General features: G+C 38.7%; 1 protein-coding gene across 1 annotated transcript; it reads left to right on the top strand.

The window, feature by feature from the left end:
* Positions 1 to 48,866: 48,866 nt before the first annotated feature.
* On the top strand, positions 48,867 to 66,053 carry CCDC54 (coiled-coil domain containing 54; the record flags this gene model as incomplete). Its single annotated transcript, XM_082655329.1, is given in 8 exon segments — positions 48,867 to 49,118; positions 50,347 to 50,457; positions 53,078 to 53,260; positions 64,376 to 64,479; positions 64,778 to 64,886; positions 65,084 to 65,551; positions 65,553 to 65,660; positions 65,664 to 66,053. Coding segments are annotated over 8 exon segments (1,725 nt in total).
* Positions 66,054 to 72,089: the final 6,036 nt, after the last annotated feature.

Raw genomic sequence — 72,089 nt, 5'->3', positions numbered from 1 at the left:
ATTTTCCTTCTACTTGAAAAAAAAATTAGCAGTTATATTAAAGGCAGTAATTTCTCTTCGTTTTCCTTCACCTAAGAATGTGTTTGCCTTTATTCCTGAAGGATATTTTCACTGGCTATAGAATTTTGGGGTGATAGTTCTTTTCTTTCACCACTTGAAAAATGTTGTTCCACTATCTTCTGATCTCGATTTCTGGGTTTTCTCATCTGAAGATGAGAAATCTTCAGTCATTCAAAATGTCGGCACTTTTCAATGGCTGTTTTCAAGAATTCTCTTTTTATATTTGACTTCCAGAAGTTTGATTACAATGTGTTTGAAAGATTTTTTTTTAAAGTTTATCCTGTTTAGAATTTGCTGAGCTTCTTGGATGTTGACTTATTTTCTTTCACCAAATTTGTGAGTTTTTCAGCCATTCTTTGTTCGGTAACAAAGTTTCCTTTTTATCACTAAGATATTTCTCTGAATTTTAACCAAAGGTTTCTTACTTTTGAGAAAAGATAGGTTACTAATAATCATTTTTACTTATTATTGTATATTTTTAAAATATTGCCTGAAACTAGATTATATTAAGTCTAATATAACAAAATATTTCAATAACTGTGTACACTTTTACATTAGAAGCATACTAATGTTCATGTACACAGACTGGTATAATTGTCTAAAAAAAGATTTGATTTGTAGATTACTCAGTCTCGATACCTATTTTAATCAGGGACAATCATAGCACACTTTACAGCACAAATCTAAAAGCCCTGGAGGTTTGTCAGTGTCCTCTCTGTTCATAATATGTTCTTACTCTCAGAGTAAGACTATATCCTCACAAACTTACTGTGTTTTCTGCCTCAAGAGAATTTAACTTTCTTCCATTCTGTTAATTCTCGAGGAGATTTAGTCTTTAGAAGAAACATCACAGAAAAACTGTTCTTGAGACTTGATGAAAAGAACCTTAGTGGCTCCTGTTAATAAATAATACAAGAGAAAAACTATAGGGTGTGGACCCTTATATCTACATCTTTTAACTAAAGAGATACAATTCATCCCTAAAACACTAAAAACCTGTCCCAGCCAGACTTCAAGCTGAGGGTCCTTAGGAATCCTCAAGAAACACATGATTTTGTGGGTGGAGATAGCTTCTAACAAAGACCTTCAGATCAAGGAGACAACTGTGAATAATAGACTGCTTCCATTTAAGATCCATGAATAAGATCCAGATGACCAGAACCACTGATTCCCATCCTCTAATTTGCATTATTCTTTTTCTCTATTTCCCTAAATATTTTCTTTCCTCTTTTCTGGTTTAAGATTCCTAGTAGTTAACAGACACTTCCTATTTCTTAACCATGATACCTATAAAGTTCCTAAACTTAATAATTTTTTTGCATACTTACATACTTCTTGGCATGATTCCAATACCTGCTTATAATTTGACTGTGACTTGGTTAAAGCATACAATCAAACATAATGTTTGGTTTGTACTCATTTTACTTTGGGAGCTACCCAGCTTCATTTGGTACCATTTCTTTGTCACAAATCAGACAAAACGCATTCCTTGTTATAATCCTTGCTAATTGGACTCAACCACCAAGCAACTTATTTAGATGGCAAAAACTACAACAGACCAAACAGAAATCTAAAGTCTCTTGTATGTCAAACCTAGAAAGGAGTGTTCCTTTTTCTGTAGAAAAAAGAAATACACAGAAGAGCTAGCCTTTGCAATCAAGCTTTCACAGAAATAGAGCATAGAAAAATCTAAGGAACAGATGGCGTATACTGAGAGGTCGCCTTACTTTTACAGACCTTGTAAGAAAGGTGCATTAGTTAAGCTAAATGTTCATCCCTGTCCAATTTACAGATTGCAGTCAATAGTCTTTTGTGATTTAAATCCAATACTAGTAGTTAGGAGCCACACAATGATCTGCTTTCAGTGGAAATACTCATATGTGGATGTCAAATAGAATTGCCCTGGCACCAGGTAATGGAATTTGTGCCGTGCCTGTTCTATATGATATCCATATATGAGTATTTGAAGCACAAAAGTCTATTGACTGTAATCGGAAATCTGTAAGTTGAACAGGGATCAATAATGTCAGTAAACGGATGATGGCCTTCAGAATGGTTCTTAATATCACCCTGGGTCCATCTTGATCCACCCATTTCCCTTCTAAGAAAAACAGATATTTAGATAATTTAATTCAAAAAGGAAAAAATTCTGAGCTTCAATTTACATTTAAAAAATAACCACCAAAGGAATATTTTCGACTGTTTTTTCCTTATTTCACACTTTACATGGGGCTTGAAAAGTAGAATTCTACAGGCAATGATACAGAGAATAGCAGAAGAATGACAACGTTACTGACGCAATAGAATTCCTCACCCAAGAGGTTCATAAATTTGGACAGGTGGTTCAAAATAGAGGTCTTTCAAGGTGGTACATGTGTACAACATTCTTTTCAGATGGGACTTAGGGAAAGAATGTTGTACTTACATTGCTACAGACCTCTGGATATTTACTAGTACCATACTAAAATTATCTGGGAAGCAAACATAAAAATCATAAAATTATGTAATTTGCTAATATCCTCATATTTGGTTGTGTGGCCTTTTCAGATTGAGAATGGTATTAGTTCTTTTTAATTTGTTTACTCTTGGCTCCTGCCTTAAAAGTGATTACGCATATCACAATCATATCACAATCTCTCTCTTAGTAATTGTCCATGTTGCAACTCTCAAATATATGTTCTCTGGAATCTCAAATTCTGCTGTGCAGATGCTGTTCCATGAAATGATCCAAACATGATCCTCCAACAAAATGAACAAGAAAATCTGTCACTAATAGAGGTTGAATGACAACCCTCAGAAACTCTTCACATGACCAAAACATATCAAACAATGATATACATCCTGATTTGTCACATCCCTAGGTGATGATGGTCTATCCTGCAGCTTAGGCTAGAGAAAGACCAACAGGATTCCTGAGAAATGAAAGCAACATAATTCCTACATTTTATGTTAAACAATACTGGGACCAGGCAAACTTTCCTGTCCCTATTTTAAACAATACTGGGTCAGAGCAAAAATAGGTACTTGCTTGCTTTAGGAATTACTTGCTCCCAAGAAGATAAGCCCGTGAACCAACTTAACAGCTTACTTATCAAAACTAGAAATGTATTTATCAAGACTCTCTTTATTTAAGTCCCTCATCTTGCTGTGCCCATCAATCCAAAGTTATTATATCATAAACTCTGCCAAATCCTGAGAAGTTACCCACCTTGCAGGACTCAGCTTGAAATCTCCCAAATTAGTTGGCTCTAAAACCCTATAAATACTCTTCCATAATTTCCCTATTTTGAGAAGCAACTATTATTTTTTCAAGTTGGTGTTCTTCCTCACTGCTGTAAGTCAAATAAACTTAGTCTTCGTTGATCAATGGGCTTCTCTGGTTGTCTACTGAGGAGCAGAGAGTTGACACTACTAAACTTTTCATCAAATTTCTTTTTTCTTATCGTGAGTGGCAAAATGGGCCTTTAGTCCTCAGAATATCTTACCTGGCTAGTTTTCTATAAATTAAATAATTATCCCTCGAGCTTCCTCAGAAGTTTATAGCAGACTTTCATCCCAACCTTGGGTGAGCCTCACCCATATGGCTCATCCCCTAGCTATGAACACTACAGTGGAATGCAGATAAATCTTGGGGATGGCAGAAGAATGAGAAGATTATTCATTGTCCTAGTCCTCTGCCAAACCTACAAAGTGCTACTTTGTTGAATTACGTTCACACGCAAACATATAGGGAGTATTCCCTGACTATACAACAAAGAGAAATCCACCAACCACTTTCGTGCTTGCAATATGCAGCAAACTGTGCTCTCTAGGAGTCAGATACTCTCTGCTCCTCAACCAACTTCATAGTCTCAGAATTCCAGTCCAAACACCTGATGATGTCTTTCTCTTCTAGGATTCATCGCCACCCTTATTAAAGCAAGTGTCTTTGGTCCTAAATTTTTGAGTTTTGGCTTCTTGTCTTTCAATTAACTCTCCATGACATTGTATGGGAGAGCATGAAGTGTTTGGCCTCCTCACTCATGTATTTACAAACTTTCCTGAAGCTCAAATTGCCCACACTTTTTCAACCAAGTCAAAATTTATCTCCAGAAAGTTTATGATAAGGGAGATTTGCATATGATAATGCCCTTCTTCCCTCCTTGTAGGACTGCTTTACAGCCTTAGGGCCCAAGTCTGTGGAGCTGCTGAGCTAATTAACAGTATAACTTTATAATCAACTGCAACAAAGCACTTCTGTGCTCTTAAAAAGACTATGAACTGACCTCATTTTAATTTGTTTATTTCATCTAGAAGGGACCATTCAATGCCCAGCTCCTTTCTTCTAGGGATGAAAATGGGAAAGAAGAGGTGGGAGGTCTCTGCTCTTTCTGAGGGTTCCTGTTAAGCCCAGGTGGCTATACAAGTCAAGGTCTATTATTATTGGTGATCTGGTACCACCAAGCAGAGTCACATATTTAACTTTTAAGGAGAGGAAAGTGGCTTCCTTTTATTGAGAGAAGCAACTCTGAGAATAATTTTCTGGGCCTTTCTATCAAGGTAGCAGTTTTCACTGAGAAGTTACTGAGAAGCAGCTCAGGGCACACTATTAAATGTATGCTTTTTCCTTATAATATTTAGCACAATTTTAATCATATTGGAGGGGTTATTTAATGCATCTTTCTCCACTAGAATATATTTCCCCCAATGTCAGAAACTTTGTTTGTATATAGAAGATGCCTCCCTGACATGTAATTGATGCTCTTTTGCCACACAGCAGGCTCTTGTTAGGACACAGAAAGCCCTAAGTAAAGACTTTAAATGAGTGAATAAAAGAGACTGCACAAGTAGGAAGGAAACCAGTCATCTGTAGGCAGTGCCTCCTAAATTATGCTCGTTTTCACCAATATACTGTACAGTGAGAAGAATAAATAGAATGGGGCAAATTTTCATAATGTTACATAGTTTATACTACATTTTATTCTATTCTCTTGGTGTAAAAAAGCCATGCACTGCCTTTTATGAAATGGTGGTATTAATAGATTATTTCTGTGTCTGTAATTTTAAAATTGACATTACTTGGAAAATTAAAATTGGCAACCCTATCTCAGTCAGCCAACTTCATTTTATTTTAATAATTTTTCTTCTTCATGAACTCTGAAAGTTTGGGAACTACTCTTCTAAGGAATGTCAAGTATAATTTTCAAAAAATTAAAATCATGACTCATACAAATATATAGTGTACAGATGTCAAAGATTTTTTTGAACTCATTAATGAGAGAATTAGCAAGATGGTAAACCTGTTTCAAAGGAGGATATGAGAGTTTGAAAGAGAGTTACCAAAAGAAAGCAAGCTGAAATAAGATTGCTAATTTAGATACAGAGCAATGAAACAGTAATCTTTGAGGGTTATCTTTTCTATAGGACAGAAATCATTTTAGTCTCTACCAGAAAAAAAGTAATGTATGCCTTATTGATCTTCGCCAGCTAATATGTAACTTAATAGAGACTGGGCGTTAATCAATGGTAAGTAGTAAGTCCAAATTACCTCCCTTTAGAGTGGCTCAGACCAGCTTGTTGGACAGTCTCCAGCTGGAGTTTGGAAGGCCACCCAATAATCTTTCTGCCTTGATTTCCAAGTTTTGGATAATTTTATTAAGAGGAAACTGCCTCTGATAATTTGGATGGAGATTACATGTATATATCTGTGCATAAAGTAAACGTGGATCTACAGTTTTATAGAGATGAAACTGAAAAGAGACAAACCGAAAAATTAACGGTTGTTATGGCTCAGAAATAGCATTGTGGGTGTATCAGTTTGTGAGGGCTGCCGTAACAAAGTACTCACAAACTGAGTGGCTTGAACAATAGAAACATATTATCTCACAGTTCTGGAGTTTAGGAGGCCGTAATCAGGGTGTCACGTTCCCTCTAAAGGGACTGGGGAAGGATCAGTTCCAGGTCTCTTCTCTAGCTTCTGCTTGCTTGTGGCAGTGTAACTCCAGTTTTCACATGGTGTTATCTCCGTATTCAAGTCTGTGTCCACGTTTTCACTTTTTTGAGGATACCAGTCATATTGGATTGGACTAGGCCCACCCTAGTTCCACATAACCTCATCTTAATGTAACTGATTACATCTGCAATGACCCTATTTCCAAGTAAGGTCACATTCTGAGGTATTGGGGGTTAGAATTCAAACACATGGGGGATACAACTCAATCCATAACAATGCATTTTTTTTCTGAGACATTACTTTCTAAATTTTTAGAAAAACTCGTATGCCAACATCCATTTCCAAAAACATTCAACAACAGTTCTAGATGTCTATATTAGCCTCCTAGGGCTGCTATCACAAATTACCACAAATTAGGTGGCTTAAAACAACAGAAATTTATTCTCTTATAGTTTGGGAGGCTGGAAGTCCAAAATCAAGGTGTTGGCAGGCCCACAGTCCCTCTGAAGTCTGAGGAAGCCTTTTCTTGCCTCTTCCTAGCTTCTGTGGTTGCTGGCAATCCTTGGCATTCCGTGGTGTGTAGCTTTACCACTCCAATCTCTGCGTCCATCTTCACATGGCTGTCTTTAATTATCTTTTTCACTTTTAAAAAAATTTATTTCTTAGTGGTTGCTCTAGGGCTTATCATATACATCGTAATCAGAATCGACTTCAGATTTATACTAATTTAATTGCAGTGTGATACAGAAATGTTATTCTTATACACATCTATTCTCTCTTCCCCAATTTTGGTGCTATTATTATAAATAGTATATATATGTGTTTTGAATCCAACAATATACATTGTTATAATTATTACATTACATTAATTAATGTTTAATTACTCATTTTATGTCTATTAAAGGAGCTGAGAAAAGAAAAAAGCAAGTACATATTTATAGAATTTGCTATATTAACCTTCTTATTTACCATTTCTGGTTCTTTTCATTTGTTCCTGTGGATCTAAGTTACCATCTGTTGTCTCTTCTTTACTCCAATACAGCTTTGCTCCCACCCACCTTCTCTGTGCTGTTACTGGCAAATATATGGCATTTCTATGTGTTACAGGTCCAACAGTACAATTATGTACATATTTTATTTTATAATTGCTTTTGGATCAGTTAAGTAAAGATAGGAAAAGAACTATGCATTTTGTCTTTTAAATTTACATAATTACCTTTACCAGCCCTCTGCTTTTTCATGTGGATTCAAATTACTATCTTGGGCCACAGGCAGTTTCTGTTGCCTGTTTTTTCTTCCTTTGTGTGGGTCACACTTTCCTGTTTCTTTGCATGTCTCCTAATTTTGTCTTGAAACTGGACATTTTAAGTAATATATTATAGCAACACTGGATACGGATCCCCTCCCATCTCTGGAGCTTGTGTTTTTGTTATTGTTGTTTGATTGTTTATTTGTTTAATGACTTGGATAGACAGTTTTAGTAAAGTCTACTATCCTGTATAAAACCTCTGATGTTTCTCCTCAGAAGGAACAGCTTTGGGCATGCACAGAGTTACCCTGGGATGACAGTGGTTTCAGCAGAGCTCTTCTCTTTCTCTGATCTTCCTGTTTAGCTGTATTCCCCCTTTGGCATCACACCAAGCTCTTAGACTCCATTAATTGCTGACTGATTGTTCTACTATTTTTGACCATGTTCTGGGGCATAAATTGTTCTACAGTCTGATCTAATTGAATTGGAGCCCCTTTTCAGGAGTATTTTTGGAGGACAGTTTTTGACGTTTGTTCTGGCCCCAGGAGGGCTCTTCTTAACTGTCTTTTGCTGGTTCTCTCTGCTGAATCAGATGGCTTCTGGTTTAGGTCTCTTACAGACATGCCAACATCCTTTTAATTGCTTATCACCAAAATCTCCATTGTTCTTGAGCACATAGCTTTTGAGGCTTGAAATTCCCCATACTGTTTCAAATAAAATCAATTCCTCTGGGGAAAGCTTTGTAGATGTCTGTTCTTACAGACTGCCTATCCCCTGGGGAAAAAAATCTGAGTCAATACTCTGGGCACTGGACAGGAGTGGTAGCCTCTGGTCTTCTCAATTTGCCCCTCCTGGCATGGAATTTCCACCCCAGTAGTGAGTTGGAGTGAAAGTGATCAGGGCCCCTGGACACTCAGCCTGCCGTGCTTGGGTAGAGTCTCCTCCCTCTGAGTGGAGTCTGGGTGAAGGAATGGCACTCCTGCCCTCTCAGCCACTCACCAGGAATTTAGCCTTTGCAGCTCAGAGTGGGAGGGTATGAGAAATACTGGCAGCCTGTCCCTCCATGTGAGGTATGGTATTCCTTGACTAAGAGTTTAGGAAAGCGGAAGTCCCATTTTCTTGCCCATACTCACTTGAAGCAGAGTTTCAATCAAGCTGTGCTGGGGGTGAGAATGAGGGAAAGGGTCATGGATCAAGTGCCGCAGAGTCTTACTGTTAATGAGTTTTAGTAGATTTTCTTTAATAACTGTTTCTTCATTTGCTGTATATCCTTAGCACAAGTTCCAAAGATTTTAAATTGTTTTAAAAATAATTATCACCACTCATGCTTCTTTTGTTGGGCAACAGGTCCACAGAACTCCTTGTTGCTGCTATTCTTGATATTTGCTCTTCATAATTAGGTGTTCATTTGTTTTCAATTGTAAACCTGAACCCACACATGGTAGTTGTCAAAATGGGGAAAAGTAAATGTTTTATTAATGTTGAGTTTTTGTGACATTTTGCATTAGAAATATTTAAAGAGTGGACAAGATGACATTTCAGTCTTACTTTTTTTCTCACTCCATATGGGACAGTGCCAAAATTTAATAAAATATGGTTAGGAAAAAAGTTTCAGAAGATTCTATATGTTTATAGTATCATAAAAATGTTTGGAAAAATCTACGTTTAAAGTCAAAACAGACATCTGCTGGAAGGCAGTTGAAAGTGAATATTAATGAGATCTAGGTGCAAAACCAAATTTGCCTTTGTGAGTCAATCCAACTACAAGAGCTGATCCAATTATAATCTCTCTCTCAATACTCTTTTAAGGCCAGTTACAACCAAGTCAGTTCATTAAGAATCCACATAAGAGTAAAAGGTCATGGCTGAAAATGTGTATATTGCCCATGCCATTCATCAATGCATTTAATGCATTAAAATTGGTTTCAATTTCAGAATACTAAAAAAACTCATGTTGGAGATTTGTACTGGAATGTGAGAGTAGAAATGTACTTTGGGATGCTTTCCTATTTAAATTTTCATTTATTTGTATCCCCTGTTATGTGCCAAGTGATTGTCATTTTACAAAATGTGGCACCTACAAATATGCTTTAATTACTCATTTAGTTCAATCATTTAGTCAACAAATACTTATTGAGTAAATACTAAGCCAGGCTGTTCTAATTCTGGGTATATAGCAATTTATGAGACAGACAAGGTCCCTGTTCTCTTGCAGTTTATATTCTAATTATTGTCTTAAAATAAACCGATAAATGCAGGTATGTGTTACGTATTATACTAGAGTGCTGTTTGGATGCCCTTATCAGGACCAAGGTGCTTATTTGCGAGTTGCTGGAAGTGTTAGCTGCTGATATCTCGTAACCACATCTCTCCCCTCGAATTGCCCTCTATCAAATGGACCCACCTCATTCAAGGTTACAATCACTGCCCTAGGGCAGACTACATCAAATGCCTGGTTAATGCAAAGTATAAAAACCTGTTCCCCCTGCATCAATGTGTGGATAACTCTATAGATGTGTCTCAGGTCCAGAGATTCCCCGAAGGATCATCTGAAACTTCTGTTATAATTTCATCACAGTGGAATTTCTACCTCTATCGAGTTCTGCTTCCTGTACTTCCTTAAAGGTGTTGTTCCTGAGGGAACGCCCCACACAAATCTTCATCTCAGATATGCTTCCATGAAACTCACTCTAAGATGGTGGGTACCAGAAATGGTCCTAAGGAAGTAGACTCTTTGATCTGAATTACCTGCTAAAAGGTGGAAAAAAGCTAAGGTCAGTCTAATAACGTTGTAAGGGTAATGAAGCTTCAGAGATGGTTGAACTCCAACACCAGCAGCTCTGCTACACCAAATAGAAGGCTTTAATTAAAAAGAAGTAGGACCCTAGGACTAGGGATAGGGACATCTGGGGCAATACACTTTAGAACCTGGACACCAAAATCTAGATGAAACCTATGGGCCAGTAAATGTTTTTACCTCTTCATGTTAAAGGCTAACCTGCCCTCTTGTTTGCAGATGAGATCTATTTTCAAAAGATAGCACATTATCTCTCAGGATCTATCCCTACCTACCTCTTAGCCACAAAACCCTAGTTAGGGTCAATCTCAGCATAACTCCCACCTGAGGAACTGTTGGGCCTGCTAAGAGAGGGAAAGGAACTATACACATTGAAAGAGTACAGGGCAACACAACATGAGCTCGTAGGATCCAGGAGAGCACACATGGGACAGAAAAGTGAGGCTGCTGGATTAAGGGACGTAAAATATAAAGATGGATAAGAGGGGGTTTATCAACAGGAGAGTACTCTCTTATAATACTGAATTTAACACCTTAGCAAAGACCAGAGCAGGTGTTACTAACATCTGCTAAGATAGCTCTTGGCAACTGTAAGGAACTTACGGCACACACTACGTAAAGTATAACATACTAGATCTGCTGGAGCAGACAGTGGAGGAAGAAGAAAAGCTCAGAAAACAAAGCATGCAAAAGTGAATATACTGTACTTTTCAAGGCCTAACAATCCATGAGCCAACTGTGTCCCACGGGAGGACCTAAAGCACATTCCATTTACCAAAGAACGAGAAATGTGCTGGTGAGAAGGGCACCAGCATCACTGAAAAGCTCAGTTGTGGCTGCTCTCTTTCGGCTGTGACTAACACCAGGAGATGTTATTACAGAACCAAGCCCTTAGTGCCAAAGAAGATGATAGGATCATGAAATAGCGGGGGCCAGATGGTAGCACCTTACTGACAAAAGCAAGGTGGGAAATTGCCATAACGATCAGCAATGTTGGAAGGGCAGTCAGGAGGACCAGACTTGTAGGGTTCTATGAAAATGGCTTATAAAATATTTTATTTACAGGTATAAGTGGGAAACCAACAAAAACTTTGCTAAATATATATAATCAAAAGTAATCAGGAGTGGATAAACAGAAGGATGGAGTCAATCATCCCAATGAAAATTCATAACCCTTTACCTAGTTTCTAAACCTGAGCCAATTCTCAGGCCTAAAAACCATTGATTGAAAGATGAGCTGGATCCCTATGAAGAAGAATCCTGCAACAGCACCACAAATGTTTATGACAGTGATCTTTCCACATGAGTGAAGATTTTAAGGGGCAAGTGGTCTGAGACCTAAATGAACATCCATTTGAAAGTAAAGGACAGATTACTGCCTCTTGATTCTCCCAGCAATGAAAAGGAAGCATAAAACTTGCTAGGCCTCTGAGTTATAGAGACAGCATACTCCATACCCTAAGCTGAATTCTGTCAGATCCATCAAGTCATATGGTCAGGCAGCCCAGCTACAATCACTTGTAAGATGAAAGTCGAATCAGTTATGATCAGTTACAAGGAGGGCCAGAGGGCACTAAAAATATACCAACAGGTGACCCAGAACTACACAATTTACCACGATAGTAAGGGCAACTCTTTCTCAGCTCATACCTATGTCACATTGTAGGTAGTGGGGGTATTTTATGATCAACACTATAGGAGAAAAACAGCTGAGCTTGGTTGATGGATGGATGCAAGCTGAAAATGGACTGTAACCGCACCACAGTGCCACTCAGGAGTGATCTGTGTATTAGTTTGCTAGGGCTGCCATAACAAAGTACCACAAACTGGGTAGCTTAAAACAACAGAAATATATTCTCTCACAGTTCTAGAAGCTAGAAGTCCAAAATCAAGGTGTGCTCAGGGCCAACCACCCTCCTAAGAATATAGGAAAGAATCCTTCCTTGCCTCCTCTAGCTTCTGGTGGTTGCTGGCAATTCCAGGCATTCCTTAACTTGTGGCATCATAACTCCAGTCTCTGCCTGTGTCTTCACATGGCTTTCCTCCCTGTGTGTCTGCCTCCAAATCTCCCTCTCCTTGAAAGAACACTTGTCACTGGAATTGGGGTCTACCCTAGTCCAGTATGAGCTCATCTGAATGATTATATCTGCAAAGACCCTATTTCAAAATAAGGTCACATTCACAGGTACCAGGGGTTAGGACTTCAATATACCATTTGGTAGACACAACTCAATTCCACTCACAGAACACTGAAAGATAGAAACAAGAATAAATCTTCCCATTGGGCATAGCTTCAGACAGTGCACTTCATCACTGTATTACTCAGGGTTCTCCAGAGAAACAGAACCAATAAGATATACATATAAGAAGAGATTTATTATTATAGGAATTGGCTCACATGGTTATGGAGCTGAGAAGTCCCACAATCTGCCATTTACAAGCTGAAGAACCAGAAAAACTGGTGGCATAATTCAGTCCAAGTCCTAAGGCCTGAGAATTTGCAAGGTGTGGGGGGGCAGGTGGTGTGATAGTGAAAGTCCCAGTCTAAGTCCAAAGGTCCATGAATCAGGAGTACCAAACATCCAAGGGTCAGTGGAGATGAATGTCTTAGCTAAAATCGAGAGAGCAAATTGGCACTTCCTCCACCTCTTTGTTTTATTCAGGCCCTCAGTGGACTGGATGATGCCTTCCCACACTGGCGAGGGTGACCTTCTTTACTCAGTATACAGATTCAAATGCTAATCTCTTCCAGAAACACCCTCACAGACAAACTCAGAAACTGTGTTTTACCAGATATCTGGGCACCCCTTAGCCCAGTCAAGCTGACACATAAAATTAACCATGGCAATCATCTACTTAGGGTGCAGAGAGAGAAGCGGCTGAAACTAGGAATGTACATAGACTTATGTGGAGAGAGAAGTGGCTGAAACTAGGAATATACGTAGACTCATGTGCAGCAGTGAATTATCTGGCTGGCTGGACAGGTATATGGAAAAAGCAAAATTGGAAAATCAGGAACAAAAATGTGGGGGGGGGGGGGAGGCATGGGAATGGACTGTGGTAGTGGCACAATAAAGGGCTACAAAGATTCAGCACTTTGTCTCAATTTGGCAACAATTTTAAATGGCCACCATGCTCCACATTACTGATAGAGAAACGGATTTGGAAAGAAGAGGACTGCTTTGGGATGTTTCTGGAGTAGAACATGTAGGATGTGCTAGCACTCAGCACCTGGATGAGTACCAGGCACAGGGTAAGTGCTCGATAAATGTTATAGTTGAGTAAATGACTCTAGGTTCTGGCTCTTCCAATTGAACTAAGGAACTTTTGTGAGGTGAAAAAGGGATTACGACAGTTTTCTGCATTCTGAAGCCCTCTTTCTGAAGGTTTTCTCTGGTACCTCAAGAGCTATCTGAACTGTAAGCAGGTACAAACTAAAATATTAAACATACAACCCTCAATCAATGGGGAGTGTGAGACCCGGTGGATAAATGCCTTAGTTTTCCTGGCCCCTGGTGGAACAGTTCTGAAGCATGTTCCATACATTTTCTCAGAGAATCCCCAACGGACTGAGCTCCATTTGACTACAGTGGTAACAGGCTCATTAACATACTCCTTACTGGCTCTCCTCATTACCCTATCTCACTTTCGCCCACTTCCTCACTGTGCTTCGTGGAATCAAATTCAAAATAAGTGGTTGCCTCAGGCTTTGGTTTTAGAGGATACACAAACTAAGACAAATAATAATGATGGTAGTAGAATTTAAATTTACAGATCACCTTTGCCTAAAATTCTCTCCATCTTCTCTCCATCAATCAAAGTTCTTCATTCTTTAAAACCCAGTTCAAATTTCATCTCCATCAAAAAACTTTCTCTGATCACATCACCCAAAGGGATCATCCCTTCTCTGCTATTTTCCTCTAGAAATGTTATTTGTTGAGCAATTTGGAGTTAATTTTCCACATTCTAATGTCATCATGGGCTCAGGACTTATCCTGCCCCCAGAATTCTTGCATTTTGCACCCCTAGGCCTCAAAACAAACACATCCTTTCTCTGGATTTATTTCCCTTAGGACTGGCACGTGTGGCTTTTTATTTCTTTGGAGTAATGAATCTGGAGATTTGGGTTTGAATGAATGTGGGGAAGGAGGCCATTTAGGCCTGTAATTTGTACAAGAAAGCTACATAGCTCAGCATACTTGAACTTTTCCAAAAGGAGCCAAAAACTACAAATGATGATGACATACTACATGGTGGCTTTTATCCTATGTATATATCTTCAAGGTTTTGAGGGCAGAAATATTTGTTTAGTATTCCTCTTCTCCCTGTGAAGCCCTAAGGGACGTATACAGCGAGAGACAGAGCCAAACAAAAAAAGCACCCATTTCTCGTTAGATGGACCTGTTCCTAAAATCCCAGCATAGAGAGTTCTGGGCTTGCCTCCCTGTGCCCTAACCTCCAAACCCAAATTTCATGATATAACTAACCACTGTCTTAAAGCCACATGGAACAGAGACTGAATGAAAAAGTGCAATCTATAAAGTGTACACAAAAGAAAAAGAAAGAGAGCTCAGGTGAACAGATCTTGTCGTGTAGGAGTCACCCTGTGGAAAAAGGAAGATGATGCCAGTTGTGTGAGCAGGGCTCACCCCAATAGTCCACTTACTATTTCTGAAGCAGGGGCAGAATAGGGAGAGTACATGTGTGGGACACATGCATGGGACCTTGTAATGCACAGTGACCACAGTTTACCAATAAACATGACCCAATCAGAGTCCTCAAATCTATCTATCCAGATTAATAACTTCTCCACTTGGGAGAAATTAAGTAAGAGAGGTGAAAAAAACCAGAGAAATTGAGTATCTTCCCTCTCCCAGAGGACTACACATCTCACCTTATATCCACTGCCCCTATAAATGTAATCCAATCTATTACATCTTTTTCTTTTATTTTTGGTTCAGGAAATAAATCTCCATACATTTGTCTTCTCTTCCCAAGCACATTACAAAAGTCTAAAGAGAAAGAACTGTCAATGCAAATCAAAACTACAATGAGGTATATCTCCTCACACTGGTTAGAATAGCCATCATTAAAACGTCTACAAATAACAAATGCTGGAGAGGGGTGGAGAAAGAGAACTCTCCTACACTGTTGGTGGGAATGTAAACTAGTGTAGCTGCTGTGGAGAACAGTATGGAAGTTCCTTAAAAAACTAAAAATAGAGTTACCATATGATCCAGCAATCCCACTCCTGAACATATATCCAGAAAAAATGAAAACTCTAATTCGAAAAGATACATGCCCCCCAGTGTTCATAGCAGCACTATTTACAACACATGAAAGCAACCTAAGTGTCCATCAACAGATGAATGGATAAAGAATAGGATATTACAATGGAATATTACTCAGCCATAAAAAACAATGAACTATTGACATTTGCAGCAACATGGATGGACCTAGAGATTATCATACTAAGTAAGTAATGCAGAGAAAGATAAATATTATATATCACTTACATGTGGAATCTAAAAAGTAATACAAATTAGTTTATTTACAAAACAGAAACAGACTCACAGACATAAAAACAAACGTATGCTTACCATAAAGGAAAGGCTGAGGAATAAATTAGGAGTATGGGATTAACATATACACACTACTATATATAAAATAGATAAACAACAAGGATTTACTATGTAGCACAGGAAACTATGTTCAATATCTTGTAATAACCTATAATGGAAAAGAACTATCTTCAGCTTCCCCTATGTTCTCCACAGTACTGGGGATGTGAAAGGAATAAATAAAATTCTTTAGATAATAATAATTTTAGCAATTATATTTATTGATGGTTTCAATATGCTAGCTATTGTTTTAAGTGCTTTACACACATTAACCAATTTAATCCTCACAACAATTCTATAAGGTATGTACTAGTAACATTCTCATTTTATAGATGAAGGAATTAAGACTCAGGAAGTTCAAGTAACTTCCCTAAACTTGTACATCTAGAAAATGAAAGAGTCAGGGTTTGAATATTTATCCTATACTGTAGGAAAAAGGTGAAATATTTACAGAGGAAGAGAAGATGATACGGAGGGGCAATCTGCAACATGGGAAGTATATCAATCAGGGTCCAACCAGAGGAGTAAAACCAGTAGCAGATATATACATATATATTAAGAGTTTTTTTTTTAAACAAGAAATTGACTCATGCAATTATGGAGGCTGGCTAAGCAAGTCTGAAGTCAGTAGAACAGACAGGCAGAAAAGGAAGATCCCAAGCAGTTAGCGCTCATGGGCACAGTGTGAAGCTTGTTGTCTATAGGTAGAAACCAGAAAGGAAGATCCAGGAGAAAGGGAGGACAATTACAGACTTAGTAGTTGTTCCGGATCTCTCCCTCAGGGAAGACCTAGGCCCTCTTCTGAAGGCCTTCCAACTGATTAAGTCAGGTATACCTAGGATAATCTTCATTTTGATTAATTGAAAGTCAACTGATTAAAGACTTTAATCACATCTGCACAATCCCTTCACAGCAGAACCTAGATTAGTGTTTGAATGAATAACTGGGACAACGTGTGTAAGCTACAAAGTTGTACTCCTTCAACTCTCCTACGAGAATACTTCCTGTAGCCCATGCTAACCAGAAACATACTAGAAAGGCAATTCTGGATACTATTGTTCATCTTAGACAAGTTGACATATCCCAAAGCCACTAAGGGAGGCAAGTGGATTCTACAAGTCACAGGGCAGGGATAGGGGAAGGGACAGCCAAGACAAGCCCAAGGGCAAGAACATAGAAGAGACAAAACACTCATGGCTTCTTTTAGAAAGGTAATTAAGAAGAGAGTACAGTCATAAAACCCCTATGGGGACTCCAGTACTAGATGGCAGTGCAAATATTCAATGTTTATGGGAGAAGGAAGAAACCTACTGAGGTAGGAAGGTACCTACAAGACTGGGCACATAGGAAAGCTACAAGGATAAAGGACAGGGAGAAGGTGAGTGAGTCCCATGGGGAAAATGAGATAGACCAAGAGCGCAGTATTTCTGAAAATTTTAATATGATTAACTGAATGACCTAGCAAATACAACTCATTCTCATTGTTCTTGGTAGTTACGTGTTAGAAAATCACAAAAGCACACTGCATTAGCAAATATTGAACCATTGCTCCTAGGAGAAATACAGTGTTAAGTTCCTGTAAGACTCTGGTCATAACATTTTCACCAACTGATCAATACTTAACGACGTCTTATGTGTGTTTCTGTTTAAAGCCACCTTATTTAACATTATTGATTCATTAGCATTGAATTCTTGGCCAACAGTGTTATAACTCACACCTAAACAAAGTTTATGCAACAGACGTATTTTCCCTATAAGGCACATACCAGCCTTCTGTATTTAGGAATACTACCATACTTGTGGGCCACATTAAATAGTGAAATCACCAACAAAAAGCACAAATATGCAAAAAACATGGCACTAAATAGACCAACTAAAGGTCTATTTAATTAATTTACAGTATGAGAGTTGAAAAAGAAGGCAGTGTGTCACTCTGTTTGACCTCAGCTGGGAATGCGCATGTCAGAGGACTCAAATTTTTTACCATTCTGTGCATGTGTACAAATGATTGTGAAAACACCACAAGTATTAATTTGGGAGTCACAAATAAATTCTAGTGAGCAGGTAAATTCACAAATATGAAATCTGTGAATAATGAGGATTGACTACACATATGAAGATTCACTCTTGGATTAATGTTAATGGTTAGAAAGTCCCAGTACCTGACAATGACTCCATCCTAGACATATTTCTGATTAAGTCTACAATATGCCAAACAGGAGATAAAAAATGAGCAAGCAATCCATTATCCATGCTCTTCTGGATTCAGGGCATCCCCACATTGAAACTCCTTGGCTTAAAGTCAGCTGATCTAGTTTGTCTGCGATTTTCAATCAACCACAGACACTGCTCTGCTACTGAGTTTGGGGCTATGGTTCGCTGCTTCTTATGTTTACCTACCTCTATGTTTCCACTGTGCCTGGACATGTAAGAGCTGCTTAGTTGTCTTACTCTCATCAACCCTTACTATGTGAGCAATAAAAGATAATTATCTGTGACTCTACAGCTACACAGAGAAAGTAAGTGGTGAAAAACACTCTCAGGATGGCAGATCTCACTGAAATGTATCAATTCCAATCTCAAGTGGGCCCTTAGTGCTAACTAGCAATTCTAATTTCTCTAATACATTCCTTTTGCCCTCTCCTATGCAACTATTTCATACATTTACCTCTTAGTTTTCTTGGAGTGACATAACAAATACCATAGACTGGGTTGTTTAAACAACAGAAACTTATTTTTCACAGTTCTGGAGGCTGGGAAATCCAAGATCAGGGTGACAGCATGGTCAGGTTCTGGTGAGGGCTCTCTTCATGGCTTGCAGATGGCCACCTTCTCCCTGTGTCCTCACTTGGTGGAGAGAGTTAGAGAACAAGTTCTCTGGTGCACCTTCTTGTAAGGGCACTAATCCCATCATGAGGGCCCCACCCTCACATCCTCATCTAAATCAAATTACCTCCCAAAATACTATACGTCAAATACTATCACACTGGGTGTTAGGGCTTCATTTGTTTTGTTTTTTAGGTTCTACATATCAGTGAGATCACATAGTATTTGTCTTTCTCTGACTTATTTCATTTAGCATAATACCCTCAAGGTCCATCCATGTTGTTGCAAATGTCAAGATTTCCTTTTTCTTATAGCTGAGTAGTGTGTGTGTGTGTGTGTGTGTGTGTGTGTGTGTGTGTGTATAAAATAGAATACTACTATTATATATACTGTATAATATATATTTATATATCTGTATATTATATATATGCGTATATATATATATATCTCTCACATCTTTATCCATTCATCCACCAATGGACACTTAGGTTGTTATCCTGTTTTACTTTATTTATTTATTTTATTAATTAATTTATTTTTATTTTTGGCTGTGTTGGGTCTTCATTACTGCATGTGGGCTTTCTCTAGTTGCAGCAAGCGGGGGCTACTCTTAGTTGCAGTGCACGGCCTTCTCATTGAGATGGCTTCTCTTGTTGCGGAGCACGGGCTCTAGGCAGACAGGCTTCAGTAGTTGTGGCACATGGGCTCAGTAGTTGTGGCACGTGGGCTCAGTAGTTGTGGCTCGCGGGCTCTAGAGTGCAGGCTGAGTAGTTGTGGCACATGAGCTTAGTTGCTCCGCAGCATGTGGGATCTTCCCAGACCAGGGCTCAAACCTGTGTCCCCTGCATTGGCAGGCAGATTCTTAACCACTGAGCCACCAGGGAAGCTCTACTTTATTTTTTACCATAGAACTTATCACAAACTGACATCCATGTTTACTTAATTATTAATAATATAGTCTGTCTGCTTCCCCGTGACAAAGACTCTCTTCTTGACCTAACTTTAATCAGACTCCTCTGGGCTTTCTGCTCAACTAGGTCCAAATTTGGACTTCCCTCTCAGTCCTTGGAGAATACAGTTTAAGCAATCAAATACAAGTTCATTTGGCTCACTAACTGTTGCAGAAGAGCGACCACATTCTTTTATTATTTTTTTTGGACCACATTCTTTTGTATTACTACTATTCATTAATACCTTTAGGAAACAATGGTCTTTAAATGGTGTTAAGCTTTTTCATTGGCTTCTTATATTCCTAACATTTTAAGGTCAAAGTCCTTTACTCTGGGCTTATCCTATAATATTTGTAATGAGTGAAAAAGCACATAAGCAGGTCAAGGGGGAATGGATTTAGAAAAATCACTCACGGTTCCAGGTAGCTTGTCTCTCAGGAAAAGAAAAATCACCAAACAAAACCATATGCTATAGAAATCATTCCTGAATTCCTACACAAATAACTTCTGACTCTTTTTTCTTAGAGACAAAAATAACAAGGATAACAATATTTTAAATGAAATATCATTTTAGCTTTGTGCATTCTATGTTGTCTTTTGTTTAAATATTAATTTGTCCAAACAACTTTTATCATTTCCTCTTAAAATTATTTAATTCTAGGTTCACCAATTAGGGAATACAATACTGTATTTTCATAATTGGGATCATAATTTTGTATAGTGTGATTCAAGTTTACCGATACATTTAGAGATTTTTGTACATATTCTTAGGGATAATGTGATAGGAAGGCTGAGCTACATGTCTTGATTCTATAATTTTAAAAAATTTGTTTGGCACGGCATAGTAATATTCACAGTAATGATACCTTATTTCCGCAGAGCCTTTCATCTGAAAACCCAAAACATTCAACATTTAGAGTACATTATTAGGCTGTACTATATTTTAGAAATTTTAAATTTTTCCATTATTTGTCTTACTTCTTAGATTTGTTGGTGCCTTTGGAAAGTCTTGTTAACTCTTGATAGACAGCTCAAAGAATTTTTACAAACAATGTAATTTAATTTCTACAGTAGCATAAAAAGAGTATAAAGGTTATTCGTAGCCCAGACGAATAAATTGATTAAAAGTATTTTTAATACTTTGAACATCTACTATGCATTAAGCCCTGTGCCAGTCACACTACATTTGATATCTTATTTAAACCTTACAAGAATACTCCAAGATAGATATAATTATTTTTAATATACACGGAAGAAACCATATGTAGCATGGTTTAAACTACCTAAGAGTTCTCAGTTAAAAATCTGCATTGGAATCCAGATTTCTCCGGCTACATTTTTTAACACTCTGGTTGCTTCACAATTAGAATGATGTAGAGAAGAGAGTGGAAGATGTTTTTATTATCCAAATTTTTCTTTGCCTCTTTCATCTATTAACAATCTCAACTGTTCAATAAAAAGTTAGATTCAGAAGCAGGAATCAAAAATACTGACAGATATTCTTCATATGAGTTTACATCTTTGAATGGCACAGTGTGGATGGTCAGATGACTTAAAGTTAGTGGGTTTGTTTACGTGACTTGAGATCCTGATGTTACAGGATAAGGCAATGTTTCCCAAAGCATGCCACATATACCACCACTGACCCACAAGATAATATTGTTAACATTCGAATATTTTACTAGTTGTATATTTTTAACATCAGGAAAGAAATTAACTAGCAGAACAAACCCTTACTCTTATGGATGTTATTACAACAAAGCAAAATAGGTAGTCTACTGTGCATAGAGTTTGTTTACTCAAGCAGATCCATGAATGGGTCAAACCTTCAATAATTAAAACTTCTGCTTTGGATGGAAGGGTAGTATGAATGAACAGATAGCTGGTACAGATTCTTGTATATCAAATTTCCATTCCCATCATCATGTATTTCTTACTAATGTATCAATCTATCACATCAGGAAGTCAATCATAATTTACTATATGAGTATATACCATTGTGAATTATAATCTGGGTTGAGTTCTTCGTGTTTTAATTGAAACTATCATAGGTTTAAAGAGATTTTTAGGACTAATAAAAGAAATTTATAACAAATATGAACACTAATGGTGAAAACAATAAAGTCACAATAACGACTGAATCACCTGTTAGTGTTAAAAGACATACCAGCTTCAACAAAAAACAAAATGTTGCACAAATATGACAAATACTGTTTGAAATTTGGAATTTGATTGCCAGCTGAGAGCTAACCTATTTTATTACATGTTGTGTTTGGAAACACTAGTGTCATTTTGACACATACAAAGAACACTATGAGAAACTTACCAAAATTACTGAAGCAAAACAGAAGGACATTCAAGCCCCCTAGAAACTAACATGCTGTATAATAAGGATAAGAGTACAAAAGCTTTATGGTGTTGTGAGGTAACTGGTGAAACACATAGAATCCTCATAGCAAAAATGTCAAAGCAATGATTGGGGACAAAACAAGAAAAGTGATTGATAAGGTGCCTCTGTCAAATAACAGGGTTCATTTTAGAATTACAGTTATAAACAGAAAGTAAAGCATCAATTATTATTCAGAGAATGACAAAGTCAATACAATTTTCTGCAGACTGATGAATCCACTAACAATGTATAGTCAGAAAATCTTTGACTAAATCTGGAAAAATGTGAATAAAAGTAGTCTATAAAAACTTCTTCACTGTCAAATTGTACAACTGAAGAAATGATTTAATATTTATTGATGAATTCAGATAATCAATTACAATGACAATAAGCGATACTGGGCTAAACACAGGTGTCAAAGACAATTCGTTCAACAAGAAGACTTGATTAACACAGCTGAGCTATTGCACATATACCTACAGTTGTATTCACAGAGAAATCCTAGTCAATAGAGATACACATAAAGATTTAAGAAAAGTATTTATTAAAACTGTCAATCATACGCAGGCCTCTGAGTTCTCAAAATTTTCTCAGGCTCTGCAAAAATATAGCATAAGTTAAAAATCAGAAATTACTGTCATATGTCATTTGTTAGATTCCCTGCTGCTGACAGGAGCCCTTACATATTCATTCAAGTTGATATATCTACAAAATATTGCATAACCAGTCGTAATATGGTTGTATCACAGATTTAACCTTTCTTCCAGAATGATATGAAGTTCTACTGCAACATGAATAGCTAAAATAACTTTGAAAAAGAACAAAATCGGAGGTCTTACACCTACCTAATTTCAAAACTTACTATAAAGTTACAGTAATCAAGACAGTGTGGTATTAGCATAAATGGAGGCATACAGATAAATGCAACAGAACTGAGAATCCAAAAAGAACCCTTACTTTTATATTCAATCGTTTTTTTTGACAAAGTGACAGGACAATTCAATGGGAAAAAGATATTCTCTTCAACAAATGGTGCTGGGACAATTGAATATATTTACAAATATGAACCTTTTACTAATACCATTAATTGAGTCAATTAGCTAGCTCACATATAAATAACTCAATAATGGATCACAGACATAAAGAGCTAAAACCATAAATCTTCTAGGAAAAAATTTTCTGTGACACATTAGGCAAAAAGTTCTTAAATATGTTACAACAATCACAAATTACAACTGAAAAAAAAACCTGATTAATTGATATTCAGTAAAAAATATTCAGTAAAACCTTTTGTGCTTAAAACACACCATTAAGAAAATGGGTTGTCCCACAGACCAAGAGAAAATATCTGCAAATAATATATCTGATAAAGGATTGTACCGAGAATATATTAAAAATTCTTACAATTCAATAAGAAGAATATATACAACCAAATATAAAAATAAGCTTGAAGAGACATTTCATCAAAGAAAACATATAAATGGGTATAATCAAATAAAAAAAGCTCAAGATCCTTAGTTATTAGTGAAGTACAAATTAAAAACATAGTAAGATACCACTACACATTCACTAGAAGAGATATAATCAAAAATACAGGCAATACCAAGTACCGGTGAGGATGTAGGAAAATTCAAACCCTCATACACTGCTGGTGGGAATGTAAAATAGTACAGCCACTTTGGAAATAAGTTGGGTTATGTAATTAAAAATTTAAATATAATCTTATCATATGAACAAGCAATTCCAGTCCTAAGTATATACCCACAAGAAATGAAAATATGCCTCCAACAATAGATGAATGGGTAAAGAAGATGTGGTATATATATACAATGGAATACTACTCAGCCATAGAAAATAATGAAATTTTTCCATTTGCAACAACATTAATGGACTTGGAGGATATTATGCTAAGTGAATAAGTCAGACAGAAAAAGACAAACACTGTATGATATCACTTATATGTGGAATCTAAACAAAAAAAGAAACAGACTCACAGATATAGAGAACAAATGAGTGGTTACCAGTGGGGAGAGGGAAGAGGGGAGGGGCAAGATAGTGGCAGGAGATTAAGAGGTACAAACTACTATGTCTAAAATAAATAAGCTACATGGCTATATTGTACAGCAGAGGGAATATAGCCAATATTTTATAAAACTATAAATGGAGTATAACCGTTAAAAATTGTGAATCACTATGTTGTACACCTGAAACATAATACTGTACATCAACTATACCTCAATAAAAAATCTAAAAACTAATCAACCTGAAAAAAAAAGAAATGAAAACATGTCCACACAAAGATTTGCTCATGAATGTTCATAGTACTGTTATCCATGATATACGTCATTTGGTGATGGATAAACAAAATGTGGTATCCATACAATGGGATACTACTCAGCAATAAAAAGGAACAAATATTTATATATTCTACAAGCTGGACAAACCTCAAAAACATTATGCAAACTGAAAGAAGACAGGCACAAAAGAATACATATTGTATGATTCCACTTACATAAAATATCCAAAAAACACAAATTTATAGAGCTGAAGAGCAGATCAGAGGTTGTCTGGGACTAGAAGTGGGAGTGATGATTGACTCAAATGATTGACTTTAAATGGATTCAAAGGAATATTGAGGGGTGATGGAAATGTTCTAAAACTGGATCATAGTAATGGTTACACAACTTTATAAATTTCCAAAATAAATAAATAATCAAACAAACAAACAAATAAATAGGGATGAGAATTAAGCTGATGTCAGTTGCACCAATGCAGTGGCACAAATCCTTGCCAGTTTCTAGAATTTAGCCAGTTCTTTGACTCATGACCCATCAACTAAAGGAATGACTAGGTCCCCATGAGAAAGTACTCTGAACACAGAGATAGTAATTGAGTCACTTGTTCCCTAAAGTAATCTGATTATTTATTTGGGTAAGTGTCCATGGTAGAAAGGGGAAACCTCAGCTCTTATAATGGCTCTTGAATAGAAAGTCTGAATCAACATTGATACCTGAGGAACTGAAATGCTATAATGTCTACATCAGTGGTTTTCCACCTTTAGTGTACACTGAATCACCAAGAGAGCTTGTTAAAGCATAGATTCCTGAGCTCCTTGCCAACAGAGAGATTCTGTTTAGTGAGGTTCTGAGCTTCTAACAAGCTCCCAGGTTATGAAGAGAATGCAGGTCCACAGACCACACTTTCGGTGGCACTTGTTTACACGATACCATGATGAAAAACTTACATTTAATCCACCCATGGTCTGGGTCTGAGACAACTACTCTCTTAGGAAAGTTGCTTACAGGGCATGCACATGAATCACAAAATTATATAAACATGAAAATATAACTCAGTAATGACGTTTACATCAATGTGCATGGAAATTACATCACTACCTGCACTTCATCAAGAATAACTGTTTCACTCCTTAAATTTGACTCAATCTTTTAGTTCAATCATTGGAACTCATTCTGTCTTGTAATTAAGAAATATCCATTGTTTCCAATGAAATATATGAGTAAACACAATGTATTAATATTTTATTAAAATACTATGCTCCATTGGTAAAAGCATGTGTTATTACATGGAAGACAGCTTGTTAAAATGGAACTGAGCCCCGCAAAAGAAAACATACTACTATATATAAATTCAATTAATCACTGGCCTATTACAATGATGACTAAAAACAAAAATACTCAAGCAATGTTCTTCAAGTACTGAATTAAACTCTAATCTAAACAAACAACACAGAGCCAGATTTCACCTAAAAGGTACAAGAGAATATCTCCACACCTGGCCATTGCTATAAATGTTGTCAAACAATGATGTGCTGCCTTTGTTCCTTGCCCTCACTTTTATTGTATGAAACTTCATGTTGATATCATCAAATAAAATGAAACATTTCCTTCCAAGCATTGCTACCCGATAGAGTCAGGAACATGACACAAGAAGTTGGATCACATCATGGGTAACTGCTAGATTGTTGCCTTTAAAACAACATGTGTGTGTGTGTGTGTGTGTGTGTGTGTGTGTGTGTGTGTGTGTGTGTGTGTGTGTGTGTGTGTGTGTACCTTGAGCTGAAATATGTCAGCCCCATTGCCAGAAGCTGATTATTATTACAGAAGTGTAACAGCTTTCAGAAGAATTTCTTAAAGCATTTTACTTTTATCACAGAAAAGACTTCAGAACATTCACGTGAATTCAAGAAAAAGCTATGCCTCTCAATGCCATGTAATTTCTCAATACACCATTCTTGCTCTTACATTTATACACTCAAATGACTAGGGGCACATATCTATTCCTCTGCCCTTTTTGTCCCTCTCTCTAATAAACAGGATATTACCTGCCTCCTCACTAAAGTATGGTGGGGCTACAGGAGCCACCACTGTTATGCAATTGCTTTAAATTTCTGTTCAGAAACCTTGTCAAATTTTCTGTTTAAAATTTTGTTCATAAATGTGCAGAAAGAATAAAGCTTTGAGGAATACATCAGTGCTGTGGATTTCTGTGAAAGCACATTTTGGTACAATTCTAATTTGGCCGAGAGGGTAATGAGACACTCCTGGGTGGCTTCAGGACAGTGGTCTAGACCAGAAGTACTGCAGCCAAGAGAGAGCAGGCTACTCAGACCCTTCATCCCTCAGTACCTGACCTGACTTCCAAGAGGCCCTCATGGGAGGTGAAGACCCTAAGGAGAGGCCATAGAAAGCTATTTTCTCTGATTTGAAAGCCTGCTGACACTCCATAAATTAATCTAGCAAGGATGAAACTTCCCAGTAATGTTGCTGTTCAACCACCATCCATGTCAGATATAAATGCATTACTTGTCTCTTAAAAAGTGCCTCCTTTACATATGGACGTCAAGGGCAGAAAGAGGAGGTGGGATGAATTGGGGTATTGGGACTGACATATATACACTACTATGTATAAAATAGATAACTGATGAGAACCTACTGTACAGCACAGGGAACTCTACTCAGTGCTCTATGGTGACCGAAATAGGAAGGAAATCCAAAAAGGAAGGGATGTATGTATACATCTAACTGATTCACTTTGCTGTACAGCAGAAACTAACACAACTTTGTAAAGTAACTATACTCCAATTAAAAAAAAAAGTATCTCCTTTTGGCAGTCTTCTTTCCTTATTTTTGTCATTAAAAAAAAAAGGAAGAATAGTTAGATAGCTAATTGTATTATCAGGAAAACACAACTCAAATATGTTTGCATGAAAAGAATATTTCTTGAAGATACTGGATTATGCCCCAGAATCAAAGGAAGAATGGCAGGAACATGGCCCCCTTGGGAACAGGGCCAGGACCAGGCCAGGGACTCGAATGTTGTCAGCCTTGTCCCTGCTTTCTTTGTCTGCCCTATTATATTCATCACTGCATGATGCTGTTTTTCTCTCAGATTTTTCACACAGCAGGTGACATGACCACATTTTCACAGCTTCTGAACAAAGAGTAGAGATAGCTTTTCTCTCCCAACTTCTGTTTAGAACATCCTACAGGACCCTGGCTAACTTGGTCTAGACCCCTTGAAGTCTCCTTAGCCAGGTCCCTGCAACATCAAGGGCTGGCCCAGTTAGGCTGGTTGTCCACCCCTGTGACCAGGTACTGAGATTGTAATGGTGTGATTGGCTGCCCCAGCAAACCTGCAGAGGTTCTTGCCCCAAAGGAGCAGGGTGCCAGGGCAGAGTGACACAACAGCACTCATTCCTGCTTCAAAACAGTTCCCCCAGCTCTCAGTTACAGGAAAGTTATTTTCTCCATCTATAAATGAGAAAGTAGAATAAGACAGATTAAGATGCACACACACAGAGGAACAGTGGACCTGGAATGGAGTCAAATCACATACATGATATTCAAACATCATTTCTGAGGATCTTAATAAATATACCTCTCATAGCAATCTACTATTGATATAGTTAGGTTTTCAGAAATCTGGTTTTAGGAAAAGCTGAGAATTTTAGACTTTCAAATTGATTAATCAAATAACTTGCTTTTGGAAAGGTCAGGGAAGACAGGAGAAAATTTCCAATATATTCTCCAACAGTCTGGAGACATGTTATTCAGAATAACTCTAGTGACCCAAAAACAAAAGTTAGATGGTGTTTTGAGTATTTTTTGTCTCTATTCTCAGACTCCCCTTTCTTCACCTTTCATCTCTGGAGAACAGGGAAAATTCTTTTGAGTTCAGCTCTCTGACAAATGATCAGTGGTTATTTAAAAGTACCTAATGGCCTAAAATCTAAAACTTTGGAATTATGTATGCTATTCAGTCAATTTTTTTTTGTTAACTAGGTGGCTTAATTAATGAATGGTACAGGTTCAAATTGAGACATCATTATAAGCCAGGAGAAGTATTTTATTTGCGTGTAGTTCTTGCAATATAAATGAAACTAACTTTTTTATGAGTGAAAGAATCCTAATAGGAACTGAAGGCAAAGCTTATTCAAAAACACTTCAGCCTTTATAAAATTAAATCAAATTAAGTAGATTATTAAACTTTATACAAAACTGTAAAAGCAAATATTAAATAACAGTGTCTCAATTGATTGGATATAACCCAGGTTGAAACAAAATTTTAAGGAGAGGTTTTGACCTGATGTAATTATAGACAATCACATAATCTAAGCATTAAAAATGCTTAATTCTATAAATTTACATACACTTGAAGTTTTTAATAAGAATAATGTTACTTGTCCAGCCCAGGGTTCACAGATATTTTTGTAACATAAATTAGAATAACTTGATGATATTTGGGTTTTACAAACAGTATAAAGACTAAACCATGGTACATAATTTAGTATTAAGTCACATAATCCAAAGGCATGTGTACCTGATTTTTCACAGGAAGAAATAAAACAACCTCTAAAGCAAGCTTAAAACTGTTATTTTGGAAGCATTAGGACATAATGGACATGTGTCATGGTCAGATAATATAAATGAGTTTTGAGATACTAAATTCTGTTCTTTTATTATAGAAAGGCCAGAACTAGATGCAATATGATATAGGGGAAATAACACTGGCCTAGGAGTCAGGATGTCTGGACTTCAGCACTTTCCATGACCAGACAGCCAGGTAACCTTGAACAAGCCACAAAACCTCTTTGGGGCTTAGTTGTTTTTGTAAAATAAGAGGATTTGATAAATGGTCTCAAAGTCCATACCAGCTCTGTAATTCCATGACTCTACCCATATATGTTAATGTGATAAGCACAGTGCTAAATAATTCAAAATATGTTACTACCTTTCCATTGTTTCCTCTTTCCTTTCCTTTTTCTCTCAATCCTTTTCATGACTCCAAGCACATTCTCAATACATATTTATTCCTGTATCTTCAATACCCAGCGTACAGACTGGCCAAAATTGTGGTCTATAAAAGGGCTGTCTATCTTCAAGAAACTCAATCTAATACAGCAAACATATAAATAAATTGCATTACTGTGATTCAAGTCCAAAAATACATTAGTAATTTATATTCTTCACAAAGACAGTACAACAAAGAGACCAATGAACTGTTCTTGAAGCTAACCCAGAGAAACTTAATTACGCAGGGAACATCTCAATATCTTATATGGATTTTTTTTTAATGATAAGGAACTAGTCAGGCAATAGAGGGAACAGAATGTTCGTTGAAGCCATGACATAGTAGTGTGTTCTGCTTAGGTGCAGATACAATTCTAATTGTCATGAATTTCCTGCGCTTGAACATCAGATTTCTTAGGATATACCATCCTTTCTGAGTGCTTTTTTTTTTTTTTTTTGCAGTACACGGGCCTCTCACTGTTGTGGCCTCTCCCGTTGCGGAGCACAGGCTCCGGACGCGCAGGCTCAGCGGCCATGGCTCACGGGCCCAGCCGCTCCGCGGCATGTGGGATCTTCCCGGACCCGGGCACGAACCCACGTCCCCTGCATCAGCAGGCGGACTCTCAACCACTGCACCACCAGAGAAGCCCCTGAGTGCTTTTTTTAAAAAAACTTTTATAGTTTAGAGCTGCAGCTGAAATATCTCTTTTACATTTGGTACTTCTTGATTATTATAGATATTATACATACAATATTAAAGATTATATTCTTATATATTATTTGGAGGCTCTCTATTCAGTTCCATTGATCAGTATGCCTATCCTTTAACAAATATTAAATATAATAACCACTATAGCATTGTAACATATCATGATATCCTCCCACCTTATTTTTCTTAAGAATGTCTTGTCTTTGAATTTTTGCTCTTTCATACAAAATTTTAGTATCAGCTTGTAAAGCTTCACTAAAGCAAAACTATTGAAATTTTTATTGGCATTTCATTAATTCTAAAGATTAATTTGGGGAAAACACAAATCTTTATGATATTAAATCTTCCAATCCACGAAATATTATATAGGTCTACTTTAATATCATTCAACAAAGTTTTCAATTGTTTTAAATTGTTTCCATATAGGTTCGCCTACCTTCTGTTAGGCTACTTACTCTGTACCTATTTTTGTTGCTGTTATAAATGGTATTTTAATGCTTTTTATTTCTTTTTCATGTATGACCATGTTATCTAGGATTTCCAGTACAATGTTAAATGGAAATGTTGATAACAGACAACCTCCTGATTTTCAATGAAATGCTAATATATTTTACCAGTAAGAATGTTTGCTGTTCAATTCTGATAGACTCTTTATCAAAATTAAAAAATATCCCTCTAATCCTATTTTTCTGAGTGTTTATCACGAATGTGTTTTGACATGTCAATGCTTTATTTGCATTAACTGAAATAAGATTATGTTTTTCTTCTTTAATTTATTAATGCAGTGAATTACATTAATGATATTTCTAATAGTAAACTCTCTTGCATGCTTGGAAAAAACCCAATTTGGTCATGGTATGTTACTTTTTTTATACTTCACTGGATTTGATTTGCAAATAGTTTCTTTAGGATTTTTGCATCTATGTTTATGCCTGATACAGAACTGCAAATGTGATCCCTCATACAATCTTTTCCAGTTATTTATTGCTGCAAAACAAGGTTCTCCCAAATATAGAGGCTTAAAACAATAGCACCACTTATATTATGTCTCCTGATTTTATGGGTTGAAAATTTGGGCAGGGTTTCACTGAGAAATTTTTCAACTCCTTGTGGCCACTTATTGAGATCACTCAGTGATATTCAGCTAGTGACTGGACTGCGCTGAAGTTCATGACAAATTCAATCAAATGTCTGGTGCCTTAACAGGGAAGGTTGGAATGCTAAGCTCAGCTGGGTTCCTATATATAATCTCAGGGCCTCTCCACACGGTCTATGTAACAGGGTGGTCACACTTCTTACATAATGGCTCAGGGCTCCAAGAGACCAAGGCAGTACCCGTCAGTCCTCTTAAAAGCTAGGGCCACAACTGGCATAGCACCATTTCTGCCATCTGCCATCACTTATTGTTAAGACAGTCTCAAGCAGTGAATATCATAGAGGGAAAATAAACCCCACCTCTTGATGGGGTTTATCAAACCCCATCTTGAGTATCAAAGAGTGTGCATACACTTTTTTTTTTTAACTACCACAATACCTGTTTATAATTTTGTTACAAGGCCAAACTATTCTAATAACATGAGTTTGGAATATCTCCTCTTTTTCTATTGGCAAAAAAACATTTAGTAAGATTGTAATCATCTGCTCCCTAAATGCTTGGTAGAAGTTTCCTTTAAAACCACCTGTCCCTGTTTTCTTTTTTGTGAAGATAATGATCCTAAGAATGTTGAGGCTTTCTATTTCTTCTTGAATTAGTTTTGGTAAGTCATTTATATGAAATTCATTTTGTCTAAGTTTTCAATATACTGGCACAAAATTATTCATTGTATTCTCTTTTTGTTCTGTACAGAATCCAGTTATATCAATTTCATTAATAATATTATATGTAATTACTTTATCAATCTAGCCAAAATTTGACTTTATTAATATTCCAGAAACTGAAATATTAATATTTCAGAAACTAACATGGTCATTTCTATTGAATGTTTGATTCTTTCTCCTTATTTAATGTGCTAATTTTTACTAATTCTTTGTTTATATTGTTTTTTTAACATCTCTTATTCTCATCCATATCTAAGAATTTTATATCTTATATCTAAGAATTCTTTATACATTCTGAATATAAGCTTTTTGTTGATTATAAGCGTTATGAATATGTTCTTCCACTTTGTGGCCTGCCTTCTCACTCCTTTGATGAATGCAAGTTCTTAACTTTAAGGTACTCACTCTGGTGTATCAATCTTTTATTACTAATGTTTTATGTGCACTGCTTAAGAAATCTATCACTATCCTCAAGGTCATGAAAATGTTCTATATTATTTCCAAAAAGATCTAACATCCACCTGGAATTCATATTTGCATGTGATATCAGGTATCACTTTTGCCTATGGTGATATCTGGTTGACCCAGAACCATTTATCAAAAAATCTTCCTTTTCCTTCTGTTCTGTAGTTCCTTCTTTAACAGAAATCAAGTAGACATATATGTGTGTGTTTGTTTCTGGGCACTAATCTGTTATCTTTGGCTATTTATCCATCTTTGTGCCAGCACCACATTGAAATTACTATAACTTCCTAATAAGCTTTATATCAGAGAGAGCAAGTTCTCTAATCTTTTTCTTCTTCAAGATAATTGATTATTCTTGACTCTTGGCTCTTTGCATTAATTTTAGAATCTACTTGTTGATTTCCACATAAAAATAAGTCGGAATTTTCATTGGGATTGCACTGAATTCAGTGGCTCATACTGGGGAGAATGGACATCTTTAAAATATTGACTCAAGCCATGAATATGGCATATTTTTCTACTAATTTAGGCCTTAATTTTTTTTCTCTTTATTTTTTACTGTTTTTTTGCATAGTGGTCTTGTACAACTTTTGTCATATTTATTCCTAGGTATTTGTTGTGTTTTGGGGGGTTTTTTTGGGTTTTTTTGACTACGTTGGGTCTTCGTTGCTGCGCACGGGCTTTCTCTAGCTGTGGCGAGCGGGGGCTGCTCTTCGTTGTGGTGCACGGGCTTCTCATTGCAGTGGCTTCTCTTGGGGAACACAGGCTCTAGGCATGCAGGCTTCAGTAATTGTGGCACGTGGGCTCAGTAGTTGTGGCTCACGGGCTCTAGAGCACAGGCTCAGTAGTTGTGGCACATGGGCTTAGTTGCTCTGAGGCATGTGGGATCTTCCTGGACCAGGGCTCGAACCTGTGTCCCCTGTATTGGCAGGCAGATTCTTAACGACTACACCACCAGGGACGTCCCTGCTGTGTTCTTTTTAAAGCTACTGCAATTGTTATTTTCTTTTATTTTCTAACTCATTGCTGATACATAAAAATATAAGTGATGTTTTCATATTGACCTTGCATGCAGCAAATCTTCTAAAATCATTTATTAATTCTAATAATTTATCAGTGATTCTTTTGGATATTCTAAGTACAAAATTATATTGTATATGAATAATGATGTTTTCTTTCCTTTCCAATTATAATATTTTTATTTCTTTTCCTGATTTACTGCACTGGCTAGGACGTATAGCAAAATGTTGACTTAAGTGATGACAACTAGTATCCTTCCTATCTCAGAGAGAAACGTTATACCATTGAACGTGATGCTTGCTGTAGTTTGTTTTGTTTGATTTGTTTGTTTGGGAATATGCTGTATATATCCTGTATCAAACTAGGTCAATATTTTACACTTTTTATATATTGCTTGATTCAATTTCCTAATTGAACGTTTAGGACTCTCACAATTGAGTCAGTTTGGCCTATGGTTTTCATTTTGCAAATCCTTTTAAAAATTTTATTATGAAAATTATACTTCCCTCATAAAGTAAGTTGGGAAGTGTTTCCTCCTGTTTTGTTTTGTTTTGTTTGTTTGTTTGTTTTTTAAAATTTATTTATTTATTTATTTTTGGGTGTGTTGGGTCTTCGTTTCTGTACGTGGGCTTTCTCTAGTTGCGGCGAGCGGGGGCCACTCTTCATCGCGGTGCGTGGGCCTCTCACTGTCGCAGCCTCCCTTGTTGCGGAGCCCAAGCTCCAGACGCGCAGGCTCAGTAGTTGTGGCTCATGGGCCCAGTTGCTCCGCGGCATGTGGGATCCCCCCAGACCAGGGCTCGAACCCGTGTCCCCTGCATTGGCAGGCAGATTCTCAACCACTGTGCTACCAGAGAAGGCCCCTCCTGTTTTATTCTCCAGAAAAAATTACAGAATTAGCACTTTTTTCCTAAGTATTTTAAAAAATTCACTGGCAAATACCTTTATTCAAGAATGTTCAAATTTTCTATTTTTTCTTATGTCAGTTTTAATATTATGTTTTTCTAGGACTTTGTTAATTTCATGTAAATTTTCAAATTTATTGGCATGAAGCTGGATACACAGGATCTGTGGAAACATCACCTTTTCATTTCTAGTGTTAAGTATCTCTGCTTTCTCGCTCTCTTTGCATTTTTATTCCTTGATCAGTCTCATAATGGGTTTGTCAATTTTATTATTCTTCCCAAAGTACCATTTCTTGGTTTTGTTGATCTTTATCATTTTTTTTAAATCTACCACTGATTTCTTTTCTTCTCTTTAAGATTTCTATCCTCCCTGTACTCTCTTCAGAATTCATTTATTTTTTTCTAACTTCTTGAGATAGATGCTTAACTCATTTAACCTTTCTTCTCTTCTAATATATGTATTTAAAACTAAAAATTTGTCTTTCAGTATGGCTACATACCATGAGCTTGACAGGTAGTATTTGTTTTTAACATGTAAAAATGTTTCCTAATTTCCATTGCAATTTCTTCTTTGACTCACAGATTACTTAGAGGCATACTGTTTGTTTACCAAACATTTTAGGGAATTTTCTACTTACTTTATTGACTTTTATCTTAATTCCACTATGGTCAGTGAGCATACTCTATTTTATTTTAATCCCTTTAAATGTGTTGAGACATGCTTTCTGGTGTAGCACATATTAACTTTTAGTAAATTTTCTCTCATCACAGAGAATCAAGCTAAAAATGTCACTATTTGGTGTTGATTTTTCTTACTTTCTTTGAATAATTGACTATTTGAGTTATACCCTCTTTACTGTTCTTTTTTATTGGGATAGGGGTTATCCTGAGAGATTAAAACATAGATTCTTGATTTAACAGAGTCTAACATAATTTAGTACTTTTACTTCTTCGAAGACAATACAGGACCTCATATCTACCGCTCCAGATTTTTATGACACTGTTATCACGTTTTAACTCTACATATTTTAAAATCCAAAGATAATAATATTGTTATTATTATTATTTTAACAGTAACCATTTCTTTAGGTTTACCTACATATTTACTCTTTCTGGTGCTCTTTACTTTTTCTTGCATTTCCAATCATCTGTCTGGAATCATTCCCCCTTTCCTACTGAAGGACATGCTTTAGTATTTCTTTTAGCGTGAAGCTGCTAATGATGAATATTCTCAGTTTTGGGTTGTATGGACAATGCTTTTACTTCACTTTCATTCATAAAGAAAATTTTCACTGGAAATAGGATTCTAGATTAGCAGTCATTTTCTTTCAGCACTTACTTCACTGTCCTCTAGCTTCCATGCTTCTATTTAACTCATTAATCTTTCTTCTTTTCTAGTATATGTATCTATAACCAAAAATTTCTCTCAACATGGCTTTAGCTACATACCGCGAGTTTAGAGAGTTAATCCTATTTTTATTCCTTTGGGGGTTACAAAAAGCTTTTTTCTGGCTGCTTTTAAGTATTTCTCTGTCTTTGTAGTCCACCAGTTTTACTATGATGTGCCTATGTGTGATTTTGCTTTTATTTACCCTACCTGGGTTTCATAAAGTACCTTGAATCTGTGGCTTGATGTATTTAATCATTTTTGAAAAATTAAAAGTCCATTATCACTTCAAACATATTTCTGCTTTATTTTCTTTCTCCTGTCCTCCAGGAACTCTAATTATCCATGTGTTAAATATTTCTCAGACTATCCCCTCAGCAGCCCCAAATATTTTACCTATTTCTATCTTTAAAAAAATATTTTCGGGCTTCCCTGGTGGCGCAGTTGTTGAGAGTCTGCCTGCCGATGCAGGGGACACGGGTTCGTGCCCTGGTCCGGGAGGATCCCACATGCCGCGGAGCGACTGGGCCCGTGAGCCACGGCTGCTGAGCCTGCACATCCGGAGCCTGTGCTCCGCAACGGGAGAGGCCACAACAGTGAGAGGCCCACGTACCGAAAAAAAAATATATATATATATACATTTTCTTCAAACTATCTTCTGATTCATTAATTCTCTCTTCTGCTGGATTTAATCTGATGTCCAGAGTATGTTTAATACTCCTTATTGAATTCTTATTTTCAGGGATTTTTTAAAAATGTGTTTAGTTCTAGAGTTTCCATTTCATTCTCTGTTAAAATTCTCTTGAACATAGTCAGCACAGTTACTTTAAAATCTGTATCTGGTATCTCCATTTTCTGGATCCATTGTGGATCTATTCCATTATTTATTGTTTCTCTTAAATTTTGATCATAGTCTCTTATAAACTTATGTGCCCTTTAATTAGTTATTTTCTTGAGTGCCAGATATTATATATAAAAATTTTTAGAATTAAATTTAGGCCTATATTATCTTCCCAAAGAGAGATTTGATATGTCTTTTGGCAAGTGGTTAAGAGCTTTAACAATCTGGGGTCACTTTAATGCAATTTTAGAAACTGAAATTATTTCAAGCTAGGTTTCAGTCCCTGCAAGGGTTTGCTTCATTTCCCACTCACTACTACTTCTAGAGTGTAGCTATGGTACTATAAAAAAAGAAGAAAAGAAGGTAAGAAAGAGAAAAGGGAACACTAAATCAAAAGGGTCTCAACTCAGAGCAGGAGGATTCTACCACTTCTCACCTTTCTTAATAGGCCCTGCTCTCCAATATTTTGGAAAAACACAGGAGCCTAAATTGAATATACTATCATCCAGAAAAGAATTAAATTTGTTTCTTCTGAGACCCAGTTAGCACTACTGACTTGAGAACACTCTAGCCCGTTCCAAGATCCACAACTTAATCTGGGAGTCTTGGTATCACCCACTCAACTTTGTTACATACCTAAGTCTTAGTCTCCTTATCTTAGCTCTCACATTACAACCAGTGTAACCCTGCTTTTTCACAGATGCTTACTCATTCCTCCAATTTTACGTCATAGATTATTTTTTCTGCTTTCTTCTTCATGTGTTTGTATGTTTGGGGCTCTTGGAGATTTTCCTTTCTTCCTGCAAGCTCAGTGATGCAAGAAAATTTTCTTAACAAGATTTATGCAGAATCTTCTTATCATATGGTGGAAAGTCCAGAGCAAAAGCCTCTGCCTTCTTTCTTCCAAGTTATCATTTTGTGAGCTTTTTGGGGACAATAACATTCTCAGAAAACTAATAGTGAATAAAAGTACACACTTTTGATAATGACAAATACATGTTTTTGAAATACTTTATAGCATAAACAAAATAATTCTTCCCCTTCTTCATTATGTTCTAGTTGTTTTATAGATGACTAATAAGACACAGATGAGTCAAAGATATACTTTCTCTCACAGGGGATCAGTAGGTAATCAAGACAGCCATTTATTTAAACCTCAAATTCTGGCTTTAAAAGAAAGATTTATACCATGGTAGTCATCCCAATTTTCTTATTCATAAGCTTTAGAATTATCTCTGCACCTTATTAGCTGACTCAGCATGAATGGGAGTTCTCAGTAGGTGTTGAGTGAACGTGAAAACAGGAGAACTAGACTCAAATCTGTAGAACAAATTATAGCTTTTATAAAGTTACAGTGAAACATTTTTGTTTCTTTTTAAGATTAAACATACTCGAGAGTTGGAGTGTGTATGAAGAAAAGTGGGAGGTATTTCAATGTCCTGGTAGTTTGAGCAGTCCAAAATGGCCTCCTGTTGCTTATTCATTCATATTTTAACTATAAGGATAATACTACAGATCTTCCTCGACTTACTATAGGGTTACACCCCTATAAACCCATCATAAGCTGAAAATATTGTAAGTCAAAAAAATTGTAAGTTGAAAATGCATTAATACACCTACCCTGCTAACCATTACAGCTGAGCCTAGCCTACCTTAAACATGCTCAGAACACTTACATTAGCTTACAGTTGGGCAAAATCATCCAATACAAAGCCTATTTGATAATAAAGTGTTGAATATCTCAATCAGTACTCTACTCAATACAATGAATACTCTACTGAAAGTGAAAAACAGAATCGTTGTAATATAATGGTTGTCTATCCTCGTGATGGCGTGGCTGACTGGGAGCGGCAAAGGCATCATGAGAGTATCTGGCTGCATATTACTAGCCCAGAAGAAGATCAAAATTCAGCTGCCCAGCATCATGAGAGTATCCGGCTGCATATTACTAGCCCAGGAGAAGATCAAAATCCAGATTTCTACTGAATGCATTATCACCTTTGCATCATTGTAAAATCAAAAAATTGTAAGTCCAAGCACAACATTGTAAGTTGGGGACCGTCTGTACCATGTCAAAAGTTATGGGTAAAAGATGGCATAGGGCCAGGACTTCCCCAGTGGTCCAGTGGTTAAGACTCTGCCTTCCAATTCAGGGGCCGTGGGTTCGATTCCTGGTCACAGAACTAAGGTCCCACATGCTGCAGGGTGCAGCCAAAAATTAAAAGAAAAAGGTGGCACAGAGTAGTGTTAAGACTTGGATAAGAGTGACCTTTAGGCTTAAATCCCAGTGTAACTAGTTACTAGCCATTTAACTTTGGCTAAATTTCTTAACTTCCCTAGGCTTCCGCTTCCTCAGCAAAATAATGTTAGTACTTGCCTCATAAGATTGCTATGAGGTTTACAGATATAACAAGTTCCTAAATCACAGTAAAGATCCAGGAGGTTTATCAAGTTATTTCTTCCTAGCTATGTTTTTCTTGTCCAGGAAGAATAACAGTGTTGTGAGGAACAGTCCTCCAGCCGAGCTCCAAAATAGACCTCATGGCTTATGAGGGAAGATGAAAAAACTTAAGTGGTGCTCAATCCATGCTTTGTCTAAGTTGGGTAAAGCCTAAATAGCCAACAGAAGTAATGAGAAACAAATGGGATGTTTAAGAATCTTTGTTACAATCATCTGTGATATTTTTCTAACACAATTGGGGAATTGTCTTAAAATACGTAATTCTAAACCTGACAGTATTAAACTTGAAAGAATTATTGGTACTGTTGAAGGAAATAAATAATGAATTTTAAATAGAAAAAAGAGAAAAATGGCTATTTATATATGCAATTAATTGCTTGGGAGTTGGAAAACAGAAGCAACTCTAAAAGTAGGCTCCAAGAAATTTATACTGAAATAGTTAATATCTAAAGTAACAGAAGCTTTAAGAAAGTATGCCTATAAGAAAATATATAAAGCAGCAATTCAGCTATCTAGCCAGCTAACATATCTTGTCATACTTAAAAGAACCAGTTACCTCTTAATTCACAATCATATTTGGAAGTTATTTATTTTTAATGTTGGATATATTTTTGAAACATTTCAATGTAATGTTTAATAATCATTTATTGAGCATATAACTATTAGGAAGTACTGTGCTGGCTCAGCAAGTGATACAAAAAAGTGTACGATATGGTTTTTGCCCTGAAGTAAAATCATACATTACAATCTGACTTTAATTTATTGTAGAAATTTGACTGATCATACTGCTATACAAGACATAGCATATAACAAGAGTGTAAAAATTGAGAAAAAAGAGATATCTGAAAACATCAAGGAAAAAAAGACTTATACTACATTGCTATTCAAAAGTTCAAAGAGCTTTCTGTGGTTTTTTTCAATCTACCCTAGCAAGATAGATTACTTGTATTTATTTCTGCCCACTACATGCAACACACACTGTGAAAATTCTTTAAATATCTTATTTAATGTTCACAATAACCCTACAAGGTAGGCAATCTTTTTATTCCATTTTCTAGATAGGCACTGGAGATTAACTTGAGGTTAATCTAGCCAGCTAGCAAGTAGCAGAGCTAGGTCTTAAGCTTAGGCAGTCTAACCAGGAAAACGCACTTCACCACTGCTATACTGCTTCATAAGTATCCAAGCAAACTGCTAGTTCGGTCCAGATGGGATGCCCCTCTCAGATACCCAGTTCCAGGGGAGCCAAACTCACTGTCAGGTTCTTCTCTGTATTCTTACTTCATTCTCTTCTGCTGCAACATGAGCCCACTACCTTTATTTAAAAGTTGGCTCAACATTATGCTGAGTGAAATAAGTCAGACAGAAGAAGACAAATACCATATGATCTTACTTACATATGGAATCTAAAAACACCAACCACACAGAAATAGAGAGTAGAATGGTAGTTGCCAAGGGCAGAAAAGTGGGGAAAACGGGGAGATGCTGGACAATGGGTACAAACTTTCAGTTTTAAGATAAGTAAGTTTCAGGATCTAAGGTACTGCATGGTGACCACAGTTAACAACACTGGATCGTATACCTGAAAGTTGACACGAGAGTACAGCTTTAATGCTCTCACCACAACTACAGCAGCAACAACAAAATGGAAATTAAGTGAGGTGAAGGATGTTTTAATTAACCTTATTATGATAAATATTTCACAATATATGTGTATCAAATCACATTTTACACCTTAAACTTACACAGTGTTATATGTCAATTATATCTCAATAAGACTGGAAAAAAATTAAAATAAATAAAAATTTTTAATTGCCTCAAAAACTTCAAGGCTCCTTTATTTCAAGAACTGATTTATCTTAGCATCTTCACCTGCCTTAGCACACAATTCTAACCTGCAATACATTTTAATTCAGTTCTAACAACATGCTAAGCACTGGAAATACACCAGTGAATTGGTGAAGTATCTATAACCATCATTATTACCATGGTGAACTTATGTAAGACATCAAAAAGATACATGTTGAACTCTAACTATGTACATGGCATTGATTTAAAGTCTGTGACGCATTCAAGAATTTTAGGACATAATCTCTGTTCTCAACAGGTTTATAGTTCAGCCGCAGCGAGAAACAAACACACAAAAAAGTAAATAATTCAAGAATTATATTGCTACACAAGAGAATTAAAAAAACTTATCACAGAGTGTTATATAATGACTAGTTTGTTAGGATATTATGGAGTAAAAATTTTTTTTGAAGATTCTAGATTACATATATTCAAGCAGCTTTCTTTAATGCTCAATTTCTTTTAGTCTTTGTTATGGCAATGGTCATTGTGAATTCTCAAGAGTTTCATACTTTGCAACATTTTCAAAACTTGTTTGGAAAAAGAAAACTTGTTTCATGACATTTTATTGCTCTGTGTAAAAAAATAACCAAAACCAAACTGTCTTCTGTGGAAAAGCTTTGAAAAAACTAGTTGGGCGAGTGTCATTAAATATATACCATGCATCTGCAACCCCTCTGTGCCAAAGTCATGAACCACGTTGCTCGCGGCTGCCTTTCCCAGGAGTTGGGACATGATCTCACAGTTCTCAACAAAGTACTCCTGCTACTCACTCCCAGTTGAGTGATTAAGTATATGTGATGAAACAGTTTTGCCATTCCTACAATTAGTTATATGAGTTGAAGGAGGAAGAGACCACAGTGATCTGGAATAAACCAGCTTCAAGGAAGAGATAAATATCAAAAATATTTCAATATTGAAATACTGATAAATATTGAAATTGAGCTTTGAAAATGAATGAGAATTTCCTTCATTAATTCTAAATCTTTATTTTTTTTTAATCCAGATGAAATTATTTGCTTATTCAGTCTTTCCTTAGGCATTCTGGAGAAAGGAGGGTTAAGGACCAAAAATGGAAATAGACACACTGCCAACTATAATTAGGCTGAAAAGAGTTACTAAATATAGTCATTCATATATCAAAGAGCTCATGAGAACTACTGAATAAGCATGACTGGTATGACCTGACTTTCTTTAAGCAAGTCTCCCCAGCATTTGGGTACTAGCAGGATAATAGTAATGATCACATCTCAGATTTCTGTCTCTTATTCTCACCTGCAGAGGCAACAGAAATCAGTCTCATGAAAGTCAGCCCTTGTAACCCTGCCCAACTATCTCTAAAGGTCCTGAAAGAGTATCTCCACTATTTTCACAGTCTTATTGTTTTCAGGCTGTGGCCTGACTCACTACAGGCAAACACTGAGAGAGGAAGTCAGTGAGAGAGCTGATATTCATGTCGATAATGCTGCTTCTCAGTGCTCCTCTAACTGCAAACCCTCCAGGTGCCTACATGGCATGGCCTCCCCTATAATTCTCTTTGAGCTGAAGTTGCTTTTGTTGCAAGAAGTAGGAAGAATGTCCTTCTCCCTACTATGTGCCAACACATCACTTTAGAACCAAGCAGAGTTGTCTCTACTTTGTGCCCCTTATCTTCCAGGGTCACTTATGAAAATACTCCCTTAAGCTTCTGCTTGGAGTACCTTTTTGGAGACAATTCCCCTTGGGTCTCTCACATTTCTGCACATCTTGTGAGCAGAGACAGTGGCTGCCTTTGTTCTGGATTAGCTTTTTAAGGATGTTTGCATAGCCAAAAGCTGTGGAAGATAGAGTGTCTGCCTCTGGAGCAAAGGGCAAATTTGTTTACTGTCCTCTGGGGCAAAGGCAAAAATCAGGCAGGTTCTGTGCAATTATAACAGACTCAGATTCCCTAGGCTTGAGGTCTCCCTCTGTAACACATCCCACTGCATGCACAGACATCATTTAGCCCTCTTTGCATCACCCTGTGGAAACATGCAACCATGATATCTACTGTGCCACGAGTAATAATGTCCTCTGTCTCTAACCAAGGAGTCTCATGTCTTCTGTCAGTGTCCATGACACTGTGCCAGGCTAAGTTGTTCGTTTGCAAGTAGGGTAAAATCTCAGACCCTACATAGTTGTAGACACAACTCTCACTACAGGATTCAGACATGAGTCCTTGGATCAGAACTGCTACCTAAGACAGACACTGTGCTATCCTGGGCAGCTCTCAGATTTCCCCATCAAGAAAGATCTTATATTTTACCTGCAAGGAGGGCAGCTTGCTGAGTCTCCAGCTGTAGCATGTTCAGAATCCACCTCAGCTTTCAAGCAGAGACTGTGCTCTATTTGGGCAGCCCTAACCAGGACATTCTGCTCAGTAGAGGACACAATCTAATAGATAATCTTTGCTCCAGAGCTCCCTGGTGGGTTGGCCAAGACTTTGTCAGATCTGAAGGCTTTCCCTGCTCAATACAATTCTTCTTACTTTTATCTTTCATGGATGCTTCTCCAATAAACTGTACTTCCAACTCCTTCTCAGTGCTGCTTCCTAGAGAACCCAACTGATACACCTGTGTCCAGTTGCAGACACCAAAACAGAACTTTCTTCTTCCTCTGAGAGCACCCATACGAATCGATTCATATATGTCAACATCTCATATGCAGGCTCAGGTTCACTCAACATGCCCGGACATGTTAAATCCCAGCTTAGGTTCAAGTTGGAACTTTCACTGAATGAAAAATGCTCAATATAGCTCTGTGTATTTAAAATGATCATGTTAGGATATATTAGTTTCATGAAATTTGGATTTATGCTTAAGGATTAATATGTGTAATGCATTTATATAAGACTAGAAAGCTAGTCTTAAATTTTGGTATTGATTTATAGTAAATTAATATTTACTGTATTTCAATAAAACTAGGATGTCATTAACTGCAAGTATTATTAAGAAAAGAAAAGCATCACCAATTAATCTATGATACAATGCTAAGATGCCATCTATTGTAAGATGAATTCCAATTTCAGTGATATTAAAATATGAGGCAAAAAATTTGCATCTTTGATCCAATAAAATGCAGTTTAAATGACCTTGGAATTTTCCTGGTCTTAGAATACTTTTATGTTTCTAGTACCTGAAGCAGGCATTAATAAAAGAAGAGTCTTCAACTCTTAAATTTTTTGCATGACATGTGACTATTCTCAATTAAATAGGTAAATATTTAAGTTGTTAATAACCAACTATTAGATAATAATCAAGTGATTTTTTAAAAAGTTTCAACCTTAATAAGCATATAAAAGTGGGTTTACATTATGAACATGGTATATAATAGAGTATTTAACATTTAATACAACAGGGAGTATTTTTTTTAATTCAGAAATCTGAAAGTTAATTAAATCCCCCTTCTGACACATAAGGTATACTTTTTCTAATATTGAAATTGGAATGGAATTAAGATATCATTGAGTCTAGGGGGCTTCCCTGGTGGCACAGTGGTGAAGAATCCACCTGCCAATGCAGGGGACAGGGGTTCGAGCCCTGGTCCCGGAAGATCCCACATGCCACGGAGCGACTAAGCCCGTTCGCCACAACTACTGAGTCTGAGCTCTAGAGCCCTCGAGCCACAACTACCAAAGTCCGCACACCTAGAGCCCGTGCTCCGCAACAAGAGAAGCCACCACGACGAAAAGCTTGCGCATGGCAACGGAAGAGTAGCCCCGCTCGTGGCAACTAGAGAAAGCCCGCGCACAGCAACGAAGACCCAACACAGACAAAAATAAAATAAAAATAAATAAAAAATAAATAAGTTTATTATTTAAAAAAAAAGATATCATTGAGTTTAGTCCCTTCAGTTAAGCCCAGGGGCTCTCTTACAGATGGTTAACGACAGAGCAAAACCAGAGCCTTCTGCCCAGGGCTCCCTCCATCACCTCACCAAGCCAAACCCCAGACTGTCATACTTGTGTTGGACAAGCCTTCCTAAGGCCACACAGAGAGAGAGAAAATTTTCTTTTTTTTAGAACCGTCCTCCTTTTGCACAGAGAAGAGAGGTCTCTTAACCAACGTAAAAGCAAACAAATCCAGTAGGCCCAGATCTTTAAAAATGAGAAAGAATTCCTTCTCCTTTTTTCTTTTTCTTCTTAAACCATGACCCTTGTAGGAGATTACTGGGATCTACCAGTTCTGGGAGGGAGACAGGCCTGTGAGAGATGGTAAATTTGTGGATTGACTTTATGTGGTAGCCTTCCCTCTTCTTCAGCACATTCCCAGGAAGAACCAACTTGACAGAGCCATTGTGAAGCAGGAAGGACGATAAAGAGTCAGGGAACCAACTCCAACTCCCACCTTCTACCCCCAAAGCCTACGGCTCATGAGCACTTACAAACAGAAATTCTGGTTGCTCCACAGGAATATCAAAAAACTAAACAAGTTTGGTGAAACTTGTTTTATCTTCCAGACAGATAGGAAAGAAAATTTTGAGGTTGTCTTGAAACATTGCTACCTCTCATTTTATGCCTCAAACTCAGTTTAGACTAGTCTGGCAACATGAGGCAAGCCAACCTCCAGCTTTCCCACCCTGTCCCCCCTGCCCTGGGGTCAGTCTGGATGCCACCAAGAGACCGACTTGGCAGCAGACTTCTGGATTTCTCTCTTTCTTAAGGCAATATGAACAATTTTTAAAGGAAAGTCCATTGATTAGAAACATCGAGAACTAGATTTTACAGGATCAAAATGGCATTGGTTGAATTAAAAATAAAAAGATACATTTAGGGAATAGACAGAAGGGAAAAATATGAGGTCGCCAGTAACAGACTGATTTCTCATTCCCTCTTTGTAAATGGTTCTATCTTGGACAGCAAAATGGTGGGTCATTGAGTTCACTGATTCATAAAGAACAGTTTTTTATGACACAGCACCTACCACATCATAGGTGTTTATTAAATATTTATCGAATGCCTATGATGGACCAGGTACTGCCTATGATGGGCCAGGTTTCTCATATACATTTTTTTCATTTAATTTAATCCTCTCTACAATTTTGTGAATTACTATTATTCCTATATCACAGATAAGGAAACAGGGGCAGAGAAAATTTTAAGAAACGGATTGAAGTACCTATACCTGGTAATTTCAGGTTACTACTCACAATGCTCTCTTAAAAAATCAGGTCAGTATGGTTTTTCTCATATTTGTGGTAGCAAGAAAAAACAAAGAGGTTCAGTCATATCTAAATTATAAACCTTGCACCTAAAATCAGAATTTCAAATTCACAGGCTTCTCACCAAATACAGTCCACTTTCAACAGGTTTTACTCTGAGCTTCTCCAAAACAAGCGGCTGAGTAATGTCATCCAAATCTCTAATGACTAAAAATGAGCCTATTTTGTTGGGTGTATGAGAAGGTGAGCAAATTATGCTGTTTTTCCTCTCCCAGTTTCTATAGCTGAAATAGGCAGAAGAGTACAGCTATTCAGAGAAAAAAAAAAAATCACCCTTATGATAGATGTGGCATGGACGTATGGCGACCATAGTCTTCCTAATACTCAACCTCAGAATTGGACTATCTCTCAGAGCTGGGCAGGGAGAGGGGAGGGGAGCAGAGTCAGCCCCTGTCCAGCTGGTGACATGGAGGGCAGAATGAAGAGTTCTCAGCTGGCAAGCAAATCCCAAGACAAAGGAAAGGAGGAAAGAAATGAGGTATGCATTCCCAGCTCCTTATCACAAACTCAGCATTAAGCAAAGGCAATCCTCCTCTGAGGAGGTGGAGGCAGGGCAGGAGCAACATTCTGATTCTTGTCCCTCTTTGTGGAACCACGAAGTCTGAGAAAGGAGGTATCACCATCACCACACTCACATGTTCGGGCATGCACACATGTGCACATACACGTGCGCGCGCACACACACACACAGAGATACATGCCATGTGGCTGGACTGTGATACAGTCCACTCTCTTCATTATGGACATGTTGGACCTCAAGCACTTCAGTTCATGATCATTTTCTTCATAACAGTGAGGAAGGAAGAAGTGAAAAGACATAGTGCTGTTGCGGGTAAAGTCAAGGATTTAAAACGGGGAAATTTCACTGGCACTTGTGTTGTATGTGTAAGACAGACTAATGTGAAATAAAATTCATAGTTCACGGCAAGACAAGAAAAATTTAAACATAACAAACTTTTTCTTCCCTTTGGCCTCCTCTCTTCCTCCTACTGTGCACTGTGTACCTGCATTCTGCATCAACCGAACCTCCGCCATGGGCAGAAATGCCTGCCAAACCATAAGGAGCGACATTCTCCAAGCATCAACAAGACAACTCCTTAAAAGATAATATCCCTTCCTGATCTGGTAAGGGGCCACAATGAGGCTTAGATCTGGCTTGTGTAAACTGTCAATGTCATTTATTGTACAGCCCTCTGTCTCAAAAAACTTACATAACTCTGCCTTGACTTCTAATGGGCGGAACAGTTCTGGGAGCATTCTGAGATGCTGTTTCCAGGTTATAGTCCTCAATTTGACTCAGAGAACGTTTTCCATTTCTTTCTTAGATATACTGATTAATTTTTTCGACATTAATATATGTATAGATATGGAAATTATACAGAAAGGAAAACAAAAATGCCCACTGGTGACTCAGGATTCAATTAAATAATAGCTAGTGCTTAATTTACATTTTGGAATAAAGGAAAGCCACAAACGGACTCACCGCCATGCCGCGATGACTCAGCAGGTAGAGAGCCCACATGAGTACGGGGGGAAGAGGAGGCCAGAAAAGGGGTGCGGTTGTGAACGAAGCAGGTTCTGTGTTTGATGATAACACCTCCTTTCAAAACGGTACTGAAAGAAGAGGGAAAGTCAAAATGAAAAACGACTCAGTTGTCCCACAGAGCCTTTCCTTCTTTCCTCCTCACTCTGGGAAATTAGGTGCAGTGCTCAGGTGAAAACTGTACACTAGAGACGCCGATAAATACAGACGCTCCTCCACTGCTATGGGGGATTCAGGTCTAGGAATTAGGTTTCAGATTTGGAATCACCACTACAAGTTCTAGTCCTAAGGACTATCAGAATTTATTTATCATAAAATACTGGATACGTCACATGTGCTGATTCTTGGTTCCTTAGCAATAAAATTAAGACATTTAATTTTGCAGCTTTGACCTCCCAAGAACTGTTATAAAACACTTCCGTACTTCCAACTCATCACCAGAGATATCTAGACCAGCCACCAACATTTATCTCAGTCACTTTGTATCACAGGCACAGGCAGAACTTTCCCAGGGAATAAAAATAGAATCTGGGTAATAAACTCTAACCATTCTTTTTCCTTTGTGCCTAGTCTAGTTTCACCTGTTCATAGGGTGCCACATTCAGAGGCCTTGCACCCAGCACTTCAGACCAGAATCCCTAGCACGAAATGGCTACACCCGACACTGCAGCTTAGTGGGCCATGTGCAGAGATGCTGCATGCACCCAGCGCTGCTATGTGGAGAGCAGGGAGCGGCACAGCTGCAACTGACCTGCAAGAACTCCACCTCCCCTCCCCACTGACAAGAATCCTGTAAAGCAGCCCCACCTACGGCCTTTCAGGGAAAGGGTAGGCTCCAGAACATAAGCTCACACCTCTCCATCTTTTGTGTGTGTGTGTGTGGTACGCGGGCCTCTCACTGCTGTGGCCTCTCCCGTTGCGGAGCACAGGCTCCGGACGCGCAGGCTCAGCGGCCATGGCTCACGGGCCCAGCCGCTCCGCGGCATGTGGGATCTTCCCGGACCGGGACACGAACCCTACGTTCGGGATGGGACGCCCCTCCCATCTTTTTATCAAAGAATAAAGCTTTCCTTTGCTTCTGAACCAAAGTTGGTCTTGTTCTATTGGCTCAAATGACACTGGGCAGGAGGACCTTTGTTGGCACCCAACTCGAAAGGGTGGTAACAAAATTTTGTCTGCCACAAAGAGACAGACGGTGGCCTTTTTGCTTGTACCTATTCACTAGGCTCTGGGCTCATCCTGGCTTCAGTGGGAGGACAGCGGGGGCTTTGGGAGTTTTGTGTGAGAACGATTGACTCTGATTTTTGAGTAACTCTGACAGGGCAGAAAGGCAGCAGCCTTCAGCCAAATTCAGAGCAACTCTGCCCAGCAACCCAATACCCAGGTATGGTGTCCACATAGCCTGGCCCCCAGAGATATCTGGACTGTGCCCCCTTGAGTGAATCATACTGTGGCACTGTTGGGGATCAAAGACTGAAACTCACTGTCCATTGCCTCTGGATGGCCTTCCTGCGGTACCGGATGCCTGGGAACAGTGGGGACCTGTGGACAAGAGGGAGGGATGGCAGACTTGCCCTCTGGCTCACCAGTAGTGCTATCCTCTTGACCCCTCTACAAGGCAGTAGTAGCAGCTGCACCAGGGCTTTATGCTCTCCTCGCCAACCTCCAGGGGTCAACAGTAGCATTCTTGATAGTCACTTTAGGTTTGGTAAAAGAAAGTGGCCAGCCCCAAGGGCCTATAGGCAAGATTGGGTAAAGGGCCAAGTAATAAGGACTACATGACAAAACGGAAGAAGGACACTTGATCCAAGTTCAGGGGAAAGCACCAGGGACGCCTGAGTGTGAAAGGGTCCAAAGGTAGGTATGCAGCTGGTTGACCTCTTCCAGTCAGCTCTAGCTTCTCTGAAGTGCAGGGGAGCTCTGTGAGCTGCTCACAAGACCAGGAACCCCATTATCAGGAAGCCCTGTGAGCTGCTGGCAAGTACAGGAAACACCCACTGCCAGACCTCTCCTCCCCCACTGCTTGTGAGATGAACCTTGGGTGATTCTTTATCAACTGAGGTTCCACAGGCTCTCCTCCCCAGCAATCTGGGGAGTATCCCATGGAAATCCCTCATGTTTTAACTCTCACCTGGCGAGAAGTTTGAAAACTCCTCCTCTTCGGCCGAAAGGAGGAAAGAGAAGACCCCCTCCTCAGACAGCTGTGCCACTCCCTAATGGACCACGCTGGTCAGGAACTAATGTGGCTAAGTTGCTCCGGCCCAGAGGCAGTCCCATCTAACCTGCCGTGGGATATTCCAACTGAGGAGGGACTCACTATCCCAAGCACAGGCTCTTACAAGTTCAAGGGAGACCCCCAGTTACAGCAGAGTCCATGCTATTTGGATGCCTCCTATTTTGGTCTTTTATGAAATCCATTAACATTTTGGTGCTGGTTCCAAATTTCCTGAACCAAAAATCTTATTAGGGTCAAATCTTGTGGCATTTGCATGCCAACAAATCACTCCAACCACCCTCTTCGGTAGTTGGACAGCCTGGCCCCAATCTGGCTGAGAGATGGGGGAAGTTGGCCCATTGATGGGTCTCTAAATTACAACACCATTTTAAAATTGGACCTGCTATGCCAGAGACAAAATAAATTCGATAAAATTCCCTATGTCCAGTTTTTTATAGCTTTCTATCAGAACAAAGGCCTTCAAAAGGGATGTGGCTCGGGCTTCCCTGGTGGCACAGTGGTTGAGAGTCCGCCTGCCGATGCAGGGGACACGGGTTCGTGCCCGGGTCTGGGAAGATCCCACATGCCGCGGAGCGGCTAGGCCCGTGAGCCATGGCTGCTGAGCCTGCGCGTCCAGAGCCTGTGCTCCGCAATGGGAGAGGCCACAGCAGTGAGAGGCCCGCCTACCGCAAAAAAAAAAAAAAAAAAAAAACAACGGATGTAGCTCTCCTCCACTGAGATAATATACCCTGATTTGGGCCACAGGCCCGAAGAGCCGTCTACACTAAGCACGACTCATTACCAGCCACAGTCCAACAGCCCACCAGGAAAAGTACTCCCTTTGAGGCAGGAGAAGGAGGAGGAGTGTTCAGCCAGGTATACAACAATTTACCACTTCTGACCTGTATAACTGGAATAATCATAGTAAGGGGCTGAGGGAAGATCCAGAGGAGTTCCTGAATCTGATTAGGAGAATCTTTCAGACCCATGAACCTACCTGGGCTAACACCCAGGGCCTCCTCAATGTACTCCTAACAGGGGAAGAAAAGACCAGACAAAGAGAACAGAAACAATGCAGGTCATGCTATTTTCAGACCAGGGAAAGTGATCCCAGATAACAAACCCAACTGGGACCACCCAGACAATGGAGAAGGAGGTGAAGACAGAGGCTGACCCATTATAAAAATAAAATCCTAAAGGGAATCCAGGCAGCAGGAAAGAAACCTGTCAGTTGGAATAAGATAAAGGAAATCAATCAGGAGCCAACGGAAGACCCTCCAGGATTCCTAGAGCACCTCAGGGAATGCCTCTAAATCTACTACCACAGCTCCTGAGTCACTGGAAGGGAATGCAATCCTGAGGTTACATCTCATTTGCCGAAGTGCCCCCGACATTAGGTGTAAACTTCAGAAACTGGAAATAGAACCAGATACACCCCTACCTCTCGCCTGGTCAAGGTTGCCTACTGGGTGTTTAATAACCAAGATACAGAGGAGGAAAAGTCAGAGGATAAATAAGCCCAGAGGCAAGCCCACCTACTGGCTGTTGCCCTCCAGTGTCAACCAGTCAGCATGGGACTCTGAACTAACCACTCTAATAATGAGTGAGCCCCAGCCCCCTCAGGAAGGCTGAGGAAGCCAAGGAAACTGGGACCCAATCATTGCACCATATGTAAACCAGAGGGACGCTGAAAAGGAGAATGCCCTCGCCGCCCCCAAAGGGGGATGGAAATGGAAGATCCTGGCCACTACCCTCAAACGCAGATGGTCCAAATAAATGATGATGGGGCCATGGGGTTCTAAGCTGGCGCTTCAAATGACCCCCAAGAGCCCCGGCTGACATTGGACATGGGGGAAAGCCTGTCGAATTCTCAGTTGACACCAGTGCCACTTATTTGGTTCTGAACACCAGATCCAGGCAAACTCTGTCACAAGGGTTGTAAAATTATGGGGGTATTAGAGCCATTAGAATGCAAGTTGGATGAACATACTTTTACCTATTCCTTCCTGTATGTTCCCGAATGCCCTACACCCCTGCGAGGAAGAGATATCTTACATAAATTGGGGGTCACCTAATGGGAGACAAACTGGAGACTGGCATCCCCTTAGACAAGGGCACAAGATGATAATGTTAATGGTTGAGGACAAACCTCCTGGGACAGAGCAAGTCCACCTTCTGGGAGTAAATCCTGAAGTCTGGGCCCAGGGATGGGTGGGAATAGCTGCAGGAGCCAGTCCCATGGTAGTACAAATATGGACCAATAGAAAATAGTGTCCTCTCTATCAGGAGGCCTTATTGGGCACTGCCCCCGTTATACAGGGTCTAATCGACCCAGGCCTTATTAGACCATGCCAATAAGCCTGTAATACCCCTTTCTCCCTGTAAAGAAACCCAGTGGGGAATGCCGGATGGTACAGGACCTCAGGGCAGTCAGTGAAGCCACCTGGGATATACAACTAGTCGTCCCTAATCTTACACTCTGCTGGCTACTCTACTATCCACTAGGACCTGGTATTCTGTATTAGATTTAAAACATGTTTTCTCCTGTATTCCATCAGCCCCAGAGTCACAAGAAATGTTTGCTTTTGAGTGGCAGGACCCAAACACACAACGAAAACAATTCTGCTGGACAGGCCTGCCCCAAGTGTTCAAAAATTTCGCCGTCCTCTCTGGGGAAAATTTAGCTAAAGACCTAAAAGATCTACACCTGGAGAAGGAAACCCTCCTCCAGTGTGTAGATGCCATTCATCTTTCTCTGACCTGAAGCTTTCTCTTCTGAAAAACAACGAAAGTGTGACCAGGGATATATTTGAGCCACGGCAGTGAGCCTCAAAATCAGGGTACACTTTTGCCTACAGGCGAAACACGTAGACACTTGCATTTTTTTTTTTTTTTCGTTTGCTGTACGCGGGCCTCTCACTGTTGTGGCCTCTCCCGTTGCGGAGCACAGGCTCCGGACGCGCAGGCTCAGCGGCCATGGCTGACGGGCCCAGCCGCTCCGCGGCACGTGGGATCTTCCCGGACCGGGGCACGAACCCGTGTCCCCTGCATCGGCAGGTGGACTCTCAACCACTGCGCCACCAGGGAAGCCCGACACTTGCATTTTTATGACAAATTTGATATATGACCATTATTCTCTTGCTAATATTTGGGCCATGTATCTTAAATTGTCTGCTGTCCTTTGTCTCCAAAAGGTTAGACAAATGGTGGTGCTCGGGGATATGAACAGTTGGGCTAAAGCCTGAAGACAGCCAAACATATCTAAAGGCAGCTGGGAGAAAGAAGTTCTATTCCTCCACCCAGGGTTATGACGACCGACAACCAAAATCAAATGGACCTTCACCCCTCAGCTCCCCTCAAGAATAAGGAGCAGGACAAAAGACGGAGGAGAGATTTGTCACCAGCAAAGCTCATTAACAATTCCTGCGGAATAAAAATACAATCTGCGTAGTAAAATAAAGTCTAACCTTTTTCTTTTCCTTTGTGCTTTGTCTAGTTTCACTTGCTCATAGGGTGGTGCACGCAAAGGCCCTGCACCCAGAGTTTCCGGATCAAAGTTCCTCAGGCAAAATGGCTGCGCCAGACGCCTCAGCGGACCGTGTGCAGAAGCACTGCACAGGACACTGCAATTCAAGATGGCGGCGGTGGGCCGTGCGCAGAGACACTGCGCGGGCCCTGCGTGAGATCTGCAGCGGGAGCGTGCCAGCCCGAGAGAGAATTCGGTTCCCTCCTCCGCTCCCGCTGACAAGATCCCTAGAAAGCAGCCCCGCCCCCGGCCTTTCCGTGGTTGGGGGGAGAGGGGGCGTGTACTCTAGAGCACTAGCTCACACTTCCCCATTCTTTTCTTTTTTTTTTTTTTTTTCCGGTACGCGGGCCTCTCACCGTTGTGGCCTCTCCCGCTGCGGAGCAGCACAGGCTCCGGACGCGCAGGTTCAGTGGCCATGGCTTACGGGCCCAGCCGCTCCGCGGCATGTGGGATCTTCTCGGACTGGGGCATGAACCCGTGTCCCCTGCATCGGCAGGTGGACTCTCAACCACTGTGCCACCAGGGAAGCCCTCCATTCTTTGATGAAAGAATAAAGCTTTCTTTTGCTTCTTTTGCTTTTGAACCAAACTTGGTCTCATTCTATTGGCTCAAATGATAGCTGGCAGGAGGATCCTTTTTCGGGGCTGTCTCAGGAGGGTCGGTTACAGAACTCCACCCCTGAGTTAATGCCATTTCTCTTGACTCACGCTCTTCAGTAGAAGTGAGTCACAAAGCACTATGTAAATATTTATTGAAAGCCTAGGGGCATATAGGAGGCACCATGCTAGGCATAGTGAAGAACAAACCAGACAGAGACCCTGATTTCATGGTTCATACAACCTGGAAGACCCTTCTAACTTTCATCTACCCAGATCTCGCTCATTCTTAAAGGTTCATCCTGAAACCTCCCATGTCACTGCATTCCACTGGCCTCTCCCTCCTTTGATCCCTAATAATTAATGGCCTTCACTCTCAGCACTTCACATAGTCGGTCTAAGCTCTGGAACCAAACTACCTCGAAGCTCCCAGACCCCTTAGAAGCAAAACACCCACAAACAGGTATTGGAGCCAGAATAATCCCTCTCTTACAGTCAGGAATTTTAACCTGAGGTACTATTTATGGTACTATTTATGTCCATAAATGCCTGAGGGGGCAGGGGAGAGGACAGAGGTCTGTGAATCACCTAAAATTATATGCAAAATTGTATGTATATGCTGTTTCCTAAGGAAGCGTGCAAAGCTTTCATAGGATTATTAAAGGAATACAAAAAAAAGTTAAGATCTTTTGTTTTACTAGGTTTTAAGCAGTTATGTCACTTTCTCAATCATAACAGTGAGCCTGGGCATCCATTTGATTCCAGCTCTACTTTCTAACAACAAAGCATGTGATTTCCAGAAACATCTCTTTTCTTTTGAAGTGCCATTGAAAAACTTAAATGTGAAGCCCAGTGGAGGTTATGATACAGATTTTTTACCTATTCTAATATGTAAATTGCCCAGGAGCTTCAACCAGCTTGCTATCATTTTATACTACATCATGGAGGAGAAACTTGGGGACATAAATAGAATGAATGGTAATTAATTCTTACAAGTTACAGTGAGAATCATAGCCATTAGTGCCAAAGACTGAAGCTGAAAATTATTGAAATATGTGTCTAATAGAACTGCTTTATCACCCTTAGCTTCTGTCATTTGATACTTACATTACATTCAGACCACCAGAAAGAGACCTCAAATTTCCTGAAAGAAATGGCCCAGAAAAACAAATTTTCAATCTTATACTTAAGCATTCCTATATACCTTTTATACTCTAGTTGGCTTTTGTCATACAGAAGCAGTTGCAGCAGCAATACACATTTCTTGGTGGGGAGGGGTGGCAGGTAGAGGGAACCTTCAATAAATATTTAAAACAATGACTAAATACTTTTTCCCTTAGACCATAGTTGTCAAAGCCTAGGTAAAGAAGGAGGAGAAAAAACCTTCAGTTCTATGATTGGCTTCCAGCATTTTCCATTTTGTGTGTAATTAGAGTATGTAAGGAGAAATAATACATTTGGAAAGTTAAATAAGATCTTTGTAATCCAAACCCATACAGGAGGAAGAAGGAAGGTATCTTTAAACAGAGAGAGGAAATGATTCTAAAAATCAAACTCCTGAAGGAAAAACACTGCAGAAATAGTGCATAATAATAATAGTTACAGTTCTTAAATAAGAGATATTATATAAAGTTAAAAATTAGATGTAATAAAATTTTTCATGTTAACCCTTTTGACACTCCTTTAGTAACAGCACGTGGCATTATGCTGTTCTTATTGTTTCATTCTTATGAAACAGAATAGGAAGTAATAGGCCCAAGATAGGCAGAGAACAGACTAATAACAGAAGGAAAACTAAAACCAAGGGATAAATACACATTTACTTCACAGAGACATTGTCGCAAATTCCCTCAGAAACATAAAATGCCATAAAAACAGATGTCTTTCAAGGTGAGTACTATGAAGGAAAGCCAGTGCAATCTTTCACATTATAATCTTTAAAACTTTAAAGAAGATAGCTCCTTGGATATTGTGATCCAAAGTACTATAAAGCATCATTACAAGTGAAAAGCCAAACACTAGAACAGAAGTTTTCTTAAATAAGGCTCTACTAATATATTAACAGACCCAAATAAGACAAGACTACAACTGTACAGTATTCATAATTAGAAGTGAGAAAATTAACATGCTCCAGGTTTTACACTTTATGATTTCTGTATTTGTTTACATTTTAAATCCCTGTTTCCTATGTGATCACTATGTATTCCATACCTTTTAATTTTCAGGGTTCCCTAAATGAAGTACAAAGCAATTCAGGAACAAGACAGAAAGTTAACACTGGGCAGCACTCATCATATAATGATTCTCAGAAAGTTCTGCTAAATGATATAAATTCAGTAAAACAGAGGTGCTTAAAAACTAACTCACTGGATTTATTCACTGGTTCCCTTAAAGGAAGGTGAATGGTTAAGCAAAAACACTTTCGCTTTCTCTTCCTTTTTCGAGCCATTTATTTTAATGGCTACATCAATTGTGCACATCAGGGCTTATAAAGCACTGTAAAAAGAGTGTCAATCTTTTTAAAGGGAGCAGAAGTTTAAAGGTAATATCTGAGAAGGGAAACCAAGAGGTGAACTTAAGAATTACAGAAACCGAGCAACCTAATATGATACATTACCAGGGAGAGCCAAGCATAACAGAAAGAACTGGAGGAAGATGACGGGGTGGAGACATTACATAAAATACTAATGTGTCCCCAGGGTTCTGGAACTAAATGGTGAAGAGTACGTCTAGATAAGCTGGAGAGAGTTCATTGTAAATCTGGAGTTCAGAATATAAGATGATATGAATAAAGAGATAAGAGCCTGTGTACCCAAGTTCATGACAAATGCATTCGCAGGCATTTCCACAGAGACTTGGAGAATATGCTGATTACCTGCAGTTCCCTGGAGGCCTAAAAAACTTCATATGTTGCAGAGGGGCAGTATGCTGGGTACCTTAGTCACCTGTAGGATCAGTGCCATTAACACCACTGCTGTTACCATCATTTACCAGGCTCTCTCTTATCCACCCCTTAGCTGTTTCCAGGTTCATAATTACCTCCATCTGCCTGATCTCAGTTTACCTCTTATGCTACTTAACTGTTTCAGGTCTTCAGGGAAGAAATTATTAAATCCCTATCCCAAAATGCTAAATGATCCCTCAGGAACTAAAAAAAGTTATCATAGATTACCTTTATGAAGCAAGCAATATGTTCCCTAGCCACTCATAGAAATAGGCGCAGGAGGGACCCATTGGATACCTTGACAATCATTCACAAGTGCATGAATTCATTCATTCATTGAATAAAGATATACTGAGCACCAACTATATGTTAGGCTTTGTGACACTGGAGACACAGAGTTGAAAAGCAAGTGTCTCCCCTCAAGGAGCTCTCAATCTAGAGAGGACATAGGCACACCAACAATAATGATACACTATGCTGAGTGTTACTGGGTAGGGACACAGAACAGGTCGGTAGCACTGGTAAGATCACAGGGAGAATCAGAACAGGACAGGACAAGGAAAGTATTATCAGGATGTCTCCTAAAAGATGGGTAGAAGTTTGACTGCAGAATAAATATATGGAGGGTCCCGTGAGCCACAACTACTGAAGCCCAAGCACCTAGAGCCCGTGCTCTGCAACAAGAGAAGCCACAGCAATAAGAAGCCTGCACACCACAACGAAGACTAGCCCCCGCTCGCCGCAACTAGAGAAAGCCGCACAGCAACGATGACCCAATGCAGCCAAAAGTAAATTAATTAATTAAAAAAAAAACAAAGGGGGCTTCCCTGGTGGTGCAGTGCTTAAGAGTCCGCCTGCCAATGCATGGGACACGGGTTTGAGCCCTGGTCCAGGAAGATACCACATGCCACAGAGCAACTAAGCCCATGTGCCACAACTACTGAGCCCGCGTGCCATAACTACTGAAGCCCGCACGCCTAGAGCCTGTGCTCCGCAACAAGATAAACCACCACAATGAGAAGCCCACGCACCACAACAAAGAGTAGCCCCTGCTCGCCGCAACTAGAGAAAGCCATGCAGCAATGAAGACCCAATGCAGCCAAAATTAAATAAATAAAATATTATATATATATATATATATATATATATATATATATATATATATATATATATATATATATGGAGGGCATTCCAGAAACAGACCACACAATTTTAGTTACAGTGAAACGTTAAATTATCATTACCAATTATCAAAATTATCATTCCATCATTTCCTTAGAGGTGTTCATCATATTCTCTTTTGTTGTTGTTATTCATTTTTCTGTGAGTTTTTATTGTTTTTAACATCTTTATTGGAGTATGATTGCTTTACAATGGTGTGTTAGTTTCTGCTTTATAACAAAGTGAATCAGCTATACATATACATATATCCCCATATCTCCTCCCTCTTGGGTCTCCCTCCCACCCTCCCTATCCCACCCCTCTAGGTGGTCACAAAGCACCGAGCTGATCTCCCTGTGCTATGCACCTGCTTCTCACTAGCTATCTATTTTACATTTGGTAGTATATATAAGTCCATGCCACTCTCTCACTTCCTCCCAGCTTACCCTTCCCCCTCCCCATGTCCTCAAGTCCATTCTCTACATCTGCATCTTTATTCCTGTCCTGTCCCTAGGTTCTTCAGAGCCATTTTATTTTTTTTTAGATTCCATATATATGTGTTAGCATACGGTATTTGTTTTTCTCTTTCTGACTTACTTCACTCTGTATGACAGACTCTAGGTCCAACCACCTCACTACAAATAACTCAATTTCATTTCTTTTTATGGCTGAGTAATATTCCATTGTATATATGTGCCACATCTTCTTTATCCATTCATCTGTCTATGGACATTTAGGTTGCTTTCATGTCCTGGCTATTGTAAATAGAGCTGCAATGAACATTGTGGTACACGACTCTTTTTGAATTATGGTTTTCTCAGGGTATATGCCCGTAGTGGGATTGTTGGGTCGTATGGTAGTTCTAATTTTAGTTTTTTGAGGAACCTCCATATTGTTTGCCATAGTGGCTGTATCAATTTACATTCCCACCAATAGTGCAAGAGGGTTCCCTTTTCTCCATCTTATCCAGCATTTATTGTTTATAGATTTTTTTGGTGATGGCCATTCTGACTGGTGTGAGGTGATACCTCATTGTAGTTTTGATTTGCATTTCTCTAATGACATCATATTCTTTTGGCATTGGTTTCATATGACTTTTTAAACATAAATTTATTTATTTATTTATTTTTGGCTGCGTTGGGTCTTCGTCGCTGTGCGCGGACTTTCTCTAGGTGCAGTGAGCGTGGGTTACTCTTCATTGTGGTGCATGGGCTTCTCATTGCAGTGGCTTCTCTTGTTGCAGACCACAGGCTCTAGGAGTGAGGGCTTCAGTAGTTGTGGCACACCAGCTCATTAGTTGTGGCTTGCGGGCTCTAGAGCGCAGGCTCAGTAGTTGTGGCACATGGGCTTAGTTGCTCCGCGGCATGTGGGATCTTCCCGGACCAGGGCTCAAACCCATGTCCCCTGCATTGGCAGGCAGATTCTTAACCACTGTGCCACCAGGGAAGTCCTCATTTGATTTTAAAGTGTTATCATAAACATTTATTGACACCACAGAATGGAAGTGGCCCCGTCACCTCATGTGTTACTCTAACCAGTTTGCTTTATCAATGTCACTCAGTTTTACCCTTCATGAAGCTGACAGTGTTGCATCACTGCGTCAGGCTCTGCCTATCTCATAAACACCATACCTTTGCTTTCTGCTCCATCCCTGTCGTGATCTAGCACAACAGCTCTGATTTCACTCTCATTCTCTTCTACTCCTCATGGCTAGAAAGAAAGAAAGGAAGAAGAAAACAGTTTTGTTACTTTGTGTAACATTGGGTTTGAGCTCTCTCATTAATACATTCTTATCCCAATGGGTCAGACACCCTGGTCAAATCAGAAAGACCTTCATGGTTCCTGTTTTCTCAGTCTTTTATCTCACTCTGCATGTAACAAGTGATATTCAGGTGGGGGGGCCCAAGTTCTGGTAAACCTGGTCCTCAAATTTTGTGAGGGAAGAAAAAGGCTTGCAATAATTTTTCATGGTCACAAGCACTAAGGGTACACGAGTAATAGTAGATGACTGTAGGTGTAACATAAAGGGTACAAATAATGCCCAAATGCTAGCAGGATAACTATAATTCTACCCCATTCTCTCCCAACTTGAAAAAGCATATTAAAAAAGACGTAGGGCTTCCCTGGTGGCGCAGTGGTTGAGAGTCCGCCTGCCGATGCAGGGGACGCGGGTTCGTGCCCTGGTCCGGGAAGATCCCACATGCCGCGGAGCGGCTGGGTCCGTGAGCCATGTTCGCTGAGCCTGCGCGTCCGGAGTCTGTGCTCTGCAACGGGAGAGGCCACAGCAGTGAGAGGCCCGCGTACCGCAAAAAAAAAAAAAAAAAAAAAAAGATGTAAATTGGGGTGATTTTATGTAGATAATCAAGACTCTACCAGAGAGACTTCCCTGGTGGCACAGTGGTTAAAGTCTGCCTATCAATGCAGAGGACACGGGTTTGAGCCCTGGTCTGGGAAGATAGCACATGCTACGGAGCAACTAAGCCCATGTGTCACAACTACTGAGCCTGCACTCTAGAACCCACGAGCCACAACTACTGAGCCCACGTGCCATAACTACTGAAGCCAGTGTGCCTAGAGCCCGTGCTCCACAACAAGAGAAGCCACCACAATGAGAAGCTCACGCACTGCAACGAAGAGTAGCGTCCTCTCACCGCAACTAGAGAAAGCCTGCACACAGCAACGAAGACCCAACGCAGCCAAAAGTTAATTAATTAATTAATTTAATTTAATAAAGACTCTACCATAGGGCCTTCCCTCGTGGTCCAGTGGTAAAGAATCCACCTTCCAATGCAGGGGATGTGGATTCGATCCCTGGTCAGGGAACTAAGATCCCACATGTCACGGGGCAACTAAGCTCATGCGCCACAACTACTGAGCTCACGTGCCTCAACTAGAGAGCCTGCGTGCCACAACTAGAGAAGAGAAAACTCGCACGCTACAACTAGAGAGAAGGCTGCACATCACAACAAAAGATCCCACATGCCTCAACTAAGATCCCGCGTGCTGCGACTAAGACCTGATGCAGCCAAATAAATAAATAATAAATCTTAAAAAAAAAAGACTCTACCGTAATTAATTTATAGTTAACTTACTCAAACACCAGCATTTTAAACATTAATAAGATTATCTATTATTAGAGCCATCTCTCCATTGGTTATTACATACCAAGCTGTCTGACACCATAGCTGGTTTTGCTAGCTATAATAGCTGTACTAGGAGACAGAATGCCATTTTGTTTGGCCTTGTTTGCTGCATTCTGGTGTCCTAATCCAAATGCTTTATCTGCATTTGTAGATTTTGAACAGTGAGCAGCACATGCTTTATGTCTTGGTCATATGATGGTACAGTGGCCTCTTTATTGAAGGAGAGGAATAAAAGGCAGACTGAGAGACGGGGAGAGCAGAGCTAAAGTTTAAAACTCTTCACCATTTCCTCTTTCATTTGAAAGGAGAGTAAGAAGAAGATGGTCAGAGAGGAGCAGGAAAAGAGTTTACAAAGATTGAGCACTGTTAATCCTCAAAACTACTCTATGGAATAGATATTGTCATTATCCCATTTTACAGTCTTGTGAGAAGTTAGTAACTTGACTAAGAGCACAGAGTTAATAAATGAGAGGGCCTTGAACTCTAAGTTTTCTGGCTCCAAATACCATGCCTTTAAATGCCTGCCTCTTGAAGGACATTTTTCCTTGGTAAGAGTCAGTAACTAGGTTCCAGTCTGCCATGTTATTTTACTCCTAAATGGCTCCACATCTCTGGCAGGAGCATGAGGGGAGGGGTCAGCTCATTTCCCGTTATTCATTCACGTGTTGACTACTCTCACGACTTGACCCTGATCAACAGGCTTGTATTCTCCCACTACAGCTTTTCACTGCCCAACAAGCCCCAAACAGGCTGAGGCTCCTTTCGTTAACATTAATAGGTAAGTAATTAGAAACCAGACAGGTTTATGTTTGCATCAAATCTACTAGATTAATTTTTGTTTTATAAAAATAATCAGTATACATAAATATTTTTAGTTGAAAATTTTTAAGTCTTTTTTTTTATTACAGTTGTTATACTTTTACTACAATAAGGCAAGAATAGCCTCTAAATGTTCATGTTTACTTACTCGAATTAGAGATAGTTTAACTTCTAAAGTCTTTACAAAGTTCTGCTTCAAATAGCTTTGATAAATAAGCAAAAAATTAGTTTTTTCATATTTCTAAAAATTTAATCAAAATGAGTTTTTTTAAATAAATATATAGTGTATTTTTCTAAAAAGTGAAATGTCTATCTTTCTCTTGAGTTGACAAATATATATTTTTACCGTATTTGTTTGTGTGGCAGTAGGAGGAAAAACACACGGACCCTAGAGCTAGAATGTAAGGATTTGAAATTTGACTCTGCCCGTTTTTTAGCAGAAAGGAAAATTATTTGACTTCTATGAATTACAGTTAAATAAGCTAATATTTAAAACAATGTCTGGTATGCAGCCAATAAGACTTAGCTGTTAGTAACCCGAAGGGAGTATTTGCTACAAGCAATCCCTCTAATTTAACTGGGAATTCCTGTAACGCAAGAATACCTAATCTACAAATTGCCTCCAAATGTAATGAAATTTTAATACTAATTTAACAATTAATGAAGATGATATAACTGTACACTTTGGAGATATTTAATTAAACATTTATTGTTTCAATCTTGCAGATTTTAGTATTCTGAGCCCAATTTTTTTTTTCCCTTTCTGGCTCTAAAATATTTATTTTTATTGGTTCCTTGAAATTTCATAGGTCCTAAGCACCATGTCTGTAGTGCTCGATGGATAAAATGGCCTTGGCCAAGGTAAACGGGACAGCTTTGAACACTACCTTTTCTGGCTCCAAATATCTTTCTGTGATAGGAACATTTTTTCTCAGCAAGAGTTTGGAAAGGTTTCTAGAAGTTTTGGAAAAGTTACTAAAGAACGATTCAAAGATAGGACAGTAAAGCAAAATCCCAAATATCACTGATGACCCAAAATTCTTAAATTACTTTTGCCTAAATTCAGAGTTTATACCAAAACCTAGGCTGAAGCTGGCCCTGCATTTAAGCATAAATATGAGAAAGAGTGATTTAGAAGAGGGTTGGAACTGGCACTGACCCAAGAAGGAATATCTTCTTTAATAAAGTGGGACTACACCTTGACAGACATGGTTATCATGTCATTTTAATTTTCCAAATTGCCTTGCAAAAGCAAGGGTGGGTAAAACTGATACCTTAGCACAAGCCAAGGCAATGGCACTAAGCTACCAATAGTGATTGTATTCTTCACCTCCACTCAGAGAGAGAGAGAAAAAAAAAAAAGAATGCACACAAGAAAAAGCCAGTTTAGCTCTAGAATGTCCTTGATGAAGCAGTAAAAATTTTACATTTTATTAAATCTCAACCTTCAGTATGTCTTTTTAATATTAAATGTGATGTAATGAGAAGTACACATGAAGCACTTCTGCTGCTTACAGAAATATAATGGTTGTCTCCAGGAAAAGTATTTATTTGAGTTACAAACTGAAGTAGCTGCTTTTTTCATGGGACATCATTTTGAAAGAAAAACTGGCAGTAAACTATGGTATTCATATTTGGGTATTTGACAAGCATTTTTGCAAAAAAAAAAAAAGGATATAGAGAGCCTGTCACTTCAAAAGAAACAACTAACACGCTTAATAAATTTCAAACTTTTCAAGCTAAAATTAGAATTTCAGAAAATTTTATCTGCCACCATGAGCTTGGCTTCTTGCCAATACTCAAAGACTTTTCTGGTGAGACTGGTGGTGATATTAATGAATGTGATATTTTGATATTATATAATAAAATGAGTTACCATTTGAAAGATCTGCATAATTCAGTGAATCATTATTTTCCAAATGACCAATGCATGATATTACACATCTATTAAAAATGGAAGATAGACCAATGAATTTTAGTGTAACAGTATTATTCTGTTGTAAGATTACACATTACACTTACCTTCTAATCAATTATCATTTGTCAAATTTTGGTGGAGTAGCAAAGAATAAAGACCTCAATGATCTGAAAAGGCCATTAAAATACCCTCTCCATTTATATATCTCTGTGAGGCCATAATATCTTCATATACTTCAACCAAAACAACATATCACAACAGATATAATGTAGAAGCAGATATGAGAATAGAGGTGTCTTCTATTAATCCAGGTATTCCAGGTATTTAAAATATTTGCAAATATGTAAACAATGCCACCCTTTTCACTATTTTTTTCTTTTGGAAGATATAATTAGTTTTTCATAAAAATATGTCATTTACGTTAACATGTTATGAGTTTATTTTTTAAATAAATTAATATCTTAAGATTTTCTTAGTTTTAATCTCTAGTATGGAATATCGATTGGTATAACTCACATAAACAACAGTTCTGCGGTGTTCAATTTTTATGAGTGAAAAAGAGTCCTGGACCAAAAATTTTGAGAATTACTGCCCTAAGGTTAAATATATTCTAAGCCAGCAGCCATTGTGGCATCAGCATCAGGTCAGCCTATGAGGGATTCCATGCAATTGCCCATTATTTCACAGAGCTCTCCAGTTGGACCGCCCTGTAAGAAGCTAATCATCGAAGGGTGCCTACTATTGCCCTTGATGTTCTCCATAGGGCGTTCTAGGATGCCACCGGAAAAATAGTAAGAGAAAGACCGTTTCATTCTGACATTGCTTCTTTCTTTAATTTTGGTCAGGTTTCCCAACACCTTGTCTCTTGTTTCATTATGAAAGATGTACAAACTTCACACCAAAAGGGTAAATGCTGGGGCTTCCCTGGTGGCACAGTGGTTGAGAGTCCGCCTGCCGATGCAGGGGACACGGGTTCGTGCCCCGGTCTGGGAAGATTCCACATGCCATGGAGCGGCTGGGCCCGTGAGCCATGGCCACTGAGCCTGGGCATCCGTAGCCTGTGCTCTGCAACGGGAGAGGCCACAACAGTGGGAGGCCCGCGTACCGAACAAACAAACAAAAAAGGGTAAATGCTGCTGCTTGGCAGATGTGGAATTCAAATTTCTCCAAGATCAGACAATGTCTTAAAAATGCTTACCAGAACAGGGAGATCATCTGGGTGCTTTGTGACCACCTAGAGGGGTGGGATAGGGAGGGTGGGAGGGAGACGCAAGAGGGAGGAGATATGGGGATATATGTATACATATAGCTGATTCACTTTGTTATAAAGCAGAAACTAACACACCATTGTAAAGCAATCATACTCCAATAACGACGTGAAAAAAAAATGCTTACCATACATGTAAGAACCAGCACCCAAATTCAACTAGATATCCAACTATGATTTCCTATGATTGTGATCAAGATGACGTAAACGCTGATGAAGAAATGAATGTTATAGTAATGCTCCGAGATATTAAAACCGCCCAGATTGAAATCCTCAGGCAAGTGACTGACATTGTGGGTCCAGTACCAAAAATCCAGGAAAGGACTGACTTTTATCAGAAGCAAATGGAGGTACTGGAAACCAGAATGAATGTTAGTGAAGACAAACAGTGCACAATAACTAAAGATATCTTCTCTCTGAAGGAAGACATTGATGCTTTAAAGAAAAAGGTGACAGAATTGGAAAACCAGAATTCTTGCTCCAATGTACATTGTTTAGAGGTTCTGTATAGAGAAAAGGATAGAGAGATCATAGAACTTCTTCACAAACTCATACAACCAGAAACTTTGAAGAACACATTGGCTTCTACAGACTCTTGAAATCTCAGCAGAACCAGAGAAAGTGCCCAGTTACCCCAAGCCCACTGATCATCTTGAGGAAAAAACAATTTCTCCCCAAATTAAAGCTCTGAAGAAAAGTAATCATTAAAATGCCTTAAGAAGCTTTCAAAAAGCAACGTCAAATATTTGTATTTACCCAGACTTTAATACATGGATCAAGCTAACTTTTGTCCGTGGAGGAAAGTGGAGCTTTTTCCTCAGTGCAACCAAGTTAGAGAAATTCATCCAGTGGCTTCTTTGTAGGTCAGCCATCCCTCCTGAGGAACCACTAGTCATAACCCAGAGATATTGTCCCCTCACTGGGCCTATTGTAAGCTTGACCACAATCTGTCTCTCTGTTTTCAACTACATTTACTGTCCTTTTGGTTCCTCAAAAGAGGAAGTAACTCGACTACAGAGTAATTTTCTGCTTTGCTTGGTACAAAATAAATGTAACCTGGCCATTCCAAGCATTCACACATCTCTGTGGTTGCTGTGAACTCCTTGGTAGTTAGCTCACTATGGGTTGGCCGTCTGCAAACTTTCTTTACGTCTACAGTAAGTTGAGGCATATCATCCCATTGGACGATCGTGATGCATTTTCTGTCAAGTTTCTTGTTTTCTCAAAGGCAATTCATGAGGACTCATCCAGCGCCCATTTCATAGATAATTGGAGGCAAAGAATAAAGGGGTCAAAGGAATGACAAACACATTTAGTAGCCCTCACGTCAGTTTTCTATGCATTCTTATCTTAGTGGCCTTTGCAGATAAGATTCGTGATACTAGAGACAGACTCTACTAACAAAAGTTTAAACAGGATAGAGTGAAAAAGATACCCACTGTCAAGGTTACTAAAGTTAGAGCTATAAAAAATGAAAGGCACTGAAAGGACAAGTTATTGCCAGGAAAATATTTATTCCAAAAATGAGAGTTTTCTTTCAACTTCAACTTCGTCTCTATCAAACAATTAGAAAAGGGGGAAAAAGGTGACTATGGTATTGCGGTTTTATTTTTACATTTTCATGAAATGAGACAAATACCATATCCTGCAGGTTTGAGACAGAGGAAAAGGGAAAATCTGAGGCTGGATTTGTGAACTAAGTTAAATCTCAATCTCAACACTATACCACCATAGATTCTTATGTGACAGCCTTTGTTTGCATGAACCATATACTACATATCCAGGGTGTGTGCTTCATTTTTGGACATAATAGGTGGTTGCCACTGTAATGTAATTTTTCTAAATATCATGTAAATTAACTGCAAAAAAAATGTTTTCCTCACCACTAAGTTAGTAAATGAAATCTACCAATAGTCAGTCATATGCTGTTAAACTACAAATATCCTAGGAAAATGTACTATTTTAAACTATTCTCAGCTAATCATTTGAAATGAGGGCTTCGGCAGTTAGCTAAGAACAACCCAGTTTCAAATGAGGAAAAAGGAACTACGGTGAGTATAGAGGAAACAAAGGGAGAAGTAGGATAAGAAGACACAACATCATCTGGTGCCAGTCTGGTAATAATTATACATTACAACTTTTTCATTTCATTGTAATTATACATTACAACTTTTTCATTACAAAAATGCATTTTATTGGATCCTTATTTACAAATTTACAGATAAGATGTGCACATAACTTTTAAAATATGTCAATATGTGATAGGGGCAGCATGGATGACCCTATCATATACCTGCTTAAAGCAAGGCTATCTATTAAATGGGTTTGTTTTCAATGGGTTAACAGTGCCAACAAAGTAAAGTATCGTTTTGGTAAAGGCACCAGCAAACTCTATGTCTATATTGACCATCAGTGATATCCGTAAAGAACAGCTGAGCTCTAGCTGGGCACATTGGTTGTGACCCTTGCATCAGAGTAACTAGGGAAGGTCGGCCATGACACAGGCAAATGACATTACAAGTGGCTACTGGGAGAGTAAAAAGTGACTCAACTGGTATTTGCCTGGGTCACCTGAGCCTCTATATTAATGCACATTTTCACTTTTTCTGCACTATGTTCCCCCTTTGCACTTGCTTAATGTTACTAGAGAGGCAAAGAGTTTAGGAAAAGAGCCTGGAATCAGAAGACCTTCGCTCTGAACAGTCTTAAATTCTACACTTGCAAGCTTTATTATTTCGTCTCAAGTACCTTTGTTTTGTCATCTATAAAAAGGGAATCATTATATTCACTTCATAAATATTTCTTCAGTGTTTGCTAATAGCAAGGGATAGTGGAGGGTAAAAGACAAAGTAGAAGACATTCCCTGTACTGTAGACACATAACATCGAATGGCACCAACAAAACACGTACACACAATTCTAAGGCATGATAGATGGGGATGGGCAGCAAAGAACAATATAAAAAGTGCTCCTGGTATCAGAGGAGAAAGAGGGTTGATGAGCCTTCTAGTAAGGAGGGAAGGTGAGGAGGAGATGGAGAGGGCAGTGTACAGAAAAACAAGAGCACAGGAGTGGAGCCAGTAGGGAACGTGGGAAATAAAAGCCACCAAGCATTTTATTAATGTAAAGTACTGACAGGCTATCATTTTTTTTTTTTTTTTTTTTTTTTTTTGCGGTACGCGGGCCTCTCACTGTTGTGGCCTCTCCCGTTGCGGAGCACAGGCTCCGGACGCGCAGGCTCAGCGGCCATGTCTCACGGGCCCAGCCACTCCGCGGCATGTGGGATCTTCCCGGACCGGGGCACGAACCCATGTCCCCTGCATCGGCAGGCGGACTCCCAACCACTGTGCCACCAGGGAAGCCCTGGGCTATCATTTTAACTCTTCTATGGATCTCATTTTTCTCTTCAGGGATCCCCACCATGTTCATTTTAACCTGTTTTTCACCTACATAAGAATGTTAGAGAAGGAGAAAGTGAGAGGTACACTACATGATTTTCTCAGGATCTCAAACTTTCCCAGAAGATGACTGTTTTACCCTGTTAATTCACATTGGTTTCCTGTGAGGAAAGAGAATTTTGCTCTTGAGTCAAATACTTATTATCATCACTTAGATGAGATCTCACATGACTCATTAAAATTGTAACTCAACTTGAAACTACATGTGAGCAAATAGTTTTTCCCCAGTCCTTGCTTTTCAAATCCACCTGCCTCTCAGCCTACTCACCTCCATCCCACCTGGCTCAGAGGAAGTGATGCCTCTCTTGTCCACCTTCCTCCTCCAGTGGCTCATAGGGTCTTCATCAGCTAGTCCTGTTCTTTCCTCCCTGTTAATCACCACTTCCCAGTTCCTTGTGCTCAGCTTTCACAAGTGTATGTTTGCCTTGTCCCTGCGTCCCCTCTTCTCTTGCTGATCTCTCGTCATCCTCTCTGAATGAGAGGCCCACCCTCCTGTCCCTACCTCCTCCTCTGTCACTCTTTCCACAGCTCTTAGAATCATGTCTTCCATGCTCTCTCTTCTGGTCCTCTTCCCATCACTCTGGCAGATCTTCCTCAGTCTCTTAGATGATTCCTCTGCCACTAGTCATTCCCTTAAAATACTGATGCTTCACTTTACCTTACTTCACTTTACTCACTCCCAAATCAAAGGACTCCTAACCCAGCCTCTCCTGAGACATCTTAAGCTTTAGTTCCACGTCATCTTCTCTACTTGGATGAGTGTCAAACTCTTTATTTTCTAAAATTAACATTAATAGCTCTTCCTTCTTCTGACTCAAACCCATTTCTCTTCCAGTATCCTTTTTGTTAATGGCATGACAGTGCAAGCTATCCACAACACCAGATTGGAAATTACTCTCATCTTCTCCCTCACTTGATGTATTAATCATCAAATCTTTCCCTGTTTTATCTTCCAACAATTCATGGAATCCATCCTCTATCTCTGTCCCCACTTCTGTTTTGGTTCAAGCCATAATATCTCTATATGAATGAAAAGTTTTCCTGCTTGGTTTCCCAGCCTCCACAATGTCCACAGTCCAATCCTAATAGGGTAATTTTTTATGAAACAAAGATAATTTTTAAATTTATTTCTTATTGAGGTAACATTGGTTTATAACATTACATAAGCTTCATGTGTAAAACATTATATTTCTACTTCTGTATACCCTACAGCGTGCTCACCACCAAAACTTTAGTTTCCTTCCATCACCATACAGTTGAGGCCCTTTACCCATTTTGCCCACTCCCCTCCCCAGTCCCTTCTGGTAACTACTGCTCTGTTCTCTGTATCTGTGTGTTTGTTTGTTTTTGAATTTTATTTTATTTATTTATTTTTTATACAGCAGGTTCTTATTAGTTATCTCTTTTATACATATTAGTGTATACATGTCAACCCCAATCTCCCAATTCATCACAACAACAACACCCGCCCCCCGCCGCTTCCCCCCTTGGTGTCCATACGCTTGTTCTCTACATCTGTGTCTCTATTTCTGCCTTGCAAGCCGGTTCATCTGTACCATCTGTGTGTTTGTTTTTGTTTGGTTTGGTTTGTTCATTTATTTTGTTTGTTTGTGATTCCACAGGCTGGAAAAAGCCAACTAGAAAGCTTTATTTTTTTCCTTCCAGTTTTATTGATATACAGCATTGTTTAAGGTGTATAACATAATGATTTGACACACACACACATCATGAAATGATTACAATAAGTTTAACGAACATCCATCATCTCATACAAATACAAAATTAAAGAAAAAGAAAAAATATTTTTTCGTTGTGATGAGAACAACTTTCATATATAACATACAGCAGTGTTAATTATATTAATCATGTTATACACCACATCCCTAGTACTTTTTTATCTTATATAACTGGAAGTTTATATCTTTGACCACCTTCATCCAATTCCACCTCTTCCCACCCCCTGCCTCTGGTAACCACAAATCTTTTTCTATAAGTTTGTTTGTTTTTTGAAGTACAATTGACCTACAACACTATGTTAGTTCCCGGTATAAAACATGGTGATTCGATATTTCTATACATTACGAAATGATCACCATGATAAGTCTAGTTGCCACCTGTTCACCATAAAAAGATATTACATTATTATTGACTATATATTGACTATACTCCCCATTCTGTACATTTCACTCCCATGACTCATTTATTTTGTAACTGAAAGTTTGTACCTCTTAATTTCCCTCATAGTTTGTACCTATTTCACTCATCCCCCATACCCCTCCCCTCTGGCAGCTACCTGCTTATTCTCTGTATCTGTGACTTTGTTTCTGTTTAGTTATGTTTGTCTATTTGTTGTGTTTTTTAGATTCCACATGTAAGTGAAATTCTCTGACTTATTTGACTTAGCATAATGGACCTTCTAGGTCCATCTATGTTGTCGCAAATGGCAAGGTTTCATCTTTTTATGACTGAGTAGTATTACACTGTGTATATATATACCATATCTTCTTTATCCATTGATCCACTCATGGGCACTTTGGTCACTTCCACATATTGGCTATTGTAAATAATGCTTCAGTGAACATAAGGTTTGCGTATATCTTTTCAAATTAATGTTTTCATATTCTTTGGATAAATACACAGAAATGGGATAGCTGGATCATATGGTAGGTCTATTCTTAATTTTTTGAGGAATCGCCACACTGTTTTCCATAGTGGCCACCAATTTATGTTCCCATCAACGGTGTATGAGGGTTCCCTTTTCTCCACATCTTTGCTAACACTTGTTATTTCTTGCCTTTATAATAGGCCTGAAGCAATATCTCATTGTAGTTTTGATTAGCATTTCCCTATTAACTGGTGATGCTGAACACATTTTCACATGACTGTTGGCCATCTGTGTGTCTCCTTTGGAAAAAATGTTTATTCAGGTTCTCTGACCATTTTTGAATCAGGTTGTTTGTGCAGGTTTTTTGTTGTTGTTGTTATTGAGTTGTATGACTTATTTATATATTTTGGATATTAACCCCTTAACAGATATATGATTTACAAATATCTTTTCCCATTCAGCACGTTGTCTTTTCATTTTATTGATGGTTTCCTTTGCTGTGAAGAAGCTTTCTAGTTCGATGTAGTCCCATTTGTTTATATTTGCTTTTCCCTTGCCTAAGGACACACATCCAGAAATATATTGCCAAGACCACTGTCAAAGAGAGGGTGGGGTTTTTTTAAACAAACAGTTCTAAAGTATTTTTATTGTTTCTCATAGTGAAGAGAACAAAATCCAAATTTCTTAGCAGAGCCTATGCTCTTTCCATCCTGAATTTTTACCTTTGGAAGGCAGTGTTCCATAGTGGTAAAGCACAATGGCTATGGTGTCAGACTCGCCTGATTCAAGAGCCGGCTCTGTCACTCACTAGCTGTGTGACTTTGGAATTAAGCCAAAGTGTAAATTCCCAAAGCTTTAATATCCTTATTCCAAAATAAGAATAATAATCATAGATTGTTGCCAGGAATAATGATGATTATATGAAGCTCTTAGCAATCTAATTGACATACAGTCAGTATAAAATAAATGGTATTTATTAATAAATTACTTCTTCATCCTCATCCTTCCATGATAATTTTACATGCAAACCACCATCCAACCACATGAAATGTCTTGCAGAATTTTTCAAATC

Source organism: Grampus griseus (genome assembly GCF_964374135.1).
Source record: "Grampus griseus genome assembly, chromosome: 5".
In the NCBI taxonomy this organism is placed as follows: Eukaryota; Metazoa; Chordata; class Mammalia; order Artiodactyla; family Delphinidae; genus Grampus; species Grampus griseus.
This window is presented reverse-complemented; position numbering and strand designations above follow the sequence as displayed.